Source organism: Miscanthus floridulus, chromosome 19, assembly GCF_019320115.1.
Source record: "Miscanthus floridulus cultivar M001 chromosome 19, ASM1932011v1, whole genome shotgun sequence".
Classification (NCBI taxonomy): domain Eukaryota; kingdom Viridiplantae; phylum Streptophyta; class Magnoliopsida; order Poales; family Poaceae; genus Miscanthus; species Miscanthus floridulus.
The window spans coordinates 23,260,118-23,331,754 of NC_089598.1; the positions used below are offsets into that span (position 1 = coordinate 23,260,118).

A 71,637-nucleotide genomic window follows, 5' to 3' on the forward strand; every position below is an offset into this window, starting at 1 on the left:
CCTGCGCGGAGAGAAAGATTGGGGTCAGGGGCGACCGATGGGCGCAAAGACGAGTGAAGCGCGCGCATGGGGTGTGGCGAAGGCGGACCGCGCGAGCTTCCGTCTGGGTACTAGCCACGCCGTTTCTATTAAAGTCAGAGCCGTACCAAACGGGTTCTTATTCGGCCCACTTGACTTAGGTTTCAGCTAGTGATCGTATGGTGTAGCAAGAATAGAAAAAAAAGTATTTTTATTGCCTCCTCATAATATTATTATGTCAAGAATTTTCTCATCATCTATAAAACTGGATGTTGGCCCCTCAATTTAAAACCAATTATTTTTATACGTTAGTGGTTTATATGATTTTATGAACCAATAACAATTTAGCACTATACAAATTTTTTTACATCTCTGTATAAAGCCCATATAATAGGTGCCAAAGACTACTGATACGAAATAAAGCAAAACGAACTACTGCTATCTCCTAAACTGTTACATCTTCCAACAACACTGAAAACATCGACATCTCAGAATCGAAGTAAAATGCAACTTAACAAATATACATCCCCAGGCACAGCGCCCCGTCGTACGTAGTTGGTTAGTTGCTAGTTGCTACAGATGTTAGTGGAGTGGAAGGGGCGGCGTAGGATTGTTCCAACATCTCAGACAATGTTCATCTCGATCATCTTCAATGATTGTGCAGGCGCAAAGCCATCATGCACTGCATTAGCACTACACTCTCCAGCACTTGCACTACTATTATGTCCACGTTCGTGGCTTATTGCTTCATTGAGGAGCTCCTCAGGGACAGACCAATCACTCCCGTCGCCACCTTGGTGATCACCATTTGTGGCTTCAGGATGGGGGTGATCAAGGACAGAAATGTTGTCCGCGGTGTTCTCAAGTGGATGATATTTGGTCGCCAGGGTTCGTGCTGCACTGCTGCCGGCGGTTTGTACTGCATCAGCGTCTTCAGCTCCGGTCAATCTGGCGTAAGCCAACTTGGCGCTGCTTATCAGCAGCATTAGAGAAGATACAAGTCCACTAACCAGGAAGAGACCAGAGAAATTTCGCAGAGTGAGAGGTGTATAATCTGCCTTGGTTATGGTCAGCGATGCATCATTAGCTGTGCTTGTGCCCAACCATTCTTTTTCGATTGTTGAGCTCTCTTCCCCTCCAGTGATGTCCAAAATTGCACTGGAAAGATTATTCACCAGTTGACAATGACATGAATTGAATACCTAAATATAAAAAGGAAAGATATATAGCATTATTAATCAGGATAGCTAATTTGTTCCCGCAGATACTGAAAACATGCAGTTTTCTCTTCAAGAGTGAATAAGCACGAGATTGAGCAGCTTACAAATCCAAAACCAGGGGTTCTGAATATTTGATCCTGAATCTCGAATTCTTCCTCGTATCTTGAGTCAGAGAGGAAAGCTTTTAGATAGGGGACCTCATCAACGATAGCTGACACACCACCGTTCTTGGATCCATTCCTCAAAGCTTTAGCATAATCATCTGCCGAAGAATAAGGAATTAACTTTCCTGCGGCAAAATTTCTATGAATCAAGAGGGAGTGCACAAATGACCCCTTCTGGTATCCAACAGAGTCGCCAGCCTTCAGAAGTTGGTTCAGATCCTTCACTGAAGGCTGGAGCCTATCTGCAGTTAACAAGGATGACAAACTTGCTGTGTAACTCTGTACCAGGACCAGCACTAGAAAACACCATATCACCACAACAAATCGTGACAATGGGCTTCTAACAATTTGACCTGTGAATCGAATAAACATGATGATCATTTATGAACTTTTTTAGATAGTGGAACGAGGTTCCAGCTGATTATTTATGAACTGTGGTAAGAAACTAAACTAAAGAAAACAAAGTTAAGCCCAAAATGCTGACCGTGAGAAAACGTCAGAGTGGAGAAAGCAAAGTAGGCAGCAGTGCTGAACTGTCCCATAGCTGATCCTTGGTACTCCGGATTTTTCGGTCTCTCAATCATCCAGATAACAAACCCAGTGAAGCAGAAGAATCCCACGGTTGCAAACCAAAGCTCCTTGCTTAGTGGGGTTAAAAATCTCCACTGGATTGGATCTGATCGGTCGCGGCGCACAAGCAAAGCCACGCCCGACTGTGTGTATGGCATTGTGAAGTCCACGGTATTGATTCGGTCAGAGGTTATGGTCACATCACCTGCTGCTCCGTCCAGGTTCTGCTAATTTGTTATTGTTCCAAGAAAATCAGAAGAGTTACAAGAAAAAGGAAGATTAGTGGAAACAAGTTATAATCTTATGAGTTAAGACATAGTATTAAAGTATGCAATGGAGCTATGCAGGAGTGATGCTAGCTCACCCCTGAAGATACGTTGCCTACTAGATCGTCATAAGAACCGTCGAAAACACAATACTCATAGCGTGGAGGGTCCTGTAGCTTCTTCTGGTCCTGTAGCTTCTTCATAGCAGCTTCAAAGACATCAATGCTGTAGCCAGTGATATTTTGTTTCTTGGTACTAGAACAAATATCAGTACCATTGCAATATAAACAAGGATCGGAAACCTTCACAAATTTTTCAAAACCAGGTTTTAGTGGCACGCCAATCCTGAGTGGCTTCATAGTATTGTCACCGCACACCTTCCCCAAGTTTCTTTCCACTAATAATTTTCTGGCATTTGTGCTCTTGGATTCTGGATCGAGTGAAGGTTCAGGGTCAAGTATCTTGTCACTCCCTTTAGATGTCATTACTGGATTTTCTTGCCAGAACACAGGTTCCAGTTCCATAGTCCCAGTGCCACTACTATTTTTGTCAAAGCCACCATGTATACCCGAATATGTTTCATCCATCCAGATAAACATCAAGTTTCCAAACTGGGAAAACTTTACTTCTTTGACGACTGACTTCTGAGGAGTTACAATGGCTTGAATTTGGCCATTACTGATTAGGTCCTCGGCTGCATAAAGCAATGCATCAAAGAATTATTCTAATGAATAAATACCTTTTGAGAAACCCTAAAAAGATACATGTGACAATTATTTCATAGAAAAAGAAAATTTGTGTCCCCGTTAGTTTAGGATGTTCCTATGTTGAGTGCAAAAGAATGAATAGGAATTGTTTTATTTCAAAAAGGGGGGTTTCTTATTAAAAAAGGAGGGAGGAAGAGGAACCGATGATAAGGGAGGAGGAAGAGGAAGCGAGAATAAGGAAGGAGACAGAGAAATTGTTAACCATAATAGAGGAAGCGAAAAGCCCAAAAAGAGGACTAAATCTCTTGTTTACAAGTCCTTTTTAAATAGATAAGATAAGAATAACCATGTCGTAGTAACAGGTATGTTTTATATAAGATAAGAATAAAATACATTCTCATCACCAAATCGAGCACTACACAGGTTTATTAGAAACAAGCAGCAGCTGGGCATGTTTTGGGCAAATTTATGCTTCGTTTTGAAAGCCACTGCAAATCTACAATTCCAACAACAGGTATTAAAAAAAAACTTCGAAAGCCACTACAAATGTGCAATGCCAAAAGGGGACATGGTCCAGTTTGTAAACCACCAAATTTCGTAACTTGTATGCACAGTTAGCTGCTGTTTAACGGATTGTTCCCTGTTCATCTCTTCCATGAGAGATGCAGACTCTGCAGATAGTTCTTTCCTAGTGGTAATAAGCTTGTCAATTTCACCACGAGCCTGCCTGTATTTCCCTGCTTAACACTTCAAGCTCCTCAACCAGAGCATGGTTATGTGCCAAAAGCCTCCGGAGTTCAACTTCCTATAACTCGAGCTCATCCTCTAAATACAGCTGAGTGAGGGTCAGGAGCGCGCTCACCGGCTCCATGCGTAGGGAGGTTGGTCCCCGTCGACCTGCCACGCCTCTGCTCTTCCTGCACTCTCGCCCACGCCTGCGCTCGCCTCGCACGGCCCCGCCTGCGTCGAGCAGCACACGCGCGGCCCGCAGCATGGCTGCGCCCGCGCGCCGCGGCGCCTGTGCCTGTGCGCCGCGCCGCTGGTCCTGCCGAGCCGCCGCTCCCGTCTTTCTGTTCGGGTAACTCAAGGGAGGACGGAGACAGGGTGGACCGGTGGAGGGTGGGAGGAAGAGATGGATAAGGGGCATCACCGTCATTTCCCGTCTGTCTTTTATGTTTTTTTAAAAAAATCGTTTATTTCATCTTTATTTAGGTGGCGGACATCCAAATTCGGAGCAAAGGCCGCTTCGTTTCAAAAATCGCGAGGGTTCAAAAAAAAAAAAGCGGTAAAATCACAAGTAGACTTCTAGGCAGGGGCAAAAAGAAAAAAAAACATAGCCTCCCTAAACCTATTGCTCTAGACGGATAAGGGCAAGCTGATCTCTTGTCAGATTCCTTTATTTGGTCAAAAATCACTTAAATTTCTTATATCATAGGACAGAGAGACTAGTATAATGGGATCTAGAGCAATATTAATGCTTCTTGTTTTTACAATGGAGAGAGAGTAGTACAATGAGATTTAGAGCAATATTAATGCTTCGTGTTTTTACAATGGGACAGAGAGAGTAGTACAATGGAGAAAGTAGTTCAATTGTTATTTTACTTAATTAATGCTTCTTATTTTTTGTGTCACTAAGTTTAAAAGGATTATTAATATTTCTTGTCAGGAAATACATAGGAGAGAGGAGGTTGAAGACAAAGTAATGCTTGTCTCATAATAGTTGCTTGGTAGAGTAGTTAGCTGTTCTTGTTACAAGTCACAACTTGTTTGTAGCTCTCTAGTGTAGTTAGTTGCTAGTTGCTCTTGTTGTGATCTAGATTAGGAATCTTTGCTACTGAAATTGTGTAGGGGCGTGCTTGGGTGAATTAGAGCTAAAGCTTGTTGTTGCTATTAGGATAATTTGTTATACTAACTAACTTTGCTCTTGTCTTGTGCTTTTGTAGAAGAAAATTTATAGGCTATTCATCCCCTCTAGCCATCTAGATCATTTCACCTATGGAGTACATGGTGAATAGTAACAAATACACCATGGGATACTATCTTGCTAATTGGTTCTACCCTTCTTGGGCAACTTTGTGAAGAGCTATAACAATCCACAAAAAAAACAAGAAAATTCATTTCATAAAAGCCCAATAAGGATGAGAATGGATGTGGAGAGTTCATTTGGTATTCTACTAGCTTCATTTGCCATAGTGAGGCATCCTGCTAGAGGAACAATAGGACACCATATGGTAAATGATGCCAACAATGTGCTATGGTCATGAGCAACTTGATTGTTGAGAATGAGCAAGATACACAAGGGGAAGATAAATATGATGGAGATGGCTACAAGGTCCTGAGGGAGAAGGATTACCAATGGCGTGATCCACTTTGTATTGAGTGAGTTCTTAAAGCTACAGGAGGAGATTAAAGACATGTAAGCAAATGGCATGCTCTGAGAGGATCTTCTCGAGCATTTGTGGGCACTTCATATTGCTAACTTACATGATTACTAGTAGTTTGTACGCTCTTAGTTTTATGTCATGTGAAGGGCAATTTTATCTATAAATTTGAATATGTCGTGTTTGAAATCATTAACTTCAATATGGTTCAATTCTATGCATTACAAATAAGTTAGAATGAAATATTTGATGCATAATATATGAGAGAAAAAAGAATGGGGGCTTTAGATTTAGGCGGTGTTGCACTGCTGCTAGATCGAGCTGAATGCTGAAAATAGGGCCCTAGAAGTAGGGGGAGCTCTTGCTCAAGAAGTAGGGGCCCTGATTTAGGGGGTCTAGTGTTGGAGATGCTCTAAGACTCTAGTTATGTTTGATAGATTGAACTTATGTTCATCCATCGGGGATAAAAAAAAGGAGTATTTCTTGGATGCTTGCTAATGTTTAGATAAGTCGCATATCCCTTACCACAAGCGAAAGCTTGATAAAAGGGTGGAATTTGTAGGGTAAGAAAAGAGGGTTGATTGGTTCTTCTCCTCCCCATCTTCCTCATACTTTTCTTCCCTTAAGCTTATAACGAGTGGGAGGGGCATGATTCAAGTTTTAAACCTACATAGAAAACCCTTCAATAAATTTATAGTTTGACACTACTGATCACTTAGTTACCGTATGTTGTCCTAGTGATATGACCTCTCAAACAAAGGTTTATTTGAGGGCATGTTTGGTGTAATGCTGGCTCTAGCTCCAGTAGCAGCTTTGGCAAAGAAGCCGGAGGAGCAGCACTAAAATCCCAAGGAGGAGGACTTGTTATTAGGCGTATGGAGGAGCTGGAGCCATTTTCGTGTATAGACGAGGAGCTACGATCTAAGGATCCTCCCTCTGGCCCGAGCCGTGTGGTACTCGGAGGAGGAGCCGTACCAAATAGAGCTTGAATAAGAAGGGTGGTGGGGTTTGTTCCTTAAGAATAGCAGATGGAGCTATTAGATTCCCTAGATTAGTTCACAGGTCTCATAAGTTCCAATAAAAAGAATAAACCTTAGAAATTCTCACGAAATTAAGAAACAACCAACCATCAGTTTGGTAGATTTTAATAATCAATAAAAATAATAGCCACTAGACCTATTTTGTTTTCTATGAAGCGTGTAGTTTTGTCATAAATCAAACTTCTCCAAGTTTAACCATAGACAAATATGTTAATATTTACTAAACCAAATAAATGTATTCAGTTTGTTCGGTTGGCTGGTTCGTATCGTTGCTGGTTCGTGAAGAAGTACTGCTAGCTGGTTTGTGTGAGAGAAAAATACTGTTCCGGCTGAAAATTTACGATCGTTTACGATAAGCCACAGCCAAACGAACAGGCTGAATTATCAATGCATATTTCAAGTGATTTAATGAAACTACTTTGATGTGATCAAATAAATATGTTGATTCATTCTCCTTTAAATTAACTTGGTCAAAGTTAAACTAATTTAACTTGGGACAAAAGAAAAATGATCTACAGCTTGGAACATAGGATCGGAGATCATGTATGCAGCATATCAATTGCCAGATCGTTCGATTCGTTATTACCAGCTGCATGCGCAGTTGCCTCCACCCGCGTGCCGCCGTAGCTCGAGTTCATCGCCTCCGGTGCCTTGGAAATCCCAGCGGCGGCGGGTCTCCACCCCCCGACGTCGTCAACCGTAGGTGTCGCCTCAACCACAGCCGTTCTCATGAACACGAGCGACGAGAGGAGAGCTGCGGCAGCTCCGGCGAAGAGAGAGCGTCCTCCCATTTCCATTTGCCTCATCAAGGATCTCAAATTCACCCCACGTATGGTTTTGGTTTGGTTTTCAAAGTCGTTTGAGACTTTGATCGAGGTACGAAAATGATTGAGCACAGCACACAACAGTTTGGTCTAGTATATATAGAGAGAGACGACGAACTAGCTAGGTGATCGGAGCCAAAGTCAAGCCACGGCGCGGCGCCACCGCCATGCAATGCTGGCAACGGTAGCTACGCTGTTTCTCGGACGATTCTCTAGTCCACCATGCCATGGCAGACCTAGCTCATTGCTCTCTACTAAGTCTTGCTCGCTTGGTTTATAAGCCATACTTTTTCAGCCAACGAACAGTATTTTTCTCTCGCAATAAATCAGTCAACAATACTTTCAACCATGGCTTATCAACCAAACGAACATGACGTAGCTCTGAAAAGGGCATAGCTCATTTCTCGGATGACTTCTGTTGATTTGGTCCGGTCAGATATCAAGGTAGTAGTTTTCATGCATTAACGTGTTTTTTTTTTCTTTGGGTCAGAATATGTTACGCGCGTAAGCTAAGTATTTCTAGAAACAGTATGATGTTTACATGTCAACGTAACTGTAACGAATTTTTCAAACAACAAACGAATTGTTACTTGTTGTATCGATCGTAGGAAGACCAAGAACTGGTAGTTACTTATTAGCATGCCCATTTGTTCGTTACTACGTAGTATAATTCAGCAGTCACGTAGCATCAATTAATGGATTGATATTGGCCCAAACTAAAACCAGCGATCTCAATCTTTGATTCATAACCACGTGGCCAAGTTCGTCACCAGAATTCAGCAGCCACACATACTGTTCAGTTTAATTAGCATGCCCATGTGTATGTGTCGCTAGAATTCAGCAACAAATTAAATTTCTGCCAATGGAATCAGAATTTAATTGAACGAACATATAACCTCTGAGAGAGAACCAATTGTCAAAGGTAGAAAAATATTTGGTTTAGCCTCTACTTGAATAGTCAAAGGAATTTGGGTTGCAATTTTTTATTGTACTCCTTCTGTTCCAAATTATAAGTCGCTTTTACCTTTTTAGAATGTTCATTTTACTATGCATCTAGATATAATAATATGTCTACATATATATCAAAATAGATGAACCGAAAAAATCAAAGCGATTTATAATTTGGAACAGAGGGAGTATGACAATGCTATCTTATTAATTTGTCAGAAGATAATCTGATGCAAAAATCATGTGCTGTCCACTGTTGGTTTTTTTTTCTATAACACGACTTCAGGTGTGTATTTCATTAAGAAGGAGAAAGCAAAGTTAAACCATCCGTAGGCGAGATGCCAGGAATAGGATTGAACAGGCTGAGCAACGAGACAAGGAAAAGAAAACAAGCGAGGCCGATAGAATCGGTATGGACTACATGGCTGAAAGCGTGTGACTTATCGTGGACCAGCACTAGCGCAACCCGGTTGCTCGAGCCCTCTTGAATCACCATGCCACGCTACTGGACTCGCATGTTAGACCCAGAAATCCTCGGCAAAGGTTTTATCGAGAGCTGCCTTCGGTAAAGATCCCTCGAGGAATTTTTAGACGGCAAAGGGGTCTTTGTCGAGGGCCCTTTATCGGGCACTCGGCAAAGCCTTTGCCGAGGGCCAGGACGGCCCTCGGCAAAGAAAAGAAGCCGTCACGCGCCGGCGCCGTTGGTGGTTTCTTTGCCGAGGGCCGACCCTCGGCAAAGAAATGGTTTTTTTTTGAATTTTTTTTGCCGAGGGCCGGCCCTCGGCAAATAAATTTTTTTTAAAAAAAACCTTTGCCGACGGCCTCCTCCCTGGCCCTCAGCAAAGAAATTTTCAGGATTTTTCCAAAAAAAAAAATCTTTGCCAAGGGCTATTGCCAGGGCCCTCGGCAAAGTTTTTTTTTAAAAAAAAATTGTTTGCTGAGGGCCGGCCCTCGGCAAAGAAATGTTTTTTTTGAATTTTTTTTTAAAAACCTTTGTCGAGGGCCTGCTCCCTGACCCTCGGCAAAGAAATTTTCAGGATTTTTCCCAAAAAAATCTTTGCCGAGGGCTATTGCTAGGGCCCTCAGCAAAAGACCCTTCTTTGCCGAGGGCCTTGGTCATTGCCCTCGGCAAAGAGGCAGAAATTTAATTTTTTTTTTGTTTTTTGCATTCCATCGACACAAGCATTTCATATATATACATATATATATATATATCACACAGAACCCATTTTCTCACGATATATCACAACCATAATTGTGAACCATAAATCACAATATATTACAACGACAAGTCACATGTTCATCATCATTCACATGTTTATTACGACAAGTTAATGAAATCCAAGCACAAGTCACAACCATAAATCACAAATCACGCTAAAGTCCAACCACATCACCTAGCACGAGTCATCATCAAGCTAGCCTATGAGACGATGGTGAAGGAAAAGCAAGATCACCCGGTGACGCACTAGCGGGTTGATTGGAACCCGCGGACGGAAGCTGCACAAAGGAGCAGAGATTGCATGTGTGAGTAATCCGGGAAAACAGTTTTGGAACTTAGATATTGCATCTAGTAATCTAGGAATACAAAAAGATTAGACTCAATTGAAAAATTCGGCAGCACCTCCCCTGCACGGGGAGGTTTCCAAAACCTGCAAGAAACGACGGCACGAACGCCGACATCCACAACGGCACGAACGCCGACATCCACAACGGCACGAAGGCCGACATATATGCAAAGCATAAGCGAAAAGTGAACTTTCATACTTACAGGAGTAGCTGCAGGAGTAGGAGGTGGAGGAGCTGAAAATTGCATATGTACACCCGATGCTTGCCAAAGACTTTGCATGATCACCATCATCTCCGCCATCTGCTTCTGCGCGGCCTCGAACGCGACCTTCTGGGCCTGCAGCTGTGCGGTCAGCTCCGCGTTCTGCTCTTGACTTTGCCTTTTTTGTTTCTTGCAGCTCAGCCTGCAATATTTCACTCCAATGTATCAGTAATGCAAATCTAATTTAGGTGTGTAAATATCTACGTACGACGAGTAAAACAGGAATTACCTGGAGTGCTTGGACCTGCTGCAGTGCTGGAAAGGCCGTGGACGTATGGGCTGGCTGGAGCTCGTGCTCCGTGCTCGGATAGCGTCGAGGGAGGGAATAGTGGTGGAGTCGATGGCGCCGTCTGCAATCCACAGCAGGGAGTAGTGGTACCAAATGTGCATTTTGAAGCTTGTCTTTATAGCTCGATCGTATGTCCATACCCCTTTCTCCCAAGCGTGGATCAATTCATCAATCACAGGCTCCATGAACACACCCATATTACTCCCCGGGTGTCCAGGAATTATCAACGACAAGAATACGTTATGCCGTTGAAAGGAGATGCCGAGAGGGAGATTGAGGGGATAACAAAAACGGGCCAGCATGTGTATGGGGCAGCCATCATTCCATAAGAATTGAACCCATCTGTTGCTAGCGCGACACATACATTACGGGCCTCAGCTGCTTTGTCATGATGTTTGTCATTGAAATACGTCTATGCTTCAGCATCAGAAGGATGTACCATCTTCCTAGGATTGTACCATTTGCCATCTTTATGCCATGTCATCTGTTTCGCGGATTCCTCAGTCATGAATAGCCGTTGGATCCTCGGTAGGAAAGGAAGGTGCCGTAGCACTCTCGTGGGGATCGGAAGCTGCTTCTTCTGACCATCACCAGAGTCTACCTCCAGGTACCTGGAGGATTTACACTTCGGACAGTAATTTGCATCCTTGTGTTCTTTCCTAAATAGGACGCACCCCTTCGGACAAACATGTATCTTGTCATACGGCATCTTAAGCATACGAAGGAGTTTCTCTGCCTCATACAAGTTCGTCGGCAAAGTGTGCTTCTCCGGTAGCATGGTGCCAAACACTGCCAACATCTTATCGAAGCCTTCTCGACTCAGGTTTAACTCGGCCTTCAACCCCATTACGCGTCCAATCGCATCCAGCTGAGAAATCATTGTACGCTCGTGAAGGGGTTTCTGTGCTGAGTCCAACATTTTGTAGAAGTCCTTTGCGGATTTCTCCATCTCCTCCTTCTCACGTCGTTCAGCGAAGTGAGCTTGGTGGGCGTCATCTAGCATGTCTGCTACCCTGGCATCATCATCAAAAGCCTCGAGGCGTGGTCTCACCACCTCCGCTCTTATACGATCTGCTTCACCATGGTAGATCCACTGTTGGTAGCCAGGCGTATAACCATTGAACACAAGATGTCTACCCATGGTCTTCTCGTCTACTTTTCTCCTGTTGTCACATTTGCTGCAGGGACACCAAACTAGAGAATGTCCTCCTGCTCCTGGGCCAAATGCATGTTTCAAGAAACCATCTGTCCCCTTCACCCATTCATAGTCGTAGTCACTCCCGCTTCTCCAGCCCGTGTACATCCACTGACGGTCCTCCATCCTTTAACATTTACATCATAGAGTATTGTGACCATCAATTGCATCTACGCGGTGTTCCTACTGTCTAATAGGTGAGGATAGGTCCTAATCCCACTCGCGGATGCGTAGATGAGGTCAGTTTCCATGCTCCGCTCCTCTCCGAGACAGAATTTCGGTAGCACCTCCCCGCTGTTCTTCTGATACACGTCCTGCAAGGGAGAATGTGTATCCGGAGAACAACAGGGAGGTGTTGCCGAAACTCCTTCTCGGACCGGAGCGGACCATGGAAACTAACCCATCTACGCATCCACGGGCTGTCCAAAAAACGTGGACAATCCAAAACAGATACGGTCGCAGATACGCAAAGATCCGCATACCTACGACCGTATCTCTTTTGGACGGGAGACGCCTAACTGGGTTACGCGCGGGCTACGACAGACATGCGGAAAAGAGGTTATTTATACCTAGGGTGTCGGTGAAGTAAGGCTAGCGGGGCAGTGGCGAATCGACGCAGTGGCGAGGCGACGCAGTGCCGGCAGAACCGCGACGTCGACGAAGACGATCGGGGTCCTCCGGGTCCCCTCCGACGTACTCTTCTCCTGCATAAAAAGACAATAGGTTATTGATTGTTCAAAATTTCGGCAGCACCTCCCCTGCACAGGGAGGTTTCCAAAACCTGCAAAAACACGACACGATGGTCGACATTCACAACGGCACGAAGGCCAACAACCACAACGGCACGAAGGCCCTCATATCAACTTACGGCATGAAGGCCCACACAACCACATACGGCATGAAGGCCGACAATGAGAGTTTTACCTAGGGTTGCGGTGGAGTCGGACGTCGCGGTGCGGGGGTCACTTTCTTCTCCGGCGAGGTCGAGCGGCGTTGGAGTACTCCTCTCCCCCTCTTCCCTTTCTTCTCTCATTTTCCTCTTCTTCTCCTTCTCTTCCCCTTCCTCCTTCTCCTCTTCTTCTCCTTTTCTTCCCCTTCCTCCTTCTCCTCTTCTCCTTCTCTTCTTCCTCCAACTTCACCCTCTGCCTCCTCCCCTCCAACAGCAGCCGGCGATGGGGGTGGCCTGGGGGCTGGGGTCGGGGTGGGAAGGCCGGCGAGGGGGGGCCACCGGAGGGCCGGCCGGGGCGGCCAACCTCCCCTTGCTCGACGGAGACGGGGAAGGGAGGCAGGGCGCGACCTCGGCCGCCACTGGGCGTGGTGGGGCGGCGGGGCGCGCTGGGCGGCCGAGCGCGGGGCGGTGGGGCGCGCGGGGTGGCCAGGCGCGCAGCGACGGGCGCACGCAGCGGGGTGCGCGGCGGCGGTGGTGGAGGCGCGGGGCGACCGGGGTGCACGCGCGGCGGTGGGGCGCGCGCGGCGGCGGGGTGCACGGCGGCGGTGGTGGAGGCGCGGGGCAGCCGGGTTGCGCGTGCGGCGGTGGGGCGCGTGGCGGCGGGGTGCGCGGCGGCAGTGGTGGAGGCGCGGGGGCCGGTCACGAGCGGGCGCGTGGGGAGGGAGATGTGGTTTCGATCGGGAATTTTTTTTGACAAGATTTCGATCGGGAATTTGGGCTGGCGGCCCGATTTAGGTTTGGGCCCTTTGCCGAGGGCCCAGATCCAGGGCCCTCGGCAAAGATTTTTTTATTTTTTTAAAAAAAATTCTTTGCCGAGGATCACGGGCCAGGCCCTCGGCAAAGAGCCCTCGGTATTTTTTTTGTTTTTTGAACCCAGTTTTTTTGTGGGGCTATAATACTTTATTTAAAATTTAATTTTAAAATTTGGGCCAATTTTAACTTTTTTTGATATATTTTCTTAATTTATTTCATTTCTTTGATTTTTTTCGAATATGTCAAATTTGAACTGCATGTGCATGGAATATTGCAATGTAGTGTTTCGAAAAATGTTATTCGTGATAATTGGTGCATGTTGAGTCCCTATCCACGAACTCGCATCAAATTTCGCGCATCTTCTTCGCGTAACATGACGACCGACTTGCCGGAAAAGTGTTTTAAAATTATATAAAATCCATACGAAGTCCGAAAATCACGAAACTTGGCGAGATGTCATGCTACATGTGTAGGCTGTGGTAAAAAATTGAGAAGGTTTCGAGCGAGAAACCTTCTCAATTTTTTACCACAGCTTACACATGCGATAACATGACATCTCGCCAAGTTTCGTGATTTTCGGACTTCGTATGGATTTTATATAATTTTAAAACACTTTTCCGGCAAGTCGGTCGTCATGTTACGCGAAGAAGATGCGCGAAATTTGATTGGAGTTCGTGGATAGGGACTCAACATGCACCAATTAACATGAATAACATTTTTCGAAACACTACATTGCAATATTCCATGCACCTGCAGTTCAAATTTGACATATTCGAAAAAAATTAAAGAAACAAAATAAATTAAGGAAATATACAAAAAAGTCAAAATTGGCCCAAATTTTAAAATTGAGTTCAAAACAATGTATTGTAGCACCTCAAAAAAACTGGGCTAAAAAAACCAAAAAAGGGCTCTTTGCCGAGGGCCTAGCCTGGCCCTCGGCAAAGGGAGGGCCTCGCCTCGGGCCCTCGGCAAAGACGATTTATAAAAAAAAAATTTGGCCGAAAAACTGGTTCAAAAAAAATCTTTGCCGAGGGCCTGGTCTAGGGCCCTCGGCAAAGACTTTTTTAAAAAAAAATTTGCCGAAAAACTAGTTTCATAGAAAAAAAAAAACCTTTGCCGAGAGTTTAATGGGTGGCCCTCGGCAAAGCTTGACGGGAATGGCCGCTGTGATCCAACGGGGCTAATTTGCCGAGGGCCGCGGCCCTTGGCAAAGATTTGATTTGCCGTTGGCCTGTCTTTGCCGAGGGCCGTTCTTTGCCGAGGGCTCCCGTGGCTGGCCCTCGGCAAAGCCTCAGTTCCTCGGCAAAGCACGCGTTTCCAGTAAGCTCTTTAAGAACTGTCGAGTGTGGCCTGCATGCTGTGTTAGGATGTGTAGGTGTGTGCTGGGTCTTGAGCTGGCCTATTCAGCCGGCCAACCCAGTCACGTGTGGCCTGCATGTGTTCCGAACCATATGTGGCCTGCGTGCTGTTAGCTAGGCTTGATCGGCCTGCATGCTTTGGCATCTCTATATGTAACACGGCATTTCCTCTAATCAATCAATCACGCATTCATACCATTGTTCACATTCTTTCACGGCATCATTCGTCTATGTTTAGATCCTAACTCTAGCCGCCGCTGCTTCCGCACCGCACGCCCCCAGGGACAGATCGATCTCCGCGGGGGGGGGGGGGGGGGGGGGGGGGGGGGGGGGGGGGGGGGGGGGGGCAATGCCATTGTTTAAACGTTTGATCCTGTTGATCCCGCTGCCATCCTCGTTGTCATTAGCAGCAGATCGAGCCTTCTCGCGATGCCGCACCACCTCGTCGCCCTCTCCGCGCTCGCCATGGAGGACGCTGGGCGTCACCTCATCCCACGCCACTGTGGAGGTGGCCCAGGCTAGGTCGACCCCAACACCGACCCGCCATGGTGGTGGCCGACCATCTGCGCCATCCTCGTGCAACCCCGCGCGACTGCGACCTGTCGTGCGATCCGTCTCGCACTACCTCGTCTGGCTTCGGCTGCTCACGCCGCCGCACGAGACGAGCCATGATGGGCCACACTGTTGACTAGAGGCGCCGCCCGATCAGGTCGCGCCGCTATCGGCTGGGTTTTGCGTTGCTGGGTACACCCGATCCCCTGCTATTGTATCTTTTTGGTAATTTGCCCGATCACTGATCGGGGTTGCATCACCCACCGCCTGTCGACCTCGCGCGTACTACTCCGGCATCGACTTCACCGATATCTACATCTTTGACTGTGTGGCTTGGCCGAGGCTTGCGATGCCGAGGGGACGCCTTCCTGCGTCGCTTCTTGGTCATTCAGCCTGCACGTCTATATCGTCGGTTCGTCATCACCACCACAGATCGGGATGCCTCTGCCGACTTCTTCCAGTGTCGCTGCACCCCGCGTGTACTCAGTTTGGACACCCGATTATGCGCAATCCACTCGGCTCCTATGACGTCCACCGCTGAGTTCTACGTGCATCTTCTCCGAGCAACAGCTGGCTTGCTGCTGTGTCGCCTCGTCAGGCCATAGCACCGCCGTTGCATCTACATCGTCGTCCCCTGTGCATCAACGACTGTGCTGCATAATCTTTGCTGCCCCATCCGTCTGCACAAGGTCTTCGTCCTGCTGATCGGGTCTTCGTCATCGATCTGCCGCTACCCGCGCCATCGCTGATCCCCGCTCGCTGGCCACCCCTTCGCATCGCCACTGAGCCTACTCGCCGATGCGTCCGCTCCCACACTGCTTCTTCTTCGTCCAGCACAACCATGCCATTAGCGTCGCCATCTCGTCCCCACCTACTTCGTCTACTCCGATAACCGCATACTGCGCCTTCTATCCCACTGCTCCGCGCACCACAACCGTCATCGAGACCTCTGCTGGTCCCTCAGACACTTATGCATGGTTGGAGCCTACGTCTGGTAACCCCTTCCGCAACTCCTTGGGCAGTTGGGCACTTGCCGCCTGGAGTCCATCCAACAGTCCGGTAGCACTGCGCCCGGCACCGGCGTTAGGCGTCCCCAGCCAAGCGGGCGCAGGACGTGGCACCAAAGTTCCCTGGGGAAGATGCAGGAGGTTAACAGGTGGTCTACCGTCTCATCCTCCTGGGCACAGAGCGCGCAATCCGCTGTATCCTGAAGACCGGGTCTTCTCCTTCGGTCTCCCGTCCAGAGACGGCCGTGGAGAGCCAACCAGAAAAAAGAATTGGACAGGCGCCGATGCTTTCCAGAGCTCCCTCGCTCCCAACATGGCAGACATTCCCAGGAAGAACGAGCGATCGATAGGCGAAGGATGCTGTGTATGTTCCATCTGGTGACCACCTCTAGATGAACCGAACGGTGGCCAGCATTCGTAGCTCAACAGTCTGATTTACACCTGAACTATTAGCGTGGTTTGATTTACCCTCTCATGGCATCACGTAGGATAAAATGCCATCTAAATCGTCCAGGGTGTAAAAACAGACGTTTTTATTTCCGTAGTTATTAAAGGGGACCACAAACCAATTTTAAGGAAATTTGGACTTTCATAATAGTTTAGGGCATACTTCCTCAAATTTTGACCCAAAATACTTGATTTTCTTACTTTTCAATACGTCTTTCTATTTTCCCAATACACCTCTATTTTTTACTTCTTGAGTTGCATTTTAATCTTTTGGCTTCTACGTTGGTCTCCGACTGCCCATGAGAGAGTCTAAAATGTCAAGTAATATAGGACAAAAGGAGTAGCTATTATAATTAAACTAGTGGTCCAATTAAGAAAAACCAAACCAGGACCTCGGTAGTCCGGTTTGTGTCGAACATCAAATAGGCCATTGAATTGTCAGTTTTTAGATGGAAATCAATAAAAACCGTACTTATAATCGTTGTAAGAGCCCGCCGCCATAACAGGTGGGGACATGGAGACATGGGAGAAGAAGCCGGTGAACAAAATATGGGGAGGGGGATAAGTAGGGACGTGGGAGAAGGACAAGGGTTTGAACCTTCCACCGGCTGGGTTTTGAATGTGAGATTTTGACCACTAATGTTCTCATTTGGTCCCATGATCTAAAGTTTAGACAACTTTACCTCTTGAGGCTCCAAACACAAGGTCTAAAGTGCTATCTAAAGTTTAGCCAATCTTATAAAAACTTTAGACCATAAAAGTGAGCTAAAGTGATCTAGAATTTGAATCCTTAACTTTAGCCAAGTAAACTTTAGAGCAAAGAATCCATATAGGCCTTGAGCTACCCATGCATTGTTTATTTTAATGTAGATCTTAGTATATTTGAAGGATGTTGAGTTAGTGGTTGAATTAGGTTGCACTAATAATCAAACCGTGAATTGAGATCTTAATCGGTTCGATGTCTGATTTAGTTCTAATAACTATATTTGAGAGATCAAAATGACTTTTTTCAGAAGGGTTATAACACTGTTGACCCCAGTCCAGTGAATTAAAAATTACCAGCAGTCACGGGAAACCATCACAACCAGAAACATGAGCATGCTCTTCGTGGGGCGAGTCTGATTTCCAAGATTTTCTGATTGCCATAAAATAAGATAAATAAGTTTACAAACTTTGAACACTCGCATTTGTCACTGAAAAACATCTACATGTATCATATCCCCTTCCCAAAATCCAACTATGTCCGTACCTAATTTACACCCACTTTCACCACCCCACCCCAACACCCACACCCACACAACAATTGTAGACTGCAGTAGCATCACGTCGGCAGTTGCTATGCATCTTCGGACACTGACCTGTTTAGCTTGGATACCGAAACGCACGGCTCTTTGTCATCACCACTTCCGCTACTAACTTGTTGGTGATCCCCGTTACTGGCTTCAGGGTGAGGGTGAGGGTGAGGGTGCTCAAGCATAGGGATGTTGCCTGCGCCATCCTGCAGTTGACGTGATTCTTCGTCCCCAGGGGTATTGTCCATGCGATCTGCATCTCCGTGTCTCAGTTCGGTCCATCTGGCATGAGCCAGCCTCATAATGCTTATGAGCAGCATGAAAGAAGAGATGAATCCACTGGTGAGAAACAGGCCGGAGAAGCTCTTCAAAGTGAGAGGCGTGGAAGGCTTGTTGGAACTGTTGGCGGTGTCGCAGCCGTGCCAAACCATTTTTCTTCAAACTGTGAACCCTCATTCCCTTCAGTAATATTCAAGATGGCTGTTGAAATATCATGCAGCAAGGGAAAACCTAGAGGAAATACCTGGAAAAGAACATGATGCTAATCAGGCCATATTATTTATTCCCGTGCATGATGCAGAATATGAAAAGGTTACAGAAACAAGCGATTTCATTCTATTGACAAAAGAGAGGTAATCTACCAAAGCATAAGGTTGAGAAACTTACAAAACCAATTCCTGGGGTCTTGTATATGTGACCAACAATCTGGAACTCATTCTGGTATCGAGTGTCAGAGGAGAGGAAAGATGTTAAATAGGGGACCTCATCCACGATAGCTGACACGCCTCCATTCATGGACCCCTTCCTCAAAGCATCTGCGTACTCATCTTCCCTCAAATAAGGAATCAACCTATGTTTGCTGAAATCTCGATCTCTCAACATGGAGTACACAAATGAATTATGCTGGTACCCAACATAATCACCACTGTAGAGGAGCTGGTCCAGGCTGGTCACCGTAGGACGGAGCCTCTCTGCGGTTAAAATGGATGAAAAACTTGCCGTGTAGCTCTGCACTAGTACCAGCACTAAGAAGCACCATATCACCACAACAATTTTTGACAACGGGCTCCTAATAATATGGGCTGTGCATTGAGTGACCATGATAACAGGTTATTCAAGGACTACTGTAAGAGAAGTTTACTAAACTACTTATAAAGAGGTTAAGACCAAGCCACTGACCATGAGAAAATGTCAAAGTGGAGAAAGCAAAATACAAAGCGTTGCTGAACTGTCTCAAACTTGATCCTTGGTACTCTGGATTTCTGGGTCGCTCAATCACCCACACAACAAACCCAGTGAAGAAGAAGAAGCCCACAGTTGCGAACCAAAGTTCCTTTGTCAGTGGTGCTAAGAAGGTCCACTGGATTGGTTCTAAGTCGCTCTCAGATAACACAAGCAATGACACACCAGACTGTGTGTATGGCATTGTAAAGTCCACTTGTCCTATTCGATTGGAGGTTATGGTCACATCACCTGCTGCTCCATCAAGGATCTGATTTATCCATCAGAAAATTATAAGAGATAAACACAAAGTGCAATGAATATAAATCATAATGTATAACTGATAAGTAAAGCAATGTTCCTTTCAAAAAAAAAAGTAAAGCAATGTAAAAGTATGTGATGCAAATACACAGGTTTCAGGCTCACCCCTAAAGACACGTTGCCTACTAGCTCATCGTAAGAACCATCGAAGACACAGAAGTCATAGCATGGGGGGTGTTGCAGCTTCTCCATAGCAGTCTCAAATACACCAATGATGTAGCCAGTGACTTGTTTTGTGGTACTAGGACGAGTAGCATTATCCTTGCAAAAGAAATAAGGATGAGAAACATTCACAAAAGCTTTGAAACCTTCTTTCTGTGGCACACCAATCCTGAGTAGCTTATCATTATAGCTTCTGCACAACTTCCCCGATTTTCCTCCCACTAATTTTCTGGCATTTCTTCTCTTGGACTCTAGGTTAAGTGAATGTTTAGTGTCAAGGTTAAGTGGAAAGCCAGTCTTCTCCCTCCCTTTAGAAGTCATTACTGTATCTTCTCTCCAGAACACAGACCTTCTGCTATTGTCAAAGCTATATCCTTTTCTACTTTGTTTTTGTGGTTGCAAAGACAGTGGTGGTGTCCATAAACCTACTCCCAATGCACCTTTCCTGTTCACGTGCACAATCTCATAAGATGGTGGCTGCACCTCTCCATTGACCATCTTGAAGTCCCCAGTCAACCCATCAAATGTTGTGTTGAGAATTGAATCAAGAAGAGCTCTTCTGTTTGCAGACACACCATGTCTGCTCAAATCTATTTCTGCCACCCGGATAGTGAACCTGGATACCCCAGCTATCTCAGCTGCTATACAAGTAGCCCATGCCGTGTCATATGCCTGGAACATCAGAACACTTGGGGTGTGCACATGGTCAGTGTTCAGATTCTCCAAGTGGAACCTTGCCTTGAACCTAGCCAAGCTTGTACCCTGAACATAAGGCCGCAGTGTCAAAATCCCCTGCAAGTTATCAATGTCATCAGGGATGAGGCCATCCACTACATTGCCTAGAGCACCAGTGGCAATCCAGACATAATCCTCAGTCACCATGCCAGCATTCTTGGCCCTAGAAAATAGATGGACAGCAAGAGCTGGGCGCATGTTTACGACGAACAGCCTTGCTGACATGTCCTTGAGGCGATAGAGCATCTGGTCAAAGTGATCATCAGTCACACCAATTGGAACAACCACACTATCAATTGTGCGGACACTGCTGCTCTGCAGTGCCTCGGTGAGTGGCTGAAGAATGCCAATTCCATAAGGTGAATCTTCACACACGATGACAACTTCATGTCCTCCTAAGAAAGAGACGATGATGTCGACAATGGGCGCAACCTGAGAGGAGTCCTTGGGTGATGTTTGCACAAAGTAAGGTACTGTGTGCAGATGCAAGGTTGGAGAAACAGAAGAAAAGGAGAGGACTGGAATGCGGTTGCGGCTGCCCAGTTGGGCAAGCAAATCTGCTTCGTCAGACATTTGAGGCACCGCGATGATGGCTAGTACCTGGGCATTCTTGATCAGATCCTCAGCTGTGTAAACCATAACATCGCGGAATTAGTCTAGTAAATAAACACCTTTTGATGAGACACATGTGACAATTACATATTCACCAAAACAAAAACATAGACGAGGGTATGCTATGCATTCCCCGCCTCTTATATAGTTTGCCACTCTTATCTTCCTCTGAAATCGCTACATCCCAGGCATGCCTCGAGATGATTTTTTTTTTCCAGAACGGTAAATTTTGGAAAGACAAACTGTGTTAATTTTCTGGTTTGCCAAACAAGCTCGAATATGTTTATAATGTCATTGGTCATATAGGAACAAATCCTGCTGAGTGAAAAGAACTCAAGAAAAGTTCACAATGATCAAAACACAGAAAGAATAAAAAGACATTCAAGAGCGGAAAGGACACGAACTGAAAAGGGCCGCACATTTTCAGAGGAAAAAACATCCATGAAATTCTTACCAGTTGACACATTACGTCGAACAGGTGGCGCCCACTGCATACCGTTGGCGTGCGGCCGTCATCCTCACATCCTGGAACGCTCAGTCGCCGCATCGACGCCCCACCAACACGCTGCCTGCTGTGTGACCACTGACCACGTAGAGGTGCTACCGCTAAGGGTTCGCCGAGGTAAAACGAGACAGGGTCCCAGCCGTGCGGCGGTGCGGGCGTTACCATGCCTCGCCCTCGCTTCTCCTCTCTTGGACTTGGACTTGCCTGGCCCAAAGGCGCCTGCCGCCACTCAGCAACACCAAGCCGACGAATGAAAAAAAAGTCGCCGCTGGCTCCCTCAATTTTCGCGAAAGTTCACTTTTCCCCATCAAACTCCAAAACCGGGTATAACGCCTCCTTCAATTTTTAAAATCGTTTATCTTACCTCTCTGACCCTGATATAAACGGTTTTGAAGACGGTTTATCTTTATCTTTTTTATTTATTTTAGCTAAATCTTTGAAAATTATAGTAAATCACAGAAAAATCATAAAATAAAAAATTCAATTTTGTTGGACTCCATGTGAGTAGATCTACACAGTGAATATATAATACAGTATGTTTTAGTACAAAGTTTCTGCTGTGGCTTAGATTTATGCGTTTCCGTAATTAAATATAATAATTCATAGATATAGTTTCTATGGTCTAATTATGGTGAAATTTTTATGGTGGACTCATTATTGTATGTTTAAACTATAATAAAAATTTCATACTCATTGGATCATGTATAACTTAGTTATGGATTTTATTTAGGTTTATACTTATTAAATATAAATAAATCTATAACTAAGCTATACATGATCGAATGAGTATGAAATTTTTACTATAGTTCAATTATACAATAATTAGCCCATCATAAAATTTTTATCACAATTAGACCATAGAAACTGCAGCTATGAATTATTTTAATTAATTACATAAAAGCATAGATCTAAAGCCAATGCAAAAATTTTGTACTAAAGCATACTATATTATATGTTCACTGTGTAGATCTACTCATGTGGAGTCCGACAAAATTGAATTTTTTATTTTATGATTTTTTCTATGATTTACTATAATTTTTCAAAGATTCAGCCAAAATAAATAAAAAAGAAAAAGACAAAACAACCTTCAAAACTGTTTATAATAGGGTCAGGGAGGTAAGATGAACGGTTTTAAAAGTTGAGGAGGTGTTTTGGCCGGTTTTGGAGTTCAGAGAGGAAAAACGGACTTTCACGAAAGTTGAGGGAGGTAATGTTGACTTTTTTCACCACCAAATTCTTCGTTGAGTTGTCAAATCGAACGGCCCAAAGTTCAAAAAAAAATCGAACGGCCCAAGTCCACCAAGCCCCCAAACATCGATAGAGTTTAAACTTTACCTGCTCTTGGTTCTCCAAGGACCGCTAGAGACTAAAATAGGGATTAAACTTTAGTCTTATGTTTGGTTTGAGGGACTAAAAGAGACTAAATGGTATTAAAGCTGCTGAACAAAGACTAAAATACTCTTCTTCTTCCTCTGAACAGAGGCCAAGAAGACAGCTGCTGCTGCTCGCAACCGGAGCCGTGCGGGTGGGAAGGGTGGCCAGACCGGCGGCACGGTGGCGCCTGCTCACGCACGGCGGCGAGACGAGTCCACGCTCGCTGCGGCGCGGCCAAGGTCAACTTGGGTGGGGATGGTCCCGACGCAATAAAGAGGAGAGTGGGAGGGGCATAGGGTGTCAACTTGGGCCATTAGTTCCAAATAGCCACCCTTCAAGGACTACAACCCAAACCCACTTTAGTTCTCTGGTAGTTCCTTTATTTAGCAAAGTAAGGACTATTTAAAACTAAAATGAGTTCACTGGTCTCTAGTCTCATCTAACCAAACAGGGCCTAAAGAAGAGGCGGCAACGGCCAGGATCAGTTTAGAACTGTGCCGGCTCCTTTGCGTTTGGATGGAGCCTGGATAGGAAATAGGAAATACGATGTGATGACAGAGTTTAATTAGCTATAAGTTCACTGGTCTCTAGTCTCATCTAACCAAACATGCGGTTTACGCCGGTGCCTGTTGCTTGACTTGTAACTAACATTCTATCAATCCTAACGAAATACGTGTAAAATGACATGTTCAAAAAAAAGTTTTTTTTTACTTCTGCTCCTCTTATGGAGTAGTTTGTCTGATGGAGCTAAAGCCGTTTTGTAAAGGTATGGCAAAAAGACTTCATGTCAGTTTTTAATAATTTATGTTAAGTTTGTGAGGTGGAGCCAGAAGAAGCCATGTTTCCGTGGCTCTTGTCACAGCTTCAGCTTGGGCTCCTGCATGCAGCAACTTTTTGTGGATAAGCCGTACCAAACACTTCAAGAGGAGAAACTGTTTTCTAGCTAGTACCAAACACTCCATGGCAAGCGCCGAAGAAGTCAGAGCCAGAGCTAGAGGTGAGACTTTAGGCCGTATTATGCCGGCGCAGGATGACCCTCTTATGCTTCGTGCCACTTCGGATCATAATCCCTAGGCATGCGAGGCAAGTCAGGCCCGTACCGATATGGCGCGGTAAGTTTTTGCTTCATGGCATGCTAGCACGTCTACGTGTCATGTCAGCCAAAGCACGGTCGTAAAAATATATTTGCTAGTTTTCTTTGTTCGCTTGTGACATACAAAATATATACCATTCTCTCGATAGTTTATGTGATTTTCATAATTCATTTAAGAATTAGATAAGATAAAACACTAGAAAATTGTTCTATAGCGTTGTCAGTGTGCTTACATGTTATTTTTATGTTGGCCGCGTCCAAGCATAGCCTAAAATACGGGTCAAGCCGTGCAGCCCATCGTGCCAAGATCCTAGACACAGCATGGCCCAAAATATTTTGTGTCAGTGTCGTGACATGCTTTGGTTCGTGCTAAAAAGGCAGTGCCACGGTACATTCTCAAATGGCATGGTCAAGTGCAAGTCCCAGCTCTCACGGGCGGAGCCACGCATATAAAAATAGCAAGCGTCTCTTGAAATGAAGGCATTTCTAGAAGCGGTTGAAATTCTAGCCATCTCTACTCTCTAGAAAGTAGAAACTAGAGGCGGTTGGCAGTTTGGCCCTCTGGCTGCAAAAAAATAGATGGAGTACACTAAAATTAACAATTTTTCTAAATTAAGTTGCATAAAGCTAAACCTTATATCAAAAATCATTTAAGGATCAAAAATTTTGTTTTAAGTTTTCAAAATCTAGAATTCAATACTTTAAATTTTTGAAATGGCCTCCTATGGAGAAACAACCTAAACGAAAATTGTAGTACTCGAAGGTATCAACAACTCTATAATTGACTGCCTTTCATGAAATAATTTTAGTACCAAAAAAATCTATTTAAAAATTTTAGATTTTTAAAATTTTAAAGTACCTCCGATAGAGAAACGACCTAAACCCAACTTGTAGCACTCAAAGAGATGTGCATCTTTGTGGTCGATGATTTTTTCATTTAAAGTCATTTAGGACAATATGTTATGTTTTAAGATTAATAATTTTGAAATTCATATTTTTTGAATTATTCAAATGATTTCCGATGGAGAAAATAACCTAAACCAAATTTATAGTACTCGAAGAGATCCCAAAACTTTCAGGTTTATTTTTTTATTTAAATTTATTTAGGATCTCAAATATGTATTACAATATTTACTAAGGTGAATGCAGAAGTATTATATCAGTCACCTACTCACTAGTGATTTTAGTCACTTAGTCACTAGTGATTTTGACGCGTACTAGTACGTGAAAGCACCTTGAGGGGTTGCTCTCCCGAATTAAAACAATTTTTTTGCTGTTTTTTGTGGTCTGATTTTAAAATTATGAAAATCGCTAATATCTAGAGATTCGCATACATTTCTACAAATGGTTTTCAGCCGCCCTGCAGTAGTAACTCATTGTTGAAAATATCATTTATTTATGATTAAAAGTTAAGGTGAAATTTTGTTGGGTTTTTCTATGGATCACAAATTCACAAACTAAACACGTCCTAGTTTTCTGCTAATATTTCGGGTATAGAAAATAAAAAGGTTAAATTTACCAGCAAGCGCTGCCGTGGCAGGATTTCCGCGTGAGTCCCTGACGTGCAGGGTCCACCCGCGTGGGGCGATTCACGTATGGCGGCGAGGCTCTTCCTGCCGGCGGCGTGGCTCGCGAGGTCCAGCACGACGCCGACCGGCACCTTTGCCGTCGCGGTTGCCGTCGCCTCCGCTGCCACTGCCGGCGCTCCCCGGAGCATGAGCGAAGAGAAGAGAGCCGTGGCCGCGAGCAAATGTCGTAGCCTCATCGACCTCTCCATGTGTGTGCGCGCGCTACGTTTCCCGGATTACAGGCTTACAGCTTTCACTTGGATCCAAACAATCGATTGGTATGTGATGCATATATATAGTTCAGTATATACATATTTTTTTGAGCAATTTCAGTATATACAATATTTATATACAGTACGTGACGGAGAACCGGAGAGGCAATAAGCCAATGTAAACGCCTCAACGGTGGTGGTGGTGAAATTTCCCGGGCGATTCTAAAATGTCGTACGCGCGTGCGTGGCTGTGCGCTGTCACAATCTCTAGCTGGCGAGTAGCCATGCATGCAGGCTTCAGGCATGGCGACGTCGTTTCTTCGATCCTTTTCTCTTTTATTTATTTTTCACCAGAAAAGAATTTGATGACGTCAGTCAGATTACTGCATTGCCCTCGAGGCCTTGCCATTTCCTTCGTCTGACAGCGTCGCTCAATATTTTGGTCAAGTGACATTGTTCGCGTAATTGCATGAGCATCGATCTGTTCGAGCATAGGGATCCACGTAATTACAACAGGGAGCCAATCGTTTCTTGAACCATTTATTTTTGGGGGGTTACGGTTACGGGTAAACAACACAGCAATCAATGGTATGGACCGGACCGTCTAGCGATCGACGTCGCACTACGTCGTTGACGATATATACAACCATTCAGGTCGACCAATCGATTAGCTGCGTGTATGCATATTTACATTTGCATATACATTAGACCTCTTCTTAATGATATACTCCCCCGTCCCGCTTTGACTCGTTCTGGCAGTGAAGCACATCGTCTACATTCACAGTTCCTTGAATGCACCTGGACACACCTACGTGACGCATTTATAGATTCTTTGCTGCACCAGTTAAAAGCTAAAACGTCAGTCAAAGCGGGACAGAGGGAGTACATGCTAAGCATGGTCGCGAAAACATATACATTAGACCTGGCCAATATTTTACTCCCTCTAGCCATAAAAAAGTACTCCATCTGATCCAATTTATAGGTTGTATTGGCTTTTCTAGATACACAACTTTTATTATGTATCTAGACATATCGTATATCGAGGTGCATATTAAAAGCTACGTAACTAGAAAAGTCAAAACAATCTATAATTTGATAATGTCTTCAGGACCTATATTTGTAGTTCTAATATCTACTCTTCGGCTTGAGCTTACTAACATTTAATTGGTCACACGGAAGTTCCGACTGCTTTCAAATGGCTCTGGAAGTCATAAACACAAAGTGTTCTTTTTTGTTATTGTTTAAAGATAGGCTAAGCACAAGAGAATAGTTAAGAAGGAGCATGGATCTCTCATCTTATGCTTGTGTTTTATGTTCAGATGGCAGAGAAGAATCTCTGAAACACTTATTTCTGCTCCAAGCTTGCTGGGGATTACTCTTAAACATTCAGGTGCCTACTGCCTAGTCCAGCTAACCCATTTGAGATTCTAGTCAGCTTCAAGAGTCAGCTAGGGTTCCCTTCTTCATGGAAATTATCATTTTAGTAGGTTTGTTGATTTGAACGGCAAGAAACAGTTTCATCTTCAATGCTATTGATCCCTCGATAGGAGCCTTCAAGTTGCTCTTTAAGGACAACTTGCGATGCGACGCTTATGCATAGAGCAAAGAAGTATTTCCCAGCTACAAGCCCTCTTGCCACCTTTTTTATTTTCTTTGTCTCTTTATGTTTCTTATACTCTGCTTATCTTTTTTTTATCTATAAGCCAAAAGTCAAAAGCAGTATCAAGGTGCTATGAAAGTTAAAGCAGGCGGAAGCAGCTGCTTCTGGAAAAAAAAACAGCTTCAAATTCCACTGATTTGGTATTTTGACCCATAAGAACCCAGGAAATTCACATGAACCATACAGGAATATCATAGAAATCAGTTTATTTTCACTACGAACATGAAAGTTTCCCGCATTTCAAATGGGGCCTAAGTGTAACAAATCTACACCCTAGGCACATGCTTCATGGTGGGATTGATAAAGAACAGACATGATGTAGTATTCTACTGTACTAAACCATGTTTATAGACTAAACCAGAAAGCAGAAACATCTTGCATCTAAAATATCAGATATGAAGTGTTTATTTAGGGGGAAAACTCATTATCTAAACGGTAATGCTACGGTGCGGACGTCCGTCCGCCCGGACGCTCCTTGGTGGGTCGCGACGCCAGCCCAACTATCCTCTCCCATCCGCTCAGGAGTTTCTAAAAAAAAACTAGTCGCTTCAATCCTCTCGTCCACTCGTTCCTATCTGCTCCAGGGGCAATGCCCAGCACTGTCGCAAGTCAAGAGGCACGAACACGCTAAGGAAAGTCAACAAATCCGGACAAGTGTTGCCCTAGTCGCTGTCGACGTGGGTTTCCTAGTGGGCTACTCGGAGTTGGTGCTTCCGAAGCAGCTGCTTCACCTCCTCCTGCTGTTGGGGTACATTCGTCACTTCCTCCTCTGGGCATTCGATGCCGTGGGCCTCGGCGACCTGCTGGTTCTCGGGGACGACCACCAAGCATTGTTGTAGGACGGCACGACGCACGGCTGCCCTCTCCCAATAGTGCAGCCGCTGCCTCCCCGCCGTGTTCCGGAGCCGCCGCCGCCTACAAGCGTCGCCGGGCCGCTGCCTCCGGCACGCCGACGAGCCTCTGTTCTCCCAAGCATCAAGGAGATGTTGCACTGAAAGTACATGTTGCAAGTGTATGTTTCAAGTGTTGCCGATGTTTCAGAGGTATGTTGCAAGTGTTTCATACGGATGTTGTAAAAGTAAACTGGGGATGTTACATATATTGCAATTGTTGTATATGTAAGTTACAAGCGTTTTTTTCCCAATGTTTCATATGTGTTTTAAGACGTATGTTGCAAGTGTGTTTATTTGGATGTTGCATATGTTTCACACATATGTTGTAAGTGTTTTATCTAAATGTTGCGTATGTTTGTAATGGTTTTCAAGCGTTTTTTAGGTGTTTTTTTTTCAAGTGTTTCAGAAGCATGTTTCAAGTGTTTCATCTGTCTTTAAACGTATGTTGCAAGTATTGCATCTCGATGTTTAAAAAAATAGATCAGGTGTTGCACATGTTGCAATGCAGTTGCTAGAGGGGACGCGAGGGGTTGAGCGAGGCGCAGACGCCACATGGGGTCAGGCGGGGGTGCAGATGCTGCGGGGGCGGAGTGCAAGCGCAAGCTGGAACGTCCGAAGGCTAGCACAAAGTAACGTCACTACAGGATTGGGGCTTTGCGAGAGTGAGTTATTGGGTAGTGTCGAGTAACCAGGGCCAATGTCCGGTGTCTGTTCTGCATAGGGTATCTCGAGCGTGAAACAAATCAATTTCTCTAGGATGAGCAAAATTCCTGCACGCAGCCTTTCCTTTCATTAAAACGTTTCAAGCAGTGCTATCTGCCCCATGGACATCTCGGTCGGATGCGTGGTCATTTACTTTCAAACAAGTTCAAGTTGCAGGACCAACTGGGCACTGCCGCAAATATGTTAATCTGGTTCAGTTTTTTCTTTCCTTTTGCAGAACAGCGTTTATACAAAATGGAAATTGGGTAGTCGTCAGACACAGTACATAGAAAACATCATTCAGTATGTTCGTTTCGTCACAAACGATCGTGGATTATTTACTGCTGACTAATTTAGTGTGAGAAAAAAAATACTGTTTTAACTTATAATCTACGATCATATACGAAGCGAACAGGCTGATTATCATTACACATGTGGCTGCTAAGACGGCGACACCATGCCTTTCACTCAGCACACCAGCCTATCCCCTTTTCCCGGTAGACTTGCCGCTCCTACAGATCATAGACCCGCTCCATTCCATCACCCGTTCACATGTACATACATGCTACAACCCTACAAGTGAGACAGACCCTCCAATCAGCTGCGAGCGATGGCTGATGCTAAACCATGTTAACAGAAACAATACAATGTCTGGGCAAAGAGTGACCACGCACATACAACAAACCACACCTCCGGGTCCTCTGTATGGAACGAAGCATCCGTGCATCCATCATCTGTATCTTAACTTCGCATCAAGCTCATGCCCATACATCCCACTAGGTACGCGGCCTCCAGCCATTGCTGGGTGGTGCACCTGCTGTTGCTTCGATCTGGCTGACATCTCCATCTGGATCAACCTTTCAAATGCCTCTGGATGATTGCCTCTCACCTCTGAGCCTGATGGGCCTAAACAGTGATGGTAAGAAAAAATAAACTTAACAGATTAGTAAATAGCATGTCCAAAATTGCAGAAATTAAGAGAAAACGCCACAATAAAAAGTTGAATGTATCAAACACAACAAGGATAAGTTCAAACAAAAATCTTAGTCTCATTGACAGTAAGTTAAGATGATGGTATTATGGAGATGTCAGCCAACTCCAAATGAAAATCTTAATGTCTAAAATAAGCAGAATGGTATCATGGAAACCAAACTGTGCTGTCTAACTTCAATTAGGAGAATTGCGAGTCAATGTGAACTAGTAAAGTTTTCTGCACTGTGATCAGGGATATCAGATATATGGCATGTCTGAACTTGCAAATACTCCCTCCGTAGTAAAAAATAAAGTCGTTTTGGACAAGGCGTCAAACATTGGGAATATAAATCATGAATAACTTTTAAGTTGTTGAGTTTGGAAATGTGAAAACCATATAAATAGATTTGTCTTGAAAAATACTTTCATAAAAATATACATATATCACTTTTTGATAAATATTTTTATAAAAACAAGAAGTCAAAGTAATACTTTGGAGACCGTGTCGCTGTCCAAAACGACTTTATTTTTGAGTATGGAGGGAGTAATGACAAGTAATATCTGCTAGTAAATAAAACATATAAATCAGGACAATTGAGACTCACCTGGCATCATCAATCCAAACTCTCCATAGTTGGGCTGGCGAGGGTGCATATGGAAATTATTTACATTGCCCATCTCAGGTCTATAACCAGCCATGTGATGCACAGGCTGAGATGGCGGGACACCTCTTGGCAAGCCTTCTGGAGGAAATCTTCCAGGCATGGACAAGTGTTGTAGCATAATATGTGCATTCGGGTCCAAGTGAGGGACCCCTGGCCCATGAAGATTATGATGCATAGGATTCACATTAGATGGGAAAGAACGGTGAGAATCATGGTGTATCGACTGTTGCATATCAAATGAAGCTGGCTGTTTCCTATTAACAATGTGATCCATCATAGGGCGAGGTGCCATCATAGGAGGCCTACCCTGTAGAAGATGATACAGATTCTGAGAATCAACCTGATAACAATGGTCACGAGGATGAGATCCAGGTGCATCAGGACCAAGTACTTGAATGTGTTCTGCATCTCCAGGCACAAGACGTTGAAACCTATACCTGAGGTCATCAAGTGCCTTTTCAGGCAATAGCCCTTCAACCCTGCTGGATCCTACTGATGCCAAAATATCAGAATTTTGACCAGGCAGAGAGTCACTCATGGTAAACAAATTATCTTCTTCAGGCAGATGAATTTCCATTCCTTTCTTGTCAAAACTAGCACTCCCCTGATTTAGACCAGGTACTGCTGAATGCTCGATACCTGGTTCTCGAGGGAAAGCAGCATCTTCAGCAGGGTAGTATCCTTCATGGCTAGATGACAATAGAGTTTTACCCGTCTCTGCAAACTCAGTAGGACCACCAGTTGTGGATCCTCGAATAGAAATTGGTGCATCTTTCGAGTGGAGCTCATTCATAAATGCAGCCCCGAATAACGCTTCCAATGTCAAGTTCTTCCCAGAAGTAGGAACGTTGTCAACACTGTTAACCGGATCACTTCCAGATATTCCACCATTGGCCATTAAATTTGCGCCAACACTCTGAGGTTCATCAGTTGATCCTCTCTGGAAACCCAGCAAAGGTGCTCCCTTATTATCTGTTCCTTTTTGCAACAATGAAAGAAGATGCTGTGATGCATGATTATCTACAGCTACTTTCTGCATGGCAACTTGCTCATCCATAACAGTCGGTTGCTCCTTTGTAGCATTTATCTGAGGTGAGCTGCTATTGCTAACCTGTGCTAACATTGTCTGCTCAAGATCCTCACATGTCATCATAACAGGAACTGCCTCTGGAATATCAGGATGGATGTATTGTTCAAGAATTCCATCGGCAGGCGTAGGGGATGTAAATGAGGTAAGCTTTGATCCAGAATCAAGTTTATCAATAGGTGCTCTTGGCGATAAATTCTGGACAGCAGCATCAGATAAAGGAGCATGGACTATATTTTCTGGACCTGGATTTTCATTTTTGACAATCATGGAGAGCAGGCTCTTTGAAGATAAGTCTTCTGCAGATTTCAACTCTGCATGAAATAGAAGGTATGAAATCAGTAAGAGAACAGACAACCAAATGGAAGCTGTGAAGCAACGAGGGACATGTCCTCAAATTTTATTTTTGTTTGTAAATGCGTATGTTGCGATGGATTTGCGGTCACACAAGAATGGACCGAGTTCGGAACGATAATATACGTGATCGCCTAGAGGTAGCACCAATTGAAGAAAAGCTTGTCAACATCGGTTGAGGTGGTTTGGTCATGTCCAAAGTAGACCTCCAGAGGCACCAGTGCATTGTGGAGTCCTAAGCCAAGCTAACAATATGAGGAGAGGTAGAGGAAGACCGAAATTGACATGGGGGGAGGCAATAAAAAGAGATTTGAAATCTTGGGATCTACCTAGAGATCTATGTTTGAATAGGAGTACTTGGAAAGCAGCTATTGAAGTGCCTGAACCGTGACTTGGGGCTCTTGGTGGGTTTCAACTCTAGCCTACCCCAACTTGCTTGGGACTGAAAGGCTATGTTGTTGTTGTTGTTGTTGTTGTTGTAAGTTCTTGTGGCATGATGACCAAACGAAACGGAAACGCCAACACTAGTCGATAACCAGGTGTTGGGCATAATGGGAGCAGATAGTAAAATTTATGAAACGGTATTACCTTCATCAAGAAACCAGCGAGCAAATTTGGATGATTCTGGCACAGAAGCAGCAATCATGTCATCATCAGTTTTCAATGGATGGTTCTGCATAATATGTAAAGGAAATAATAAGCATATGACCCATGTAACTCTAATTCAAATTCAATTCCGAACAAAATTGGAGATTCCTTCTTTTCAGATATTTCAATGTCAAACAAAATTGGGGTTTTCTTCTATTCAGATCACACTGCACATAACATGGAACAAAAATAGTCATTTCTAAGTTGTAACCCAGCACATGCTATTAAAGTCTAACAGATTATAATGAGCATACAAGGCCATCTGAACTAGTAAATCTATGTAGAAAGCTATCACATCAACACACAGGACAACAAAGATGGATGCTTTAAATAAAATTATCAACGTTCAACTCTCATCCTTTCTTATAAACAAGAATCATTGAATTAGAGAAGTAAAACAAATAAAATCCCAGGCCTAACTGTATTTTAGTTAAATGAACTGTGCAACAAAATCAGATAAAATTGTGAAGGTATAAGTTCACATCACATTAGTAGTCAATAGATCTGGTTGGACAATGTTCACATATTATATACTCCCTCTATTCCAAATTATAAGACGTTTTGGCTTTTTTAGATACATAGCTTTTGCTATGCAATTTTATATACCCTATGTCCAGATACGTAATAAAAGGAATGTATCTAGAAATGCCAAAACGTCTTATAATTTGGAATGAAGGGAGTAGCTTACATAACATGGAACCATAAATATAGATGGCTTCTGCACAGTTAGGAAAATAAGAGCAAGCAGGACCAAAAAAGGATTTCTTGCTGTACCTCAACATAAGTAGGTAGGTTACTGCCGCTTTTCGATAAAACATTGCCAAAGAACTGTTCTAAGATTGATACTGAATCATCCTTCCTAACTGGATCAATATTTTTAGATTTGCCTTCTTTTCCAATAGAATACTTATCCATTACATCAGCTTCCCAATCCTCGCTCCCTTTCAGAATGCTAGAAGGCAATTCAGCTGAAGAGGTAACACCACCAGCTGGAAGCGTGTGCTTTGGACCCATAATAGCAACGTTATTGGAAATTCCCTTCTCTTTACTTTCAGATGTGAACTCTGTTGCTGACTGGTCACCCTCTAGCTGACCACCAAGCTGTGCAACAGTCAACATGTTAGCCTCAGTAGTAGCATTATGACACTACAAAGTAGAAACATATTAAGTAACACTACAACATTGGTGGGGCTATCCCTCTTTTGCTAAGGAAATGATTCTATCAGAGACAAGAACTGAAGGTTCTATCTTCAATGAACACAACAATTTCTGAAAAAAGGTATCAACGACTGCAAGGTAGGAGATTTTGTGTGTAATTGCTGGCATTCTATTAGCTATTGAAACGACATGTAGATACACACCTTCGGCTCATGTGCGATGTTAGACGACTGTGGCTGAAGTTTCTTGTCCGCAAATGCAGTTGCAAAACCCGGCGGGACAAGCGGCCTGGCAGCAGGAGCTAGTAGAACTGAAGATGGTTTAGTGGTATCTTCCTGATACAAGGATACTGCGGAACCATCTAACTTCTCATTTTTAGTTTTGGCATTTGCCTTTGCAGTAGATGTCTGTAACTGTGAAATGATATCATCACTGGGATTCTCCTTCAGGATATCAGGACCACTCTTCTTTCCTTGAATTGCTTTGTGTTGCTCTTTTCTCATCAACTCAAAAGATGCTGCATATAGGGCAATGTGAGAAAGCATAGATGATTGCAGTGGGGAAAGAACAGGATGTTTTATGTTGCAGTGAGAAAATCTGACCCCTCCGCTTCCTTTCTTCTTCTGCTCTATCCTCATTTGATAATTCAGAAGACCCAAATGTCTCATCATTCATTGAGTCAATGTCTTTCCGCGAAAAAGGAGCAGCCTGTCATTAATGTGAGAAATACTTATGAAAATTTCAAAGATTGTCAATCACTAAGATGATGAAAGGAAGGCAGGGTACATGCATGCAGGCACCAACCTTGTAAGGACGTGGTGGCTGGTAGCGTTCCGATGTCCTGTTTAGCTGAGGCGCATTGCCATGATCCTTTGACGACAACTGCCCAGCATATCCTGATGGCCTAGGGAAACCGCCACTTCCCAGTAGGCCATCATGCTCCGTGTTCTGCCAATTGCGTCTGTACTGGTTTCCACCACGCCCTGCTGCATGGCACCATTAGTAACGTAAAATAAGCAGTCCACTTTCCTAATCTGTCCATAAAAAGGATGGACAGCAGGGAGTAAATGTGCATGATTTATTAACAATATGACCATGCAGATGATTGTTCTCCAACTCCCTCGGTTTACTATTGGTGAAGTCAATGCACTCATGTACTTGTGTAGACTAGAAAGCTTCTGAAAGTCAAGTCCACAATACAATGAATACCATATCATAGGCAAAAATGGTCACAGAGAACCAATTAAACTGACAAATCGTAGACTGCCAGCTTTAAGAATGTAATTTCCAATGCAAAAAAATTACGCGAACAGAAGAGTAATTTTACCCTGTGTCTGAGACTCGCGATCGGGTAACTCCCCATCCCGATCGCTTGATCCAGATGAGCGAGTGTCCCACCTCCCTCCAGTGTTCCCACCACGAGAAGAGTAAGTATATCCTCCCCCCGACCCGTCTGGCCGTCCCTGGGATGTATTGTAGTAGCCCTTGTTTCTCTCAAGCACGCCCGCTGACAGCTCCTGCAGCTCACTGTTGGAGAAGCAACAGCAAAGATCGTCAAACAGAAATCCCACCGGCCACACTGGGCAAAAGGCCTAACCAACAGAAAGCAAGGCAAGGTGACCTAAGAAGCGCTGTATCAAAGCCAGGGGGCAGCTTCTTGCAATGCTCCAACTCGCCAAACGACAGCAGAAAATCCCTGGAGTACACTATCCTCGTCTTCATCCTGCCATGGAGGATACACAGGGCCGACCCGGTTAAGGACATGGGTGTACAGATGAACACCCGATAAGTTTCACAAGAAGAAATCGAAATCAGTAGGCATCATACATGTGTACACTTGTAATTAGATCAGATCTGGGTACAAATAGGCAGATAGCTTGACTTAGGGTTTGGGTGCTCGATTTCGCGCAGCAGGACGGGCAGAGAAAGGGTGGGCATACCTGGTGGGCGCCCGTCGCCGGAGAAGGACCCGACGAAGAGCCGCACCTGGCTAGGGCGGCTGCGCGGCCGCCCAGTCGTCGCCACGGGAGAGAGAGCGCGAGCGAACGCGGCGTGAGAGGGTAGAGAAAGAGGAAGGGGGCGAACGCACTGCGGGGCAGTTTGGTTCAGGTCGAATGAGCAGGCGGCAGGCCTCGATCCGATGGGTGGGGGTGGGGGTGGGGGTGGGGGATGGGCGATGCTGCTCGGTGCTCGCAGGATGAAAATGGCACGGATATTTTCGGAGAGTATTCGAAACTGAATTCGTCTACAGGGGTTGAGATCTATCTGTATTCGAGTTTGGATATCCAACATCTGATACCGTATCCGTATCCGAATACTCAAATCGCATATTTATGATGTCCCTAGATGAAAACGGGATAAAAACGGATTGGATACGAACGGATATCACCGATATTACATTTGTTTTCATATTTCTGTCCGGATTCGGATTCGAATACGGATAGTGTCAACTATGTCGGATAGGATACGATTGGATATCGACATCATAAATATGCGATTTGAGTATTCGGATACGGATATTGTATCGGATGTTGGATATCCGGACTCGGATACGGACAGATCTCAATCCTTCTAAACGGATTCGGTTTCGAATATGGTCGAAAAATATCCGTACCGTTTTCATCCCTACTTGCAGGCTCGCGGTTGTGAGTGTCTAGCCCAGGCCGTCAAAACAGATTATTGTCTGTGACTATACTTTGAGCCTAGGGCCTATGTTCTTTGTAATTAATGAGATGACGAGTGTTGTCTATAAACTATTCTTTAATAAATTTAAGTTGTGAGCTTGTCTCGTGTTCTATTTTCTAGTGAAATTTTTCAGCGATGTTTTTTTTTGAATTTAGAACGTAATTAAACAAGAAAAATCTAAGCGAAATATGTTGTGCTGGTTAACAAGTTATAACATTCAGTAAATCTGTACAACACTCAAGTGTTTCTCTCCCTCTCAACGTCCGATTCCTCGCCCTCTCATTCTTCTTCATCTCTGGCATCTTTCCCCTCTTCCTCTCCAACTCCAGCAGACTTAGAAGGGGCTCGGGGGAGGCAGGCTGGGCAGGAGGTGGGGTGAGCGGCTTAGGGTTCCGGCAACGGAAGAGGCGGCCAGGCCAAGTCGGGGCTACGGCGGGAGGGAGGAGAGGAAGAAGAAGGCTGCCGCGGGTGCGGTAGGTTCTCGTCGGAGCTCCACGGCTACGAAGCTCCGACAAGACCCTACCACGTTGTGGCGAGGCGATGGGCACTGGGCAGCGACGGCGTGTCGGGAGGAGGAAAAGACAATGAAGAAAAAAAATCGAGTGTTTGGACACTCGAGCACGGCATAGACAGACTCGTAGCATTTCATATAGAAACATATTAGTATTGTCTTTTTATTGCACTTCTCCATATTTGCTTAACCAAGAAAAAACACATGGAAGTACGGAGCGGAAGAAGAAGACGGGAGATGTCTCCATATGGCTCACTTAAACTGAATGTGGACAGGGCTTTTAGAGGACTTCGATAAAAAAAATGGTGGCTAGGGCTATGTCATCCGCGATGAAAGCGGATGAGTGATTCAATCAGGGTCTGGAAGGATACCGTTTGCGATCAATCCGATGCATATGGAGCTTACTGCATGTATTGAAGGGGTGAAGGCAGCGATATCTCTTGGCGTCAATAACATCATCCTGGAGAAAGATGCACAGCAGGTAGTGTAGGTGGTTCATGGTGATGATTTCAGACTCGCAGTGGTCAGTGGCTTAGTCCATGAGCTAAAGGATCTTGTGGTAGAAAATTCTGCTTTGTTCCTTCTCAATATGCTCCACGTGAATGTAATAGGGTAGCCCATGAACTAGCTTCTATAGGGAGTAGAAGCAATGACTGCCCTCAGTGTTGGCCGGTGCGCCAAATTGTATCTTGTTTCTGGTGTAAGGCGATTTAGCCGACATGGTTGAGTAATGGAATGCGAATTCCTATTAAAAAAAGAAAAAAACAATGGTGATAGCACTTTTCTATATAGTTACGAAAGCGGTGCCTTGGTGGCTTTGGATAAAGGTCGAAATGAAGCTGCTTTGTCGCTTTTGGGCCAAAGCTAGGCAACGATGACTCATGATAGACTTAGTGTGTGTGTGTGTTATGGCCGTTGTGCGGGTGCGTCACGACTTTGTATGAACTTCTTCTTAATCGAGCGGTTGTGCTCCTGTCTTTTTTTCAAAAAAAGAAAGAAAGAACAATGAGCTTTTTCAGGTAACTTACAAGTTACGACAGATTCATTTGTCATGTATGTTGACTAGAACTCCAACCAAAAAAAACATAAATGGTAAGGATTTGTCTTGATTTTTATGAGCTTATTCGCAAACGAACAACTGTCTATGACATTGTAACTAGAGGAGCTACCACTTGTGACAGATCATTTGGATCTAGTAACAACACACTATAACCTTTTAGAAAGTTGTGATGAACAACATGTGGATGCACTTTGTCATCCATGCGAGATGACCATACTCTATTTGACTGACATTATTTGAATGACAGATAGGCTCAAAAATTCTCTTACTCCAAATACCGATTATGCAGTAGAATTAATTCCTCTTACCTTCCTAGTGAATTGGAAAAAAGCATGTGGCTAGTAGTTGGAACTGAATATATACATCTGGGCATCCCTCTATACCGCCTCCTCCTCTAGGCATGCCTCGTTATTTATATATGGTCATGTGGTGTGGAAGGGCTGCTATGAACAAGAAGAAGCAATTGGGCATGGGAACACGGCGTGCTGGTCAAAGGATCGAGATGCCACTAGAGGGGATGAATAGACGTTCCTTAAAAATTCAAGTACAAATTAGCAACAGATTAGTTAGAAACAGATAACCTGTAAATTCACAGATTATCCACCTTTTATGGAAATTTGAGCGAATTATCTGCACTTTTATTGATATTCAACAAAGTTTCATTTCTCACAAATATTTGAGTGTATTATTGCACCTTTGAGGATATTCAACAAGAACACAACTAACTCAAATGTACATTATACTTGATGAGTTCTAGCTCAAACCAAGCTGGGAGATAAGTTTCTTTATATTCAAATTAGGAAATCCACAAAGTACTTGGACTCACAAACATACTCAACCAAGTAGATCTAGTGAAATAAAAAAAATCAAAGTAAAAGCTCAAAACACAATCAAACCAAAGTGAAGACCAAGGGGTTGTTTCTCGAAGCTCGGCTCCTTCCAAGAAGGAGATCTCTTTCAACTGCTTTCCTAGCTTCACTGCCTTGACCTCTTACTTTGTGGAGGCAAGATCGGGCCCTTCACAAAGCTTCTTGGGGCTCGCCATAAACATGGGAGCTCGTTGAGTGCCACTGCCACCTAGCCATCTAGGAGGCTTCACCTCCATGAATAATGAGTACTTCTCAAACAATTGATGAAGCCCATTAGTGTTCAAGATTTGGTTGCTCACAAACTTCCATATCTCAACCTAGCTTTTAGGATTTATCACAAATCACACAAAATCCTCACAAAGTGAGTACGGAGAGTCAGAGAGGCATTTTCTTCAATTATGGGCATGGAGAGGTAGCAACAACTCCTAAAAAAGAGTTTGGTGGTGAAAGTATCTAAACCCCTAATTTAGGTCTTCATAATTAATGACAACGCTTGTGAGCTAATATTTTCATTGAGACGTGAAATTAAGGATTAGTCCACTAGGAGAGTTAAGCTACTTTGGATGTCATTGCCCGTGTGATCAGAAAGCATGATGGATAGCTTAAGGCAAAGATACAAAGGTAAGTTTTCGCTTTAACCAGTCATGATGTGATTAGAGGATGAAAATGACTAGATTGATAGGCTACATAGCCATAATATCATGAGGGGTCAATGTTCTTTTACTTGACGGATCTTTAAAGCCACATTGCTTGATGAATTGCACTGCATGCATAAAATGAGTGGGGTTTGAAAAAATATGGAAAGGAAAAAATGAAAAATATGTTTAAAAGGATAACTATGCGAGAACTAAGGATCGTGCAAGGCAAACATTCATATACCTTAGCCGTTTTTCAAAAATGGATTTTGGACTACTTTTTAATGTATGTTGTGGATGATCCCACCTTGGGATGGATGGTCTACATGTATACCCCCCCAAAAAAGGTCCGGGGCCGATCTGAGCCTAGTCCAAAATGATGGGTCTGACTTCTGAGGCATAAAACCTAGGCCCAAATCCAGCCCTTTTTTTTGTAAGCCTGGCTCGGACTAACTTTTTCTCATGTCTATTTGAGACTATTAGATACTTTTGTTGCTCTTCGATAAACAATAGACCTGATCATAGACCACATGGACTTGACCCATCCGAGAGAAAGAACTTGACCTAGCAAAAGTTTGAGGTCAGATTTCGACTGAAATTTTTACCCATGGACAGGCCCACCAAGAAATAAACAAGTAGACCCACTCCACCCTAAACCTAGTACTTGGCAATCATTTGGAATTAATTCTACAACAGAATCTATATCTGGAGCAGGAGAATAAGGAGGGAGAGCTTTGCTAAATTGACATTGAGTATTTATGTTTTCCACGTTAGGTATCAAAGATTATTGGCAAAGATAAATTGTTGGCTCATTTATGTAATTTGATTTGTTCAGTATTTCTAGATAAATTGATTCAAGTACATAGACTAATAAATGACTCAAATTTTTATTTGCTTTCCATGAAGAATAACTTGAGCAAATTCCTTCCTGAAGACTTGCATAGGGGAATTGAAGGCTGAAGGTCTCTCAAAATTTTGTCATTGTGGATCGACCAAATGGACCAACACATAGTGATTAAGATTTCCATGAAAAAGGAAAGATGCAGCTGATCTTGAGAGATGCCAAGGTGACAAACAGGTGTGCTGGTGAATTGTGAGGCACTAAGGTGCTCCAACAAGCCATCACAAAAGGAAAGGCCAAAAACAGATGCACTAGACTTTCTTCGGTTCCCAAATTGCAGAGAATACAGTTATAGTCATCGAGGACCATATTCCTCTGCTTCAATAGCTCTCTGGTACTTAACCGATCATTTAGAAGTAGCCAAAAGAAGACCTTACATTTATTGTGACATGACAACCACCACAAACAGGAGTATGCCCGAGGAACTAGACGATTACCAATCAGCTGTGAGTAGGTCTTCTCCGCGATACGCGGTTGTTCTGGCAAAAAAAAGAAGACACTGATTATTTTGGGACATTCTGGTTCCAACTCCATTTCTTCTTAAATGACCATCAAATGACAATAACTTCAATTGATGACTCTATACATCAGCAGTTAAAACATCTAAATATCACCAATCTACTGTTAGGGCGATAGACTGATAGTATGGCAGGAAACTCTGCAGGGATTCAGTGACTATCTGCAAATAAATAAATAAACAAAAATAATGAACTGTTATTTGCTCCCACATCCCACTGTTCCAAATCAAAAGCCTAAACGGACATGCCAACACCTTGGCCAGTACTTCCCATCTCGATCCGGACACAATCAGCAGGCACAGGACCATTGTACATGCCATTCTGCATTGGACCAGCCTCTATATCAGCGGCACTTCCATTGCCTTCCTTGGAATTTTGGTAATTGTTATCCCTGATTTCATGTAGATGTTGATCGGGTACAGAGCCATCTCCCCTGTCATTTTGTAGCTGAATGGACTCACCAAGACATACACTTCCAGCGCACCCATCAGCATTTTGCAATTCAGAACCTTTAGATCTTTTGTACTTTGCATAGGCCAATCTGACAATGGTTATGAGCAGCATGAGAGCTGAGATACATCCAGTGATAATGAAGAGACCAGAGAAACTCCTCAAAGTGAGTGCCGTGAAACCACTGATCGGACTGTCACCCACAGATGGTGCAGCTGGGCCAAGCCATCTCTCTTCAATTTGTGGGCCCTCATACTCTCCTGTCAGGCTCAAGATGGCGATCGAGAGATTATGTACCAGTGGAGAGCTCAGGGGAAATGCCTGAAGACAAAACATCGTGTTAGTTTGGTTACTCAGCACTAGTAGCATGGCTCTTATAGAATATCAAATATATCAAAGCACTAATGCAAGCAGCTTACGAAACCAAGTCCAAGGGTCTTGTACATGCGATTAACTATCTGGAATTCTTTCTTGTATTGAGGGTTGGAGAGGAAATAAGTCAAATAGGGAATCTCATCGAGAATAGCCGATACCCCTCCATTCTTAGACCCCTTCCTCAGAGCTTCAGCATATTCTTCTTGATTGCTGTAGGCCTTTATCCTATTCAATGGGAAACCTTGCTTTATCAAAAATGATCGAGTAAATCCTCCATGCTGGTATCCAACATAGTCACCATTGTGTAACAGCTGATTGAGATCAGTCACCAATGGCCGGAGCCTCTTTGCAGTTAGCATTGATGATAAGTTTGCGGTGTAGCTCTGCACTACAACCAGCACCGCAAAGCACCATATCACAACAACAATTTTTGACAGAGGGCTTCTAATTATTTGATCTGTACAAACAGAGAGGCATTATTTGAGATCATCCTACAACTATGATAACTAGCTATTAAACCACTTATAAACCATCATATATTGACATGTTGTAAAGAAGTTTGAGCTCAAAGTGCTGACCATGGGAGAAGGTCAAAGTGGAGAAAGCAAAGTAGGAAGCAGTGCTGAATTGTCTCTGTCTTGATCCTTGGTACTCAGGATTCTTGGGCAGTTCAATCATCCACACAACAAAGCCAGTGAACAAGAAGCCGCCCACAGTAGCGAACCAAAGTTCCTTTGTTAGGGGCTCTAAAAATATCCACTGGATTGTTTGGAGTCATTCTCGGAGAGCATAAGCAAGGACAAACCAGACTGTGCATATGGCATTGTAAAATCCGCCTCCCTGATTCGTTCAGGGGTTATGGTCACATCACCAACTGCTGCATCAAACACCTGTTTATTCCACAGAAAATGAACAGAAGAAACAAAAACAAATGCACTAAGAAATTTAAACATGGTAAATCCAGCCTTGTAAAATGATGCGAACTAAGCATGTTGAAGTAAGGCCCACCTTTAGAGATACACTGCGTACTAGCTCATCATAAGAACCATTGAAGGCATAAAACTCATATTGTGGACTAGGCTGTAGCATCTCCATAGCAGCTTTGAAGATATCAATGCTGTATCCAGTGACCTTTTGTCTCTCAGTGTTAGGATGAGTAATATTCACAAAAGCTTTGAAACCAGATTTATGTGGCACAGCAATCCTGAGTTTCTTCTCACAGCCTCTGGACGCCGTCCCTGAGTTTTTTCTCGCTAATTCTCTGCCATGTGTTCCCTCTGTATATGGATTAAGGAAAGGTTTGGATCATCTTAATGTAACAGCACAATCTTCTCATGGCCTATTGAGAAAAAGAAATGGCCTATTGAGAAAAAGAAGAAAATGGCATGGCTTTAAAATAATTCTGCCACTGTAACGCCCCAGTTCGGAAAACGGCTAAGATCCACTTTACACGTTGAATGGACCTTACCTACTAATTAACTCTCTTGCACTTTTATTCTCGCTTCGCGCAAAAAATTCAAACCAGAGTTTATTTTATCTTAGGCTCAGGCTTTTAAGCTGGTTCGCACCTCCTCTGCTTCCGATGCGGAACTAAAATCCCGTAACTACAGTGTCCCGTGATGCTACAGCAACGCGCACCACCTTGTTGCTAAAATCCTGCATATACAGTGTTCCGCGATCCTCTCGTTGCTACAGTACTCTCCGTTCGGCCCAGCCCACATGACCAACAGGCAACATGTGACTATTATTTGGAATATTGATAATGTGGAACTATACTTAATACTACAATGGGCCATTGGACGGAAGACCATCTCACTAAAATTCGAAACTGTCCCAACCATTAATATTCAACATTGTCCCAACCAAGTCCTGGAGAATTGAACATGGAAAATCGAAACACACCCTATGCATTGTACAATTATTTTTTTTAGCCGTTATATTATAATCTTATAATGCATCAATTTGGCCCTATTTGCTTCGCTGAAAAGCCAAACTGAAAAGTACTGAAAAGTACAGTTCGCTGATTTGTTTTGAGAGAAAAACATTATACTAATTTCAAGCGAACAGGGCCGACTTCAGATTGCCATTTAAATTTCCAATACCCTGCTCAATCATGTGGGAAAATTAAGATAAGCAGTTGATTGGCTTTCTCTCTGACATCCTCTTCGTAGAGCGGTAGAGGAGATCCTGCCAGGCGCCGCCGTGCCACAAGATCGCCTTGAGGAGCGGCCGAGCGAGCCATGGGCTCCAGGAACGAGAACGGGGAGTTCGGACTTCGGAGGAAAGGAGGGTGTGAACTGTCGACTAAACTAGATTGATTGCGTTATACTACTCCATCCGCCCATATAAAATTCTGTTTTTTTTAGTAAAACAGTTTTTAATTTTTAATTAAATTTATTAAAAAAAGATATTAAGACTTATGATACCGAATAAATGTTACTATGAAATTCCAGGGAACTCCACGTACATATTTTATATATGTATTTCATATATATGAATAGAGACGATTTCGACAAAAGTTCGAATTTAGCAAGGGTCGAAATAGTAGGATAAAAATAAATTGATAAAACAGTCCTAGAAAAAAAAACTTCCTTTAAAATGTAAGATGGATATGAGCTCTTTGCTAAGATGAACTATAAATTCGCTAGAATCCGTTCATTTTTTCAATCAAAATACAACAGCCATAAACATGGATCCAAGATACCCCACGTACGACAAGACACGAGGTGGATAGGATAGGCAAGTGAGTCTTTTTCGTGTGTGTTTACCGGCAGGTGCGCTTGCTTGGGTGACGACATCATCATCTCCGCTTGCACCAGCACCACCGATACGGTGCGGGTCCGTGTGCACGCCGCCCACGACGCCGCCGGTTCCCGGCGGCACCGCCGCCCCAGCCAACACGTCCCGATGCGCGACTGCGAGCAGGATGAGCAGCAAAGCGACGGTGAGCCGGCAGCGCCGCGGCCACCACTCCATTCCTCCGCCAACACGTACCTACGCAGCTGCTGTTGCAATGTATATATAACTGGCACAGTGGTGGACGACAGTTCCTTCCATGTGAAATCCAAGAGTGCGGGTGCGGCGCACGCAACGAGTCAGAAGGCCCCATTTCGTCAAAGTTTCGCGAGGCGCTGACGAGTGACGAGAGGCCGTTCACCACTCATCAGTCGCTGGTGCCATCACTTTCAGGCCTCGACGAGGTCGATCGAGGAGGCATTCCATCCCACGGCGCACGGCGGCATCAGTGTCTGTCGATTCCACCTATACATGCACGACCCCGTCATGGATGCCGCGTTCGGATTGAACCACGACGATTTCGCATGAATTTCGCAGGGCTCGAATTTCGAGAGAATGAAGTAACGAAAGTTCTCCACGTGGGAAGGGTTCCATGCCCTCGATCAATTGACTTTGAAAGATTATTTCCCAGAACGCTTGGTCAGTGCCGACATGCATGGTCACTGGTCAGTCAGTCAGTCTTCTGCTGCAGGTTTTCTTCAGTAACCAAATCTTTGAGCAGAGCCTGCATGAGATGAGACTTGTTGGAGGTAGCATGCGAGATGCAGGGAGATGTCTGCACTCTCTGTCTGCTCCCAGTGCACAAGTATACTCGCACAAGAGACTGAGATGTGAAGTGATGACAATTCCTACACCTTCTGAATTCAGAGGCTCCGTGGCTTCAGATGATCGATTCAAGTTACCTACATCGGTCATCTGTAGACCTAATTTTTCAGTCAGAGATATGCCAATACATTGGCTACTTGTTCGAGGTGTGCAGGTCCACAGACTTGAATTCAGTCTGCTAAATGTTCGTTGCCACAAGTATATTTGAAACGGCTAGCAATTCGACTTCTAGAGACAGAAGACAAGTATATCTAGCTAGGAAACCAGGCACAAGTTCCACGAAATTTATAGCATGGCAAGGTCAAAAATAATGTTTATTAATTAAATCAGGTAACTGTCTGATACAAGAATTCAGTGTTGTGTGATATCAAAATGCCCAGCAGTCCAGTAATAACATCAAGTAGTTCATAAAAGAATAACATCAACTCAAAATTGATCACAATGTTTTTTTTTTGATAAAACTGGAGGAGATTTATTAAAAGAAGTTCGAGAATTACAAGAAGTACAAAGAAATAGCTCAAGAAACCAAAAAAGAGAAAGAAAATAAAGAAACTATCTAGAAGTCTGGTTAAGGCCAACTCTGAATCCATTGATTATAAGTCTGAGAGATGCTTTCCTTTGCTCTTATAGCAGTTAATGCCAATTCTCTGTTGAAGGATAATTTACTGTTGTGAAGGTTTGGGCCAATTCCTCTGAAAATTACATCATTCCTTGCTCCCCAAATGGTCCAGCACATCAAAATGACAGCATTTAGGAAGAATTCTAAATTCAGTTGATCTCTGAAATAAAGGATCACTTCTGGGAAGCTTAATTGAGGTTGTATATCTAAGTTTAAAATTCCCCAGCAGGTTCTTGCAAAGGGGCATTCTAGGAATAGATGGAGTGTTTCTTCTATTGCTAGTTGACAGAGTTCACAGTTATATGTCTCCAAATGCATGTTCTTCCTCCTAAGGATGTTCTGTGTGCTTAACCTGTCTTTTAAGAGCAACCAGAAGAAGATCTTGTGTTTTGGTTGGAAAATTGTTTTCCACAGCCATCTAAAAACAGGATGAACTTGGTGCTGTCCAATCAACCTCCTATAAATTTTTGTTGCCGAGGAAATATTTGATCCCCATGTATATCCCCACAAGTCATTCTCCTCATTTACATTCAGATCTTCCAGGTTTCCTCTCAGTGCCTGAAGTTGTGAAAAGGCCAAAGTTGACAGGGGTAAATGGAACAGGTGATTGGGCAGATTGTTGACCAGAGCATTGCTGATAGAAATGTTGTTATTTTTTGCAAAGGAATATAATTCTGGGTACTTTAGCTTGGCTGCTCTAACAGATCCATCTATCCAATTATCTTTCCAAAGCAAACAAGATTGTCCATTTTGAACTTGCACAACAGTTAACTCTCTGTATTTTTCCAGTATCTTCAGATTATTTCTCCACCAGAAGCTCCCCTTTCTTTGTGTTCCTGGCAGTTTTCCATTTCTATAATGTTTTTCCCAGACTAAGTGCACCCAAGAGATGTCCAGCTTGTTGAAAAATTTGTGGAGGTTCTTCATCAGGAGTGCTTCATTTTGCTTTTGGAGATCAATGATACCCAGGCCTCCATCTTTCTTTGGTACTGTTACCATTTCCCATGCTGCCTTAGGCATTCCTCTGGCATTCATCTCAGATCCTCTCCAAAGACAGTGTTTTCTGTATTTGTCAATCTGTTTAATCACTGTAGGGGGTAAGGCAAAACTGCACAAATAGAAGGTTGGCATTGATGAAAGCACTGTGTTTGTGATTTCCAATCTTCCAGCCTGTGAGAGAAAAGTAGAAACACTAGCAAGTCTCCTCTCACACTTATTCACCAGAGGTAGGAAGTCTTCCACCTTTGGTTTAGTGATTCCCAGTGGTAACCCCAAATAAGTAAAGGGGAGAGAGCCAGTAGCACAACCAAAGGTTCTAGCTAGTAGCTCAAGTTTTCCTTCAGAGATATTTATTGGTACCATCATGGATTTGCTGAAATTGATTCTGAGACCAGTTGAGGAAGAGAATGAGCTTAAAAGTGTTTAAAAAAAAACAGTTGCCTTGCATCTCCCTAAAGAATTAACAGAGTATCATCCGCATATTGAAGCATGGGGAAGTCAGTGTTGGAGTTCAGGGGAATTGGAAGTTTTAACAAAACCATATGTTTAGCTTTGTTTACCATTGACTGAAGAAGATCTGCAGCTAGAACAAAGAGTAAAGGGGGTAGAGGATCTCTCTTGCCTAACTCCTCTTCTGCAATGAATTGTCTTCCCAGGCACTCCATTTAGCAAGACTTAGTCCCTGTGGAGAGGATTTGTTGAATCCAAGCAACCCATCTTGTTCCAAACCCTTTAGCTTGCATAATCTTTATAATTGCCTGATGTTCAATTTTATCAAAAGCTTTTTCAAAATCCAGCTTTAGTATGACAACCTCTTTTTTTGAATGATGGCACAAATGAAGGTATTCAAAAGACCAGGCCAAGCAATCTTGGGTTGATCTTTGTCTAATGAAGCCATATTGATTCTTATGTATCAGTCTAGTGATAATACTCTGCAGCCTATTAGCAAGAACTTTTGTGATCAATTTGACTGAGGTGTTCAACAGAGAGATTGGCCTAAAGTCTGAAGTAGTCTGAACACCATCTGTCTTTGGGATGAGAGTGATGAAAGCTCTGTTTATGCTGCCCAGACAATTTGAGTTGTCCTGAAAATCCATAAATAGCCTATAGAAATCAGTTTAGATGATTGGCCAGCATTTTTTGAGGAACTCGTTGTTGAAGCCATCAGGTCCTGGTGATTTATCGTTAGGCAGGTTTCTGACAACATTGTCAATTTTCTGTCTCTGTGAAGTCCAGCTCAAGATCCTGAGGGAAGTCCATACTGTTTATGAAGAATTCTAGATCAAATGCAAAACCTGAGAATTCAGAAGTGCCTATCCTTTCCTTGAAGGCCTGCCACAGCAGAAATTCTTTGTCATGATGATTAGCAAGGAGGGAACCATTTTCATCTTGCAACTGAGTGATTAGATTTCTTCTATATTTGATTGTTGCATTTGCATGGAAGAATTTAGTACAGCCGTCCCCAAACTTTGTCCATTTGATTGTTCCTCTTTGCTTCCAATAGATGTTTTGTTGCTTGAGCAGGTGAGTTAAATGATCTTTCAATACTTCTCTAAAATTCCATTCTGGTACACTTAGATCTCTATATTCCTCTAGGATCTCGAGAAACTGAATGATGAGCTTGACATTTACTATATTGGCTTTTAAACTTGACAGACTGGCCTGCCAGCTCTTAATTTTCTGTCTTAGAGCTTTGAACTTAGCAAAAATATTTTTTGCACTATCAGCTTGTGGGGCAGATGTATTCCAGGCTTCTTGAATAAGATTGTGGAAATCATCAAATTCCATCAAATGGTTTTCAAACCTGAAGAGCTTCCTTTTGGGGATTGAGGTTGAGATTGTTACCAAACATGGACAGTGATCTGAAGGTTCTCTTGTCAGTGCTTTAACAGTGGTGTTTGGATAGATTACAGTCCAAGAATTTGAGGTGAAAATCCAATCAAGTTTTTCCAATAGAGATGGTATTTGCATATTGGACCAAGTGTACTTTTTCCCTTGCAAAGGTATTTCAGTCAGTCCTAAGGCGCTCACAGTTTCATTAAACAGAAACATTTCCTCGATACTACCCCCAGGTTTATTTCTGTTTTCTTTTCTTATCAAATTAAAATCTCCCAGAATTATCCAGTTAATATCATCTGGCATCTCAATATTTTTGAGCCAAGTAGTAAACTCTCTTTTTCCATCTAAATGGCAGGGACCGTACACATTGGTGAGCACTCAATCTTCATCATTGTGATTTGAAGTAAATTGCACTGACATTGCAAATGCATTATTGAAAATCAAATTTCCAGTAAGCAGGTTGCTTTTCCAGGCAACCAGCAAGCCACCTGAGGCCCCAACTGAGGGCAGGAATTCAAAAACATCGTATCTTGGGCAAATCTGCTTGACAAAATGGATGTCAATAATTTCCTTCTTTGTTTCCTGAAAACAGATAATGTCACAAGCCGATTGCAAGACTTTGTCTTTGATTGCATCCCATTTTGCTTCAGAGTTTAATCCCCTCACATTCCAACATAAAATTTTCCATTGCCTAAAATTTGTAGCATTCATTGGTAGATTGGATAAGATTCAATAACTGTTTTTCCGACCAGGGTTCAAACAACCAGCAACTGAAAGATTTAAACATCTGAGTTGTCATCCTTTCCTGACTCTTGGAACAGGTTGTTGCTTTCTTCGGTTTCTTGTCCCCCAGGATTGTTGTTTTTGTTGTCACCTCCTTTCTTTCTGCCCACCGTTCCTGACTTTTGGCGCTTGACTTGAAGAGCCTCATCAGAAAGGAGGTTTTGGTCCACCTTGCAAAAATCAGTACCAATTTTCTTTATTATTTTGATGCTAAGAGTAGGTGGATCAGGGGCACAGGAAAGACATCTTTTGTTAAAACAAGCTGATCGTTTGAAACCCTGACAAATCTGCTTTATTCTTGGGCTCCTTCTGACTTCAGAGTCCACCAAGGGACTATCTCTCATTGTCAGTCTCTTTCATGGTGTTTTGGTTGCAGCCTCTTTAGCCCCCTCATCTTGGAGCTCTTTGATTTTCTCTGTAACCTGACAGAAGGAAGGGATCTTCTCAGGGCAGCCACCTTGCTCACACCTTTGGGATTGTGAAGTCGACTGTACCCTCATCTGTGGCCAGAAAGTTTAAAGCACCAGATTCAGCAAAAGATTTTGCCCACTCAAAGTTATTTGGTGATGTCAGACAGGCAGTGAAAGTGTTTGTCCAAGGAGTTGAGATTTGAAAAATAGGGCCTTAGTTTATTCCTGGAGCAAAAAACCTTGCCCAAATTCTGACTGCCTCAGCTGTCTTAGCCCTTGAGAACTGTTCAAAGCCTGGGTCGACAACAAAATTGCTAGTAAGTGCACAACCAATGTTCAAAAACTGGTACTGGTCGATCTGGTGTTGTTCTCAGGGAATGACCTAACTTTATTTTTCATGCCTAATACCTATCTTCAAGGGATTTCAAGAAAAAAAAAACTTTTTTCATAAACTAGATAAATAAAAAACTAAATATCGTTGAAGTTAAAGAAGAATGATGGTACTTCTGTAAGGTTGCAACTGTTATGAAAGGCACTCCCTTTTCCTTTTCCTTTCCCCTTTGGGAGAAGGGAGGCGAGCCTTCATGAATCAGATATTAAGTCAATTCAAATTTCTTGCAATAATTCAAATGTTTTTACAACATACTTTGCATGAAATGACATTGCCGATTCGAATATAGAAATTTGCATTAAAAACGTCTGAATTATCTTGTGGGCCGTTTTGAGGTCGAAAATGAATGAATCAGGTGGGGATCTCCCGCCCACGCCCCATTCCCCCCGGTTTGAACCTAAAAAAATTCTTGCAAGAATGCAACAGAGAAATTAGGAGCTGAATCATTACTAGCCAGGATTCAAGAGCAATTTTCTTTTTCGAATTCGAGTGCAGTTACCTACCGAAAATGCAGAGTACTCACAAGAAAAATAGAATGGAATCCCACAAAAAGGGAAAAGAATCAGGAGGCCACAGGATCTTACCTGTAGGCAGGAGATCAGAGAGGGATCATTCGATGGACGCGGTCTAAAAGATAGGCGCAGATCCGTGAAGAGGTCTGGCGAAAAAGGACTGAAATCACTGATAAATAGGGATATGGTACTGCGACTGCGATGGTGCTCTGCTTTTCTGCTCCCGTTTCTCTACATTTCCAAAAACACCCTACATTGTACTATTTTACACATTTGATCTCTTTTCTTCGAAATAAAAACACAAGACCATTTTTAATAATTTATTTTTCTCAGATTTTATTTATAGAAATTTTTGGTCTTGTAGAGTATTTTAGGTTTGGGATATTTGGTGCACTAAGTTTGTTTATATGGAGTACGTAGCTTTGAAGACCATGGTATTCCTAAATTGGCATCTTTGGGAGTTTTAGAAACTCTAATTGATGCCTTTTTTTTTTCCCTAAAGTGTCGCCTTTCATGTTTAGTTTGTAAAGCAATACTTTCACGATATTCCGATTCATATCACTTAAAATTTCAAGAAGCATAAGACAAATAACTCAACGCCTACCAAACACCCCTAGGTTGATGGGCGAGAAAGAGAGGAAGTGACAAAAGTGTCACTCCTGATTCATCCATGCCAAGTGGAAAGAAGAGGGCAATGTGTAGGAAGCAAGGAGAAATTGAGGAGACGAAGGGATTGAGAAGCAGGGAATGCTAGATTGCATATGGAAAGCATGAAAGGTTAATGAAGTTGATTGGAACCAACTCTAAGTATTCATAAAGTGTTCCCCCAAGCCACTTGTCACTTTTGGCTCAAGGAAGGAAAGAATAAGTCCAACATGTTTTGGAAGTTCAATTCGGACCGTAGAATTGTCCTAACTTGCAACAGTCACCATGACTTCATACAAAATCCGATTGGGACGTCCTAGCACTTTGTGGAAAGCTTATCAAGTCTACTTTCCAATGGATCCAACCTCAGTCTCATATCTTCTCGGAGCCGGCCGCAATATTCGTTTTACTCTGAAGACCTTTTTCTGTCCATAGGTGCTGCGACACCTATTTTTTGCCAATGGACCGTGCACCATGTTGGCTCCATATTGGCCGAGTCCTAAGGTTTTAGCACGACCCAGCACCCCCATGGTCGTCCTCTCGTGTACTTAAGGCTCCTAGAGCCGCTGTCACTCGGTGGGTTTTGTTTTGATGTAAGTTTAGCTCCTGCTACTTCCATGTAGACGCATGTCGGCTAAACCATCCGTTCTACTCAATTTGGAACCCCACCTTATTGTGATTCAGTTCTGAACCTTCATATCTTATTTGGCAATTCAGTGCTTGTCTACTTGTTCTTGCATGTTCTTCACTTGCAGGAATAACCTAGTGGTTTGGCCTCCAAAATCTTATTTAGGAGAAAGAGAAATTAAAGGAAGCGAGATAAAGGAATGCAAGATGATACATGAGCATAAGGTCTCGGTAGAGGAGCACAAAATGGAGACAAAGAAGCGCAAGGCCGACATTGAGAAGCAGAGGTTGAGATGGGATTAAGAACAAAAGATCATGTTTTGTCAACACTTTGGAGATGTACGTAAGAGCATATCTGATGGCAATGAGGGCACAACTTGTAGCTCAAGTGCTCAACAGATGACGACATTGAAAGATAGCTTCTGTGGATCAAGTGGTGCACTGGGTGGAGCTAGTGAGGCTAGTGGTGGTGATGGCAATGAAGACAATTGGTGCATTCTTGTGTTTCATGTTTGTGGATTTTATGTTGTGATTGATTATATCTAATGCGAATGAACCATGTCTTTTAAATTTTAATTGACATGTTTGAATTCGTGGTGAATATTAGTCGTTTGTATGAACTTGTAACATTTATGTTTGGAGGTCAAATAGATATAATGTATAAAGTAAGTGAGAAAATAGAGTAAATAAAAAAGTAGTGGCCTGGTTTGAGGGCCCGTTGAAGTTGAACCCAAAATTCACAGCATCAAAAGGTAGGAAGTGCTCCATGTTGGATATATTATGGGCTTGGCCCATATAATATTTAATAAATCAAATAAAACTCTATGGTCCATAACATTAAGCGTTCTATGGTTTAATACCGTACCAGATTTTGACTGAACGTTGACTCAACTTATTTGGTTGGAAATTATCCATCTTAATTGAGAAGCTAAGAAAAGGACACAGGAGTGCCACACGCGCGCGCGCGCCGCTGCCGCTGGTCGGGCCGGGCCGCGGCCGTGGGCGTGGGCGTGGCAGGCAGGCAGGTTTTGCCACTTAATCCATATAATTACGGGAGTTTCTCTCTTTTATGGTGGAGGCAAGTTGATTGCGCCAGTTATCATCTTTTCGTGTCTCCGTCTCCTGAGTTCCTCGGCTGGCTTTCTCCCTCCCCGCCGCAGGCATAAAAGTAGAAGTCCTCCGTCAGTCCTCCCTTCCCTTCGCTTTCGAGAAACCACATCTCAGCCGCCCTTTGGTTTCCCCGTCCCGTACCTCTGCACGCACGGAGCAACGGGAGAGCAAGTGCCTCCGGAACCCTCGTCTGCCAACGAACCTTGCACGGGGTGTGCGGCGATTAGGTTTTTGGGGAGCGATTCCATGATTGCTCATCCACGTCGCAGACATCTTCTTCTTGGTGATTGCTAAGGGAACAGCAAGGTGTCTTCTTCCTGGTGACCGTTCGTGGGACTGCACTGCGAATACCTTCCTACATCGATTGTGGTCCACGACTTCAAGCAACGCACTATGTTTGGTGTGAATGGAGCCTCCGATGCCCTCGACATGGGACCCTCCGCTGGGCACACTCTTAACTCTTTGACTACCGTACTTTGTGTACTTACTGTATCGATCGGTATGTCATACTTGCATGCTGTAGTGTTTGTTAGTGATATACACGTACACATATATGTCGTCACGAACCTGCTGATGTTTTATTTCTAGATTAAATTGACCATGAAAATGCCTAATTATCTAATAATCCAAAAACCTAATGTTAGGCAATTTTTTGTCAGTGGTTTTGCTGCTACTTTCAAGCCGAATATCTTTGATGGTAAGAATTTCATGATATGGCGTGCCAAGATGGTGTTGTGGTTGACTGCTATGAACTGCTATCATGCCGCATAGAGAAAGCCTGAACAATTTACTCCTAAGGAGGAGCAAAAGTTCTTGGCTGCCGATAACCTGTTTCGAGGCGCCGTGATTAGTGCACTTCATAGTAAGTATGAGAAATACTACATATCTCAGGCAAAGAATTATGGGATGCTCTTGAGGCAAAGTTTGGAGTTTCTGATGCTGGTAGTGAGTTGTACCTTATGGAGTAGCTGTATGACTACAAAATGGTTGAAAACCGTTTTGTAGTGGAACAAGATCATGAGATACAGGCGCTAGCAAAGGAACTAGAACATTTTCCATGTTTGTTGCTCGACAAGTTTGTGACCAGCGGTATAATCGCTAAGCTGCCACCTTCTTGGAGGGATTTTGCTACTTCTCTAAAACACAAGAGACAAGAGTTTAGCGTGGCTAAGCTTATTGGATCTCTTGATGTTGAGAAGAGGGCGAGAGCAAAAGACAACCGTGGAAAAGGAGTTGAGTCTTCCGCTGCCAATATGGCGCAGAAGAAAAACTCATTCGCATCCCGTAATAAAAAAAAGAAGAACATGCAAGAGAACAACAATACAAAGCCTAAGCAAACTGCTGGGTTTAAGAAGAAAAACAACAAGAAAGGTGGAGGTTGCTTTGTTTGCGGGAGTGATGAGCATTGGGCAAGTGCGTGCCCAGACCGCAAATATAAGCAAGAAAAGAAATCAGCAAATGTGGTGATTAGCGAGATTGGAGAAGGAACATCTGAGTATGTTAATTCTTTACCTTTTATTCTTTTAGTTTGTCTTTCACCTGAGTGGTGGATGGATAGCGGTGCTAATATTCATGTGTGTGCTGATGTTTCTTTGTTTACTTCCTATCAGGCCGGCGGGACTGAAGCCTTGCTGATGGAAAACGGTTCGCATGCGCGTATTCTTGGTGTTGGTACGGTCGTTCTGAAGTTTATTTTGGGAAAGACGGTGCTATTAAAGAATGTGCAGCATGTCTCCTCCGTAAAAAAGAATCTTGTTAGCGGTTCTCAAATGTGTCGCGATGGCTTTAAAATTGTGCTTGAGTCTAATAAGTGTGTTGTGTTGAGACATGAAACATTTGTTGGAAAAAGGTTATGATTGCGGAGGTTTGTTCCGCTTATCTTTGCTCGATGATGTGTGTAATAAAGTAGTGAACAATGTTAATATTTCGGATGAGTCGAATATATGGCATTCACGACTTTGTCATATTAATTTTGGCTGTCTCACGCGGCTTGCAAATCTGAATTTAATCCCGAAATTTAACTTAGTCAAAGATTCTAAGTGCCATGTGTGTGTGCAATCGAAGCAACCACGCAAGCCTCACAAGGCTGCTGAGGCGAGGAACTTGGCACCATTAGAACTCGTTCATTCTGATTTATGCGAAATGAATGGCGAATTGACTAAAGACGGTAAATAATACTTTATGATATTTATAGATGATTGTACTAGATTTTGCTATGTGTATTTATTGAAAACTAAAGATGAAGCATTGCATTATTTTAAAGTCTATAAAGCTGAGGTAGAAAATCAACTTGAGAAGAAAATCAAACGTTTACGGTCCGATTGCGGGGGAGAATATTTCTCAAATGAATTTTCTGAGTTTTACGCGGTGCATGGAATTATTCATGAGAGGACGCCACCATACTCACCACAGTCTAATGGGATTACAGAGAGAAAGAACCGCACTCTAACTAATTTGGTTAATGCCATATTAGGGACTGCGGGACTATCTAAGAAATGGTGGGGTAAGGCTATATTGACAGCATGTCATGTCCTAAATAGGGTGCCTACAAAGAATAAAGAAATTACACCATTCGAGAAATGAGAGAAGAAGAGATTAAATCTCTCTTACCTGCGAACTTGGGGTTGTTTGGCAAAGGTGAATGTGCCAATAAACAAAAAACGAAAGCTTAAACCAAAGACTGTTAATTGTATTTTTTTTTTGTTATGCTATTCACAGCGTGGGTTATAGATTTTTAATTATAAATTCTAGTGTTACTGAGATGGCTGTTGATACAATTATGGAATCTAGAGATGCTACATTTTTTAGAATGAATTTCCCATAAAAATGCACCTAGCACGACTGGTCATAAATTTATAATTCCCCATGAGCATGAAAATTTTACTCCGATAGAACAAATTGAGGAACTATATACGCAAAATCCTGAGGAGGATGATACTATAGTCACTAGAAAAAGTAAGAGACAAATGACTGCAAAGTCTTTTGGTGATGACTATATTGTGTACCTTGTGGATGACACACCAACGACCATTGAAGAGACATATTCCTCTCCTGATGCTGACTTATGGAAGGAAGCAGTACGGAGTGAGATGGATTCTATTATGTCTAATGGAACTTGGGAAATAGTTGATCGTCCTTATGGGTGTAGGTCTATAGGGTGCAAATGGGTGTTCAAGAAAAAGCTTAGGCCTGATGGTACTATCAAGAGGTATAAGGCAAGACTTGTGGCCAAGGGTTATACTCAAAAGGAATATGATGATTTCTTTGATACTTTTTCACCGGTTGCCCGATTGACTACAATTCGAGTTTTGCTTTCCCTGGCAGCCTCTTATGGTCTTATCGTTCATCAAATGGACGTTAAGACAGCTTTCCTAAATAAAGAGTTAGAGAAGGAGATCTATATGGATCAGCCGGATGGGTTTGTAGCAAATGGTCAAGAAGGCAAGGTGTGTAAATTATTAAAGTCATTATATGACCTAAAATAAGCTCCTAAGCAGTGACATGAGAAGTTCGACAGAACTCTAATATCAGCTGACTTTGATGTGAATAAAGCTGACAAATATGTGTACTATCGGTATGATGGGGGTGAAGGAGTTATTTTGTGCTTATATGTTGATGACATATTGATCTTTGGATCCAGCCTCAAAGTGATTGAGGAGGTGAAGGAATTTTTATCTAATAATTTTGAAATGAAAGATTTGGGAAAGACTGATGTTATTCTTAATATTAAACTTCTGAGAGAAGGTGATGGTGGGGTAACTCTGTTACAATCCCACTATGTGGAAAAGGTGCTGAGTCACTTTGGGTTTAGTGACTGTGAACCTGCTCCTACACGTTATGACGCTAGTGTGCTATTGAGGAAAAATCGGAGAATAGCAAGGGATCAATTGAGATATTCTTAGATCATTGGTTCGCTCATGTATCTTGCTAGTGCAACAAGGCCTGACATCTCATTTGTTGTTTGTAAGCTGAGCCGGTTTGTGTCAAACCCGAGAGATGATCACTGGCGTGCTCTTGAGAGAGTGATGCGCTATCTAAAAGGCACTATGAGCTATGGTATTCAATATACCGAACACCCAAAGGTGCTGGAAGGCTATTGTGATGCTAACTGGATCTCTGATGCTGATGAGCTTTATGCCACAAGAGGATATGTGTTTTCGCTTAGAGGTGGTGCTGTTTTCTGGAAGTCTTGCAAGCAGGCTATCTTAACGAAGTCTACAATGGAAGTAGAACTCACAGCATTAGATACCGCTGGCTCTGAGGCCAAGTGGCTTCATGATCTCCTTATGGATTTACCGGTTGTTGAAAACCCCATACCGGCTATTTCTATAAACTGCGATAACCAGACTGTGATTATAAAGGTTAACAGTTCTAAGGATAACATGAAGTCCACAAGGCATGTTAAGAGATGACTAAAATCTATCAGAAAATTGAGAAACTCCAGATTAATAGCGTTGGACTATGTTCACATGTCTAACAATCTGGCAGATCAATTCACTAAGGGTCTGTCACGTAATGTGATAGAAAGTGCATCGAGAGAGATGTGTTTGAGACCCACATAAAATTTACTATAGTGGTAACCTATTCTATGTGATCGGAGATCCCGTGAAGTAGGATGGTGAAACAAGCTAGTAGTAAATTATGAGAAAAGATCCTTAGTAAGACTCATTTCTGATGCATATTTTTTCTTTTTGTAAGGCAGGTTGGTTTTTATCTTAATGTGTTTCAAGTGGCTTGCTAAAGCAAAGATGTTGTCCTACAGAACATCTTTTGAGGAACACATCTATATGAGTCAGACTGTTGGTCACAGTCTATGAGATTTGGGTGATCTCTAAATACTCATGAAAGGCACTAGAGTATGACTTATATGCTTCAAATAGAGGGGATGCCTTTTGTAGCTAGTATCAGCTAAGGACTTTAGTGACATTCACCTCACATAAAACTATCAATTCAAGGCTTAGTCCATTGTTTAGTTGTGACTGAGTGAAACTATTGCTCTAGATGGATGTTTACCTTAACAGTCTCCATCAAAACACTGGCATATAAAAGAAATATGGTTCTGAGACTACTTTGTTACAAACCCTAGAGTTTGGTGGGGATTGTTGGATATATTATGGGCTTGGCCCGTATAATATTTAATAAATCAAATAAAACTCTATGGTCCGTAACATTAAGCGTTGCATGGTTTAATACCGTACGGGATTTTGACTGAACATTGACTCAGCTTATTTGGTTAGAAATTATCCATCTTAATTGAAAAGTTAAGAAAAGGACACAGGAGCGCCACACGCGCGCGCTACCGCCACCGCCGGCCGAGCTGGGACGGGCCGAGGCCGTGGGCGTGGGCGTGGGTGTGGCCAGGTTTTGCCACTTAATCCACATAATTACGGGAGTTTCTCTCTTTTATAGTGGATGCAAGTTGATTGCGCCAGTTATCGTCTCTTCGTGTCTCCGTCTCCTGAGTTCCTCAGCTGGCTTTCTCCCTCCCCGTCGTAGGCATAAAAGTAGAAGTCCTCTATCCGTCCTCCCTTCCCTTCGCTTCCGAGAAACCACATCTTAGCCGCCCTTTGGTTTCCCTGTCCCGTACCTCTGCGCTCACGGAGCAACGGGAGAGCAGGTGCCTCCGGAACCCTCGTTCGCCAGCGAACCTTGCATGGGGTGTGCGGCGATTAGGTTTTTGGGGAGCGATTCCGCGATTGCTCGTCCACGTCGTAAACGTCTTCTTCCTGGTGATTGCTAACGGAACAACAAGGTGTCTTCTTTCTGGTGACCGTTCGTGGGACTGCACTACGAACACCTTCCTGCATCGACTGTGGTCCACGACTTCGAGCAACGCACTATGTCTGGTGCGAATGGAGCCTCCGATGCCCTCGACATGGGACCCTCCGCTGGGTACACTCTTAACTCTCTGATTACCGTACTTTGTGTACTTACTGTATCGATCGGTATGTCATACTTGCATGCTGTAGCGTTTGTTAGTGATATACACATACATATATGTTGTCACGAACCTACTAATATTTTATTTCTGGATTAAATTGACCATGAAAATGCCTAATTATCTAACACTCCAAATCAAATGTATGGACCTTGCTTAAGGTAGTGTTTGTTGATGTAAATGTTATAGAAACCACATCGTGGTTGCAGCATAGGACGGCTAACAAAGTGTATTGTACTACATCTTTGCATTAGACTGCCACGACGCATGTATTTGCTCCGAGGATGCCACCGCTGAGAAGACTCAGACGTGATGAGTACAGATCTTTATTGAGGAACAAAGAGGACAGACCTTGGAGTGATGAAAAACAATTTATGAAAAAGGAGAAATTCATTAGGTATTGGCTTTCCACAGTGTAGTGATGAAGTAATGGTTAGATTTTTTTTTTGAGTTTTGGGCATCAATTCTAGTGGTGCTTGAACATTGTAGAGGCACAATTTGGGTACGCCAGCTATTGCTCCTAAAAATTTGTTGCTGCATCTAGCCAGAAAAGGAGATAAGAAGCGAGTTGGATTTTTTCAGTTCTGTATATTGTGGGTCTTACTACAGGAGGGAGTGATGTTGCACGTTATGTTGTTAGAAAAGATTGCTCATGATATTGACAATGTCAAGGGCGTTGGTGCTCAAGGTAGCTGGCCCTCAACTACGAAGCTCGTAGCTTGGGTTGATAATGGCGTGGGGTTTATCCTCTGGACGCCCTATGTTAAAGGGGATGAGATTAAGATGAAGGGGATGAGATTAAGAGAGAACATGGAGATTAGGAATAGGTCTGTTCATTGATTACTTCATTCAACATATAGGAGTTGGCTGGCTCCTTGGTTCTAATTCCTACATTAACTCTATCCTCTCAACTACTTCTTAATTGCTGAGACAACCAGCCACCTAAACCACCTTGGGCTCCTGCTGGCCTGTGCCCTCGGGGGCAGCCCTAGCTGCATCTCGTGCTCTGGGCCAACAGTTATACTGCTGCACCCACATGACATCTCCCCCTCCCTTGACGAGCAGCTCGTCCTCGAGCTAGAAAGTTGGAGAGTGGTCGATGAAGCTGTCGATGTCCTCCCAGGTGGCCGATGCAGTTGGAGGGGTGTCGGCGGACTTCTTCAAGAGCCAGCAGACTGGATGGTCCTTGTGCCAAAAGGATATGGTGAAGGCCGCAAAGTCCCATAGGATTGGGCCGAGTGTGGCCAGCCATTGGGTACCCAGCACCACGTCGTACCCCGGCAAGGGGAGCGCGAAGAAGTCAGCTGAGAATTGATCGTCGTTGGAGAACGGCGCCCACCTATACATGCCTGTGCACGGGCACGCGCTCGCCACTGGCCATCGTGACGGACGCAGAGCTGCCGTAGGCCATAGGGAGTCCGGTGCGGCTAGCAACCTTCTCGGCAATGAGGTTGTGCGTCGAGCCCGAGTCGATGAGGGTGTGGACGTTGACGTCACCCAGCCGAAGGCGCACTTGCATGGTGTTGCTGGTGTGGACGCCGCTGATCGTGTGGAGCAACATCGGCGGTGTCAGATTGGTGGGGTCATCGGAGGTGGTGTCACTTTCATCATCTGCCGCTACCAGGTCCAACAAGAACAGGCGCTGGCACACTTTGTTGTGACCACGCACGAACTTTCCGTTGCAATTGAAGCAATGGCCATGCTGGCGGCGTTCTTCCATCTCGGTCATCGACAGGCGCCTGACGGGGCGGGCCTCCACCGTGACGGTGGTGGCTGCAGCAATCGCGGTAGGTGGCAGAGCCGGTAGAGCGAGACATGGTGGAGGCGCCGCAAGGAGGCCCTTGCTGCTGGTCGCGTAGTGGTGCTGAAGGCGGCGAGACAGCAGCAACGCATTGTTCGCGCAGCTCCAGCTTGTGGGCGAGACTCATAGCGACGATGCGAGACCGAGGGTTCTGGATCTCGACGTCGAGGCTGAGCGGTGGCTGTAGTCCAGCGGTGAACGCCTGCACCCGTTGTGCCTCCATCAGCGTGCCCACGCGAGGCAGCAAGGCCTCAAACTGATCCTGATACTCGGTGACAGAGCCCGTCCGCTTGCACGCCATGAGTTCACCCAGCGGATCGGCGGCCCGAAACGGAGGTTCAGGAGCTCAGAGAAGCGGCACCAGGATGGAGTGCCGTCGTCTTGCTGCACTTGGAGGAACCACATCTGTGCTCCGGCCTCCAAGTTGTAGGATGCCATCCAAACTTGTTCTTCCGCCGTGATGCGCTGCTGATGAAAGTATGACTCACAGCGGTTGATGAACGCGAGCGGGTCGAACTTGCTATCATACTTGGAGAAGTCCAACTTCTGGAACCGAGGTGGGCGATCGCTGTGGTTCTCGCCGTGGCCTGAGCCCCTCGATCCAGAGAAAGAGCCTGCCGCTGGCCGCTCCTGCTGCAGCGCGGCGGCCTAGCCCTGGAGGTCGCTGATGGAGGCGGTCAGGGTGCGGATGAGCTTTGCCAAGTCTGCTGTGGTTGGCTCAGCCATGGGTGATGATATGGAGGCAATGGAAGATGAAGATGAGGCAGGAGCAGATGGCGTGGGGGTGGCTGGGTGTGGTGGTGGTGGTGCAGCGGATGAAGAAGAACGTCTGGAAGCCAATACCAGGTTGTCAAGGGCGTTGGTGCTCAAGGTAGCTGGCCCTCGAATACGAAGCTCGTAGCTTAGGTTGATAATGGCGTGGGGTTTATCCCCTGGACGCCCTATGTTGAAGGGGATGAGATTAAGAGAGAACATGGAGATTAGGAATAGGTTTGTTCATTGCTTACTTCATTCAACTAGGTCCTAGATACATATAGGAGTCGGCTGGCTCCTTGGTTCTAATTCCTGTATTAACTCTATCCTCTCAGCTACTTCTTAATTGCTGAGACAACCAACCACCTAAACCACCTCGGGCTCCTGCTGGCCTGTGCCCTCGGGGGCAGCCCTGGCTGCATCTCGTGCTATGGGCTGCAGTTATACTGCTGCCCCCACATGACAGACAAAAAGGATCAGAACCTAGCATTAACATCAACTGATTTGCTCAAGCCTGGTAAGAGATCATTGCTCGCCTCTGCTCTGCATTCTGCAGTTCCAATCAAACAAATGGATTGGCACACAGACACACTAGTGAAGCTTTACGTTGTGGAAAACCTTAGTCAGCCTGCTGCCTGAAAGACGCCAAAAGTTCTATCGTCTATCCAGTTCAATGGTTGATGGTCAAGGGCACGATGCATGTTTAGTGTCAAATAATGGCAGCCGTTGCAGGTAGGACATGGACAACAAACACATGAAGCGTCATCAACTCCAAGAACAACAGACGAGCGGAAAGAAAAATAATTCCTGGACTCTTGGCTGTCATCTAGCTAGAGGTGCACGAGATCCAAATCTACCTACTAGAAAACGAAGCCACGGGACATATACTCCTGTGATGTTAGTTACTCCCGCTGTACTAAAAAATAAAGTTGTTTTAGACAGCGACACTCTTTATTTTTATAAAAATATTTATAAAAAAGTGATATATGTATGTTTTTATAAAAATATTTTTTAAGACAAATCTATTTATAAGGCTTTCATATTTCTAAACTCAACAACTTAAAAATTATTCATGATTTATATTTTTTAATGTTTAATCCAAGCCTTATTAAAATGACTTTATTTTTTTTATTACGGAGGAAGTCTAGTGGTGTCAGTACTCGTTGGTGTCAGTACTCGTTGCACTGACAATCGAACTTTGCTCGTCAGACCTCTCGCGGGTTGCTCGCTGAGATTGAGGCCGATCTTATAAAAAAACTGGCGGTTCTGATTTACTCCCTCTGTTTTAAAAGAAATATAACTATAGATTTGTATGTCAAACTAGCTTAAGTTTAGCCAAATTTACAGTATCCCTTCCATTTTTTTAAAAAAAAATGCAACTCTCCTCTTCTTAAAAAATCAAATAGTTTTAAGTTGAACTAAATCTATAAAAAAGAGTTACTAACATTTATCATATCAAATGAATATTATTAGATTAATTATAAAATATAATTTTGTAGTAAACCTGCTCGAAGGCATATGTATTGAAACTATTTTTTCAAAAAATTGAGCAAATATAAAATTGTTTGATTCATACTGGATGTAGATTCGTTTTTTTTACGGAGGGAGTAGTACGTGAGACCTTGGCATGCAGTACATGCATGTACTTGCACAATTGCAGATTACTGCAATATAATAATGCTCGCAAAGAAAAGAAAAGATTACTGCAATATAGAACGCTGATAAGGCATACAGGCAGAAGAAGCGCGTACATCTGAAAGAAGCAATGCAAGCGGCTAGATATCACAAGCGAAGCGAAGGAAATATATACGGATTACTCCCTCAATACTAAAAAATGAAATCATTTTGAACAGCGATACGATCTCTAAAGCATAACTTTAACTACTTATTTTTATAAAGATATTTATTAAAAAATGATATATGTAAATTTTAAATTTTTTTACTATGATTACGGAGGCGTCAGGAAGCGTTAGCTGTGTCAATGATTGGTGGGCTCATACGAAGGAAGGCGTTGAGAGGCGTCAATGAGGAAAGCGTCGGGAGAAGTCGGATGTGTCTATAATTGGTGAGTCTATATGCGCCATAACGTCTCCAAAGTTGAGAGGATTAAGACTTCAAATAAAAGAGTGGCAATTCTTTTTTTTTGTAGTTCTTTTTTTTAATCAAGGGTAAAACGGTAAATTTATAATTATAAAAATAATGTTTTGAGTAGTATAGTTGGGATGTATGATTTAAGTACTATAGTTAGATGAATATTTTATTGAGTAGTATAGTTAGGATGAATAAAAGTAGTATAGTTAGATAAACATAACATTTTATTTTTAGGGTTCGTCCACGCCACCGCCTCCGCCGCCGGCGCTCCCGACCTCGCGCTAGGACATCCAGGCCACCGAGCTGCATGGACCGCTCGGACGGCCTCCTCCGGGCGGCTGCCAGATCGGGTAGGCGCGGCGCGGTTTGCTCGGTCACGTGCGGGGCACGTGGACGCGGGCTAAGTTGAGCGGTGGGGAGCGCGGTCACCCGGCCGGCTCGGAAGCCTGGCCAGAGCGGAGGGGAGGGACGGAGGAGAGGGATGGAGCTGACGGGTGGGGCCACTGCGGCAGTGAGGTCCAATCGACGACCCGCGGATCCTACCAGAGCAGAGGGAGAGACGACGGGAAGCACTACTCCAGCACTCCGCGCCCATGCAGCTCGTCGCGCGGTACTCCAGCACCCGGCGCTGGAGTCGAGCCAGACGCGCCCGGCGGTTCTTGACCGGCCGCGCGGCACGGATAAGCATGAGCCTCCGTGCGGGCATCGTCGGGCTACCTAATGTTGGCAAGTCCACCCTCTTCAACGCTATTGTGAGTAATTAAGCTTGCTTGTTTCGTTGCTTCTTGTTCTTGGGTGGATGTCGGTGGACCCCAGCTGTTCGACGTTTTGCCACAGACATTCTTATGGAACAGCTGACACTGTAGGTCTGTATAATTTGTAAGAGTCAATAAAGTTCACAAATATCCTTATCTTTTCTGTTGTTCCGCTGCTGCACAAGTTTCCCTCTAGACTTGTTGCCGTAAAATGTTTCAAATGGAGAAATGTATGTGATATACATAGGACAGGTTCTTCCCATGAATATAATCTGTTCTCAGTTTTGTTGTATGCATCTAAACTACAAGAAGCTTTTGAAGAAATTTCTGTGACATGTTGAATTAAACAATTGTAACAAAAATGTTGAACTCTTTCTACTCTAAAAATTCAATGAATCAACATACTTTGAATTATGGAAAAATTGACTACTGGACAATGAAAGTGGCCTCTCTTTGTGTATCCACCTGCTATACAATTATTCCCTCCAAGGGCTACCATTGAATCGCCCTGCGCGTCGCACTTGTTTATTCAAAGATTCGGTGCTCTCCAAAATGACAACAGGAGTTTGGACATTCCTTCGCGGTCGTCCTCTTTTCTTACTTTCAGCTCCCGATGCTGTATTTTCTTCCTAATAAGCACGAAAAATACCAATAGAGATCTTATATATTCTTCCTAATATTTCACTCAAGTAAGGTATATTTCAGAATGATGCTCATCATTTGATTTCGGATGGTAGAGCAGCTGATTCAATATTTATAATGGCTCTGAGTCAGAATTTTGTTACAGATGGTGCTTCTAGAAAACACCTTCGAGTATGTTTACAAAAAACTGAGAAGCCGATATATGTATAGTTGATGGAATCAGTGGCCATCCTGCTTTCATCCTTCACATAGTACCCACTACTTAGGTTTCTTCTTGGCACTAAAAAACCATTGTTTTACACTGACCACTTCCTGGTAGAACAAACTGTTAATTTGAATTGTTGGAATGCATTTGTTCATTCATAACTGTAGGTTGTTTTGTGCCAAACTACTGATGACGTGCAGAGGTTCGTGAGGCAGATTGTGTCGCAGCACTTCTCTGGAAAATCCAATGGGCAAACACCAGAGTACATGATGTTTGGAGCGACCTGGGAAAAGACTTAGTATTTGGTGAGGGCCACGTGCTTGTCCCAAGAACACGTGAATGTTCAGCATGTATAGGCCATAGGTGTTTTCTGTGAAGGTCTTCTAAAAAAATTCAGGTAACAGTTGGATCTCTTGTCATCTCTGGTTTCTGCTCCTTTTTTTTATTGCTTGTCTAGTTAATGCATGATCATAAAGTTGTGCTATGTGTTTCTGGAGTTATCAACCAGTTGAGTTCCTTCTCTTTGCTTTCTGGTTGGTTAGCTAGCCAATGTCTTTCTGGTTGGTTATCAATCAGTTGAGTCCCAACCAAGTTGGGGTAGGCTAAAATTTTATATTTCAAGTGACTCGAGGCAAGTACACCTTACAGAACAAGAGTTAATGTGAGCAACTATTATGGAACTGGAAGGATTTGGTTATATGAGATAGCTGTGTAGTTGGTGCTATAAAAGTACTTTGCAACATTCACTGAAACCTTGCAGTGTGGTCTGCTTATTTCTTCTTTATGGTGGTTAATTCAGTTAATATTCAGACATTTAGATTATTTTGGCTTTTAATGGATGCAAGTGTTCCTTGTGTATTTGGTGTTCTAACCTATGAAGACATGGATCAGGTAATTCATGATTTGGTTATGTACAAGTACATCTTATCAATTGTTACATGCCACCAGATCATGTTTGGTAACCCAAAGCAGGGCTAGTTCTTCATTGTTAGTGGATATGTGGCCCACATCCTATGCATGTGGAAACCAATCAGTTCCTGAGGACTCTGTTCAAAGTTTTGTTCGAAAAATCAATTGCTGTTTGAACTGTGTTATGTTCATTTTATGTCAAGAGTCAAGTGTTTGTTGCTGGACAAAATGCTATTGTTCAAGTTCCCAAGCCATTTAACTTATTTTGAGTAGTGCCAACCATTTCTGCATGACCTGTAAAGTAGTGACATCTTTAATCCAGATTGGCCACATTAGCAAAGCAGAGGTTTCACTCAAGTATTCCCTTCTGATGAGAAAGTTTCTTGTCAATAGTGTGACCATTTTTTGTTGATTATCTGACTACTTTTCAAAACATGTGCACTGTTTTTCTCCTTATCAAAATCCTACTGAGAATGCTAAATCAAATGCTGCAAGCGCTCAATCGTGGTGGTGGCAAGGCAGGAAACAAGGGTGCTGAAACTGCTCTTACTGCCGTAAGTAAACCTTCCATCGGCAATCTTAATTTCAAATAAACATAGATGTACTATCAGTTGACAAGCTCAAGTTCCCTGCAGATTGAGATGGCCTCTCTGTTCCGGCATCACTTAGGTTGACACTTTGTGTATTCTGATTTCTATACATGAGGCGACATCATTTCTTCCTATCAAGAGTTTTGGCTAATAGAGCTTTTCCGCGGCTAGTATAATTATTTCCAAATATGTTGGTCCGGTGCTGATTGGTTGCTTTCTTTCTTTGAAATTTGAAAGCTCACGAGACATGTTTGTAAACCTGACACCGTGAATAATTGTCGCCAATAATGAAATACGGTTATGAATAAAGTTGCACAAGTTGCACTAGTGTTTGTTATTATGGATGAGAGCATGAGAGTTTTGGGGTGAGGTCTACCATGGTTTTTTTTGTGTGAGGTCACCTGCGAGAACTGAAAAGAAACACAGTCGGGCCCCACTCGCTGCTCCAGCAGAACTCTCCCTAGGCGAGCATGCACATTATGCTCCAACAGATGCGCTCGTGAATTCGTGATGGCTTTGCGTCCGGTGTTTACTGCATGGGGTGTTCGGTTCCATGAACTAAAGTATTTTAGACTAAAATCTACATTTTAGTTGGACTAAACAGCCAAATACTTAGACTAAAAGTGAACTAAAATTCTTTAGTCCTTTAGTCTACAAAATTGGACTAAAATGGACTAAAAGGTGTTGGGGACACACGTGCCTCTCATTTATTGCCCTCTCTCTCCACTTTAATCTATTTTAGTTCAAGGAACCAAACATCACTTTAGTCCACTTTTAGTTCATGAACTAAAGTGGACTAAAACTTTTAGTCCATGAACTAGAGAACCAAACAGGGCCTTATATACTATCATTAAGCCGGTGAGCTTTGGCCGCTAGCCAGGGTGGCCACGTCACCCTCAAATCGTTCAGCCGTTGGATTCTGCGATCGACGGTACACGTTCACTCCACCAACTGCGTCAGCTTCCTTCGTAGAAACCCCGTCCACGCCATCCTAGATTCCCCCGTCCGTCTGATCTCCCGTTGAACGACCCAGATCTCTTCGATCGGATTTTATCGGGAGCGACTCCTCCTGATTCTCTTCACCTGCTTTGGCTTCGGCTCTGCTTTTGCCTAGCTTCTCTAGCTTCTCGTTTGAATCTGGTCAGCCAAATATATATACGGCTTCTGCTTCACCTTCCTGAGGCTTCTCAAAATATCCCGTCCCTCTCCTCGCTCGTTCTCTCCCTCGCTCGTCGCCCCAACCGCCGCCGCTTCCGCTGGGCCGCGCCCCTGCCTTCCTCTCCCTCTCCCTCTTCCTCTCTCTCTCTAGACGTCGCCGCGTGTCGGCCGGCCCTCGGCGCCGCAGAGCCTCGGCGTGCGGCGCGCTCACGGTGGCACGGCACCTCCGGCCTACAGCACACTACAGCGCGTCGGCCCTACCGGTGGCCGTCCCTGGCCATGCCTCGCCGCGGGTGGCCTGCGCTGGATGTCACGGGAGCGCCAGCCCCCAGTGCCACCTCCTCACGCCGGTCCGCGTTTGCTCCTCTACTTCATGAAACCCTAGCTCGCGATTCTCCATGACTAACATGTCGTGCAACAGATATGCCTCTGCCTGCTGCTACGACGTCTCAGCTAGGTGTGCCCAGGCTACACTGTGAGCCGCGCTGAGGGTTGCGCAAGATTTGTGCAGGTAATATTTCTCTATAGTATTTCGTTATCCTCTTCCGTTCCTTCTCTCTGGCCTCTGTGTATGCCCAGGACAGAACAGGAGGACGAATAGATCGAGACGGTGGAGCCATGTAGATTTGCTGATGGAGATGATTATGCTCATTCAATCCAATTCTTGATTTCCAGGCTTCTCTTGCCTCAACATTGCTATGCCTAGGTATCTGGGTTCCATTTACATTTTTTCCCCTGTTTAGATAATTGTTAGGTCCTTCTGTGCCTTTCAGCTGCTCGATGCAATGCCGGAAACAAACAAGAATCCGTTCTTGCTGCCGGCGCTGACCTTCGATTCAGCGACGCCAGGTCTTACTCCTCCGCATTGCCGCCGCTTGGCTTCGCTTCATCGACGCCACGACCATTAGTCAGTTATTTGTATATCATCCTCCTGCTGTGTCCTTCGATTCTTCGCTTCCTGTTGGCTTGCCGCGCTACAGCCCCAGGTGATGGCCTTTTAAATTGGAAAGGAGCATTGTCCCCTTCTATAAATCGTACATTCTAGCAGCATGAAAAAAGGTTCTCTGTTTCCTAATTTGGTGTCAACTTTTCAGGTTTGGTTTCCTAAGTCATAGGATCGTCACCAAGATAGTAGAGAAATTGGAAGCTACCTGCTACGTTCTGACATCATGAAAAAAGGTTAGCCTTGACGCTAATTTCTCGATGGTTGGTGTTTGTGCCTCCGAATGGCAGTGACATAATATATTGTATAGCCATTATAACATTTGTATTTGAAACATATATTTTACCCACTGCCCACTAAAAAATGTATAATGCGACGTCTCCTTTTCATTATTCTGGTTGTTTTCCCACATAACCAACCGAATTTTCGTGACCAAAGTAGTCTTAAGTCTTTTTCCAATTGTTATCGATGTGTAACCATGTCCTTCTTACTCATTGCATTGCACAGAACGATTGAAATTGAACATTCCATGTGCAGGTTACATTGTGTGCTGCTGCATATAGTATGTTTGCTGCACACGCAGCACCAAAGTAAATGAAATTAAAGAGCACTAAAGTATCAGCGGAATTTGTTATGTTCGTTCGCCTACCATATTTTATTGAATCTTATTATTTCATATATGCACAGCTGCAAAGATGCGACTTTCTCCTAAATGTGATTGAAGGTATGCTTGCAAAATATTTATGGTCTAGGAAAGCAATATTTTAATCTAATATAACTTTGGTTTCCCCTCTCAGTGCCGCTTCATTTAGGGCACCTTGAGAAAGTTCATGTCTCGGGATGATTAGTATAGCTGTAGCCTACGTTATTTGTGGAAGACGGGAAAATCTAGATTTTAACATCCCATCAATTTCAAGATATAAACACCGTTACCTGCACGGTTTGATTTCCGTTTAGTCGCCGGCGCGCGCGAAGGCGCGCGTGATGGACTAGTTTGCATGATTTCAATTTGCATCCCAGAGGGCAACTCAAATGGCATTGGAGTTTTTGTGAACGTGGACATGCATTGCTGCTTGCTGCGCCAGTATGGGACTACAATGCAAGCGCAAACCGGAATTTTCTACCTTCCGATCTTATCCTGACTATAAAATTAGCCACAAATGCCAAATCTTATTGCATATCATGTACAGGAATCGTAAGTCTTGAAATAGCTGTAGAACTAATGCAAAGCCTATTGGCCTCTCCTGTAAGTGCTAATGCCCGGTAAAGATCTAGTCTAGTGCTATCCATAAGCTAAAACCAGGACATAGCCGACTATGTTTATGGCGATACCCGAACATTGGTGTCGACACAACATTGAGGAACTGTATTACTGTAATACTGAAGGTGAGAGGTCCGCCCTCAGCTATATACAAGCACAATTGACAATCTTCATCACCAGACAGTAATGACGGACTGCACGCCCTAAATTGTTTCCAAAGCGTGTTACAGATCTCAACTGGTGGTGTCGTCTTCTCGAACTCGCACTTCTGTATCTTCTTCCCATTCTTGTCAATGGTATCTGATTAAAAGCTAAGGACTTTCGCAATGCCATGACTTTTTGTTAATGTTCGCTGTTAGAGAAAGCTGATGTTAAGTGCAAAAACTAAGCAGCATAACCTTTTACATTTAACATGAGTCATATTCTTTTCTCTGAATAGGGTAAACCACAATAAACTGAAAGGATACAGCTTGAGATCTTATCCTGGTCTTCCAAATTTGGGAAGATATTTGTAACTAACACACACATGCAAAGTTTATATCTGCATAAGAATAAGTGAGTTAGTTATTTTAACTAAGAAACAGGGTAGGCAATAGAGATAATACTGTTATAGCTCGATTCATGTTGAGCTAAGAGGCACAATTCAAAATTTGAACAAGTACTATTCAATTAATTTTGAGTAGTGTTTACCACAATGTTGCTGTAATATTCAAAAGTGGAGGAAAGATAATACAATCACACTGTACAACAGCGGCACCTAAAGATGAGGCAAGACCACAGGAGGCAGTGCCAACCAGCAGTAGTGTCCACAGGAGGCAATACCAAATTTAAGCAAAGTAAAGCCAGATTGAAACCAAGATGAAACAGATCAGCAGGATATATTGGGCGGGCTCAATGTATAACCAGACTTGATCAGCAGGATAAATTTGAGAAACCCCTCACTTCATACATTGCTCATTTCCAATCTCTGTTGCCTTAAGCTTCATTGATGACACTGTAGAACTAGTACTATTCCACTAATGGTCTTATATGGTCAGTCTCACCAATAGATGTTCTGAATATATTGGAGGTTGGAAAAGGTTATTCTTATAGTCCAGCAATAAATTACATACCAACAGTACAATGAACTAATAGGACTCAAAACTTATATTTGAAACTACTTTTTGTATTCATTCAACTAGAGGTATGAAAGCCCTCATAGGACATCAATTCGATTTGATTCAGCATGGCAAGAAAGCATGTACTTTCAGGTGCAAATGACTGGCCATTCTCAATTAC

The 71,637-nt window shown here is 43.6% G+C and overlaps 3 protein-coding genes and 2 pseudogenes across 10 annotated transcripts; 1 reads left to right on the top strand and 4 right to left on the bottom strand.

Moving 5' to 3' along the window:
- Window positions 1–369: 369 nt before the first annotated feature.
- Window positions 370–4,028, bottom strand: LOC136527086 (glutamate receptor 2.8-like). Its single transcript, XM_066519706.1, has 5 exons — window positions 3,808–4,028; window positions 2,337–2,932; window positions 1,887–2,196; window positions 1,343–1,755; window positions 370–1,220 (listed from the first exon to the last, which is right to left on the bottom strand). Exons 2-5 carry the CDS (start codon window positions 2,835–2,837, stop codon window positions 642–644), a joined length of 1,803 nt encoding a protein of 600 aa, XP_066375803.1. The 5' UTR covers window positions 2,838–2,932; window positions 3,808–4,028; the 3' UTR covers window positions 370–641.
- Window positions 4,029–12,625: 8,597 nt separating this feature from the next.
- Window positions 12,626–13,096, top strand: LOC136525721 (uncharacterized). The gene has a single exon (XM_066518610.1). The coding sequence runs from the start codon at window positions 12,626–12,628 to the stop codon at window positions 13,094–13,096; it is 471 nt and encodes a 156-aa protein (XP_066374707.1).
- A 4,655-nt stretch (window positions 13,097–17,751) lies between these two features.
- LOC136529392 (glutamate receptor 2.5-like) lies at window positions 17,752–21,566 on the bottom strand (annotated as a pseudogene).
- A 7,615-nt stretch (window positions 21,567–29,181) lies between these two features.
- On the bottom strand, window positions 29,182–35,889 carry LOC136526980 (uncharacterized). Of its 8 annotated transcripts, none has more exons than XR_010776650.1 (11): window positions 35,694–35,889; window positions 35,375–35,476; window positions 35,081–35,280; window positions 34,558–34,739; window positions 34,356–34,461; window positions 33,957–34,270; window positions 33,370–33,741; window positions 32,536–32,620; window positions 30,447–31,907; window positions 29,548–29,775; window positions 29,182–29,442 (listed from the first exon to the last, which is right to left on the bottom strand). XR_010776650.1 is itself a non-coding variant. In XM_066519560.1 (11 exons), exons 2-10 carry the CDS (start codon window positions 35,473–35,475, stop codon window positions 29,600–29,602), a joined length of 2,997 nt encoding a protein of 998 aa, XP_066375657.1. In that variant the 5' UTR covers window position 35,476; window positions 35,694–35,889; the 3' UTR covers window positions 29,182–29,442; window positions 29,560–29,599. The 8 variants fall into 8 exon arrangements, 6 of the variants coding, with proteins under 6 accessions (XP_066375657.1, XP_066375661.1, XP_066375658.1 ...); XR_010776649.1 differs by having other exon boundaries at window positions 29,544–29,775; XM_066519560.1 differs by having other exon boundaries at window positions 29,560–29,775.
- A 5,031-nt stretch (window positions 35,890–40,920) lies between these two features.
- LOC136525722 (glutamate receptor 2.8-like) lies at window positions 40,921–44,733 on the bottom strand (annotated as a pseudogene).
- Window positions 44,734–71,637: the final 26,904 nt, after the last annotated feature.

Coding starts and splice junctions, on each gene's coding strand:
- LOC136526980 (XM_066519560.1), bottom strand. CDS start 35,475: ATGAAGACGAGGATAGTGTACTCCAGGGATTTTCTGCTGTCGTTTGGC. Junction 34,740..35,080: donor TCGCGAGTCTCAGACACAGG/GTAAAATTACTC, acceptor GGTGCCATGCAG/CAGGGCGTGGTGGAAACCAG. Junction 33,742..33,956: donor ACATCGCACATGAGCCGAAG/GTGTGTATCTAC, acceptor TCTACTTTGTAG/TGTCATAATGCTACTACTGA.
- LOC136525721 (XM_066518610.1), top strand. CDS start 12,626: ATGGGGGTGGCCTGGGGGCTGGGGTCGGGGTGGGAAGGCCGGCGAGGG.
- LOC136527086 (XM_066519706.1), bottom strand. CDS start 2,837: ATGTTTATCTGGATGGATGAAACATATTCGGGTATACATGGTGGCTTT. Junction 2,197..2,336: donor TAGGCAACGTATCTTCAGGG/GTGAGCTAGCAT, acceptor ACAAATTAGCAG/AACCTGGACGGAGCAGCAGG. Junction 1,756..1,886: donor CACTCTGACGTTTTCTCACG/GTCAGCATTTTG, acceptor TTCGATTCACAG/GTCAAATTGTTAGAAGCCCA.